Raw genomic sequence first — 68089 nt, forward strand, 5'->3', positions numbered from 1 at the left:
TGATAGCCATCTTCAAGTATTTGAAGGGCTGTCATATAGAGGATGGCATGGAATTATTTTCTGTTGCCCAAAAACATTGGACCAGAACCAACGGGTTGAAATTAAATCAAAAGAGTTTTTTGTTAGGAAGACCTTTCTGACAGAATGGTTCCTCAGTGTGTAGTAGACACAACGCACACTCTTCCATCCCCATATGAACAACAGTTCTGAGAAGCTGCCAATCATGCAGAGGTAGAGTGTGGAGCCAGCATGCTCATTGCTGTTCTTCTCCCAACATGTGGAACAGGCATGTGCTGAGGACTAGTTGTATCATGTGGTTGGGCCACAAACGGTGAATAAGTGAAACCACAAGATGCAGATAGTAAAGGTTTGCTGTATCTATAAAATCAACCAACTATGCAACATGGATTAGCATGAACTAAAACAGATTTAAGCACACTAATTTTCATTTATTTGCCCTAAACATTAGTTTGAGGGAAAGTCTAAATTACACAAGCATCTGTAAATCTGTTAACACCCGCAGTGGAACAGGACATGAAATCAAGACCCTCAGAAAAGACAGCCGCAAACCATACTTGAGAATCCAACTTCACTGTGCTACCTATCTAGAGGCTAAATGGAAGAGGATGGATGGAAGATGCTCCAGCTCTTAGCAGCTTAGATGTGTCAAGGGTTTACTTTTAACAAAAAGGACATTTGGGGGGAATTCAAGAACAAAAGAATAAGTGAAAACAGACAGCCTGCCAGGCTGGCTGGCGGCCAGTGAGGCCTAGATGCTAAACCTTAACATTCTGAACACCCCCAAAGGATGATGCAAACAAATAAATACACATCACACAAACTGATTTTCTGAAGACTGCATTTTGAATATCATAATATATATGTTCATTTCAGTTTCATTTTTTTACAGATATAAATTCAGTTCGTTTTTCAACCTGCCTTTGACGTTTTGGAGGCTTACATTTAAATTAAGGTAGCTTTTTCAGTATCAGTTGTAACAGCAGATGACATTGAATATAAAAACAGCCAGGAGAAAGGAAAACGTTTTACTTAAAAGATTTGACACTGATGATCTCAAGGCAAGATCAAGAAACTCAGCGTTATTTTATGGATTTATTCTGTAGAAATAAAGATGGGGCCCTAAAGCCAGCCCGCTCACATCATTTTGATGTTGGCTTCTTCATTGAGTGGTTTTAATAGTGGTCCCAGTAGGGAGGAGGAGGTTGTTGTTGTTGTTTTGCCTTTCTAGTTAAAATACTAGCTACTATACCACCTGTAGGCAAGGGTATAAAGGAGAAAGGTGGCTTCAGAAATGAGAGCTTGGTAACCCATCTGGATCAGGCAAATGAAAGAATGTCCACTATTTTGGGAACCATGGGGGTGAGGGAACAATAGAGATGTTAAAGCCTCTATCCAAGTGCTGGAAAAAAACAACACAGTAAGATTTCTCATATTCCCACATACGGGAACAAACTTAAATGATATCCAACCCAAGCCAGCCAAATCATGTCTTTTTTTTAAAATAGATTGCATATGTAGATCTTTCACTACCACACTTCAAAATACACTTCTGTAAGAGAAGAACTTCATGTCAGATTTCACATTCTGCTGAGAAAAATTAAGTCAATTCTCAGCATTTAAACATGAAGGGGTCTGTCTCCAAATGTCCACTTGTACATTGACAGCTTTAAGAAAAACAAAGGACACAGAGGGTGTTGCCATTTTTTTCTTTTCAGCAGCAATGAAATACTACTAACCCCTTTTTACATAACCAAATTCAAGTCACAACCAACGGTGACTGCACCACAAAGTCACCAGGTACAAAACTGCTAGTTTGCTTTAAATTAAGAACTTGAAATTTTCCCCAGAACATCCCTTTTTTTATAAACAAACGTTTTGCTATTTTTGTACATAGGCTAGCAGGCTTGTTTCAATATGAAAATGCTAAATCATTTACAGATTTATCAGTTATGTAGTGCTATAACAAGTGTCCGATATTCTACATATGAACAATCTTGATAAATGGAAATGACGAAGTGTTTAAGTAAGGCTATCCAATTACCTTTATGTACATTAAAAGAACAGATTCTCAGCGGGGTGAAGGGGATGGGAAGAAAGTTGGGCAAATACTCATAGTCCCACAGGTGCAAAAATTAAATTGGCCTTCTAGCTTGTGTACTGTAAATGAACCTTTTCAACAGTCCTGCAGCCAATGCCTTATTTTTTCTTCATAGAAAGAAGCTGCCTTCATGACATTCCCTCTTGACTTGTGATTTCCACAGCATGTCATTTGAAGCTCAAGTGATGAGTTCTTCCTACCTTCATAAATCCTTCTTTCCAGTATTAGGTTGCATGATCAAGTCCCACTTCTGGGTTGGTGGTGGTTCTTCTTTTATTTTTTTTAATGTTCAATCTATCAATTCATTTAGAGTGAGCTGTAGATAACATGAACCAGTTCTGGAACCACTATTGGGAGGAACACAAGCTCTTCACTACAATCACACAGGAGGAGAAAAAGTAGTGATAACTCAATTCATTCCTGGGGCCGGACCACCAAAATTGAATGAACTTGGCACAACTGGAGCACTGAATTTGTATCCACCATGCTTTTCAATCATTTTGGATTCTGAAACAGGGGTGGGGAGGAGAGAAATTATTTTCATTTATTTACAAAGCATGTCAAGTCAACAACTCAAGTTTTTTGTGCTTGTTCTTAGTTTCCACTAAGCAGTCTATTTTTTTCCAAACACTGTATGCTTAAGAGACACTAGAGCCACTCAACTCATAGAAATGCAGGCTTTATTTTGAGTATCATTCTAAAAGCTTATATTATTAAATATTTCTATGGTGAAAGTAAAATCTATTTTGTATCCTATACTGGGACCCATCTCTGCCCGGGATCACCAAGAAATAACACAGAGGAACTAAAATCAGCCTTGGTATCAGAGGAACAGAAAGTAGCAAACGATATACCAATTGTTAAAAAAATAGGTCCAGGGGATCCAGGAAATTACAGGTCATTGGGGCTAACATCTGACTCAAGTACATTAATAGAAACCATTATTAAAATAGAATTATTAAGCACATAAAAAAACAAAGCCTGCTGAGCAGAAATCAGCATGGCTTCTGCAAAAGAGGGAAGTCCTGCTTCACCAACCTTTTTGAGTTGTCTGAGAAGGCTAACAAGCATGTGGATAAGTGTGATCCAGTAGATAAAACATTTGGACTTCCAAAAAGCTTTTTACAATACTCCTCACCAAAGTCTCTTAAGCTCAGCAGTCTTGGAATAAGAGGTCAGGTCTTCTTATGGATTAAAAATTGGGTAAACGACAGGCAAAAAATAGGAATAAATAAAAGGTTCTTGCAACGGAGGGGAGTGAACAGTGGTGTCCCACAGGCCTGGTACTGGGACCAGTGCTATTTAATTTGTTCATAAATGACCTGGAATGGGGGGGGGGGACCACACACACACCAAGTGGCCAAGTTTGCAGAGGATATCAAATTATTCAGGATGTTGAAACCCAAGGCAGATAAGTGATGAGGTGGCAACGTGCCAAATGGAGTTCAATGTAGGCAAGTGTAAGGTGATGTACAGTGAAACACAAAAATCCTAACTTTAAACTTATGCTGATGGAGTTTGAACTGACAACGACTGAGAAGGGAACAGACCTTGGGGTTTATTTATACCCCACCTTTTTGCCCTTATAAGGTTCTAGTAAACAGCTGAATGAAAATATTGTCTCAGAGCGCAGAATCAGTAAAAAAAAAAAAGGCAAACTCCATACTGGGAATCAGGGAAGGAATTGAAAATAAAACAGCCAATATCATCATGCCCCTTTATTTGTATAGTGAGGCCTCATTTGGAGTGCTACGTGCAAAGAAAATATTGCAGAACTAAAAAAAGTACAGGAGAGGACAACCAAGAGGATTAAGGGGCTGAAGAATCTTTCCTATGAAGAAAGGCTGAAGACCTACACTTAGAAAAAAGACCAGGGAGGACAGGACAAAGGTTTATAAAATTCTAAGTGGATAAAGAGAACTTTTCCTCCCTCTCCCATAATACTAGCATTAGGGGGCACCCATTGAGGTTAATGGGCAATAATTTAGGATATACAAAAGAGAATACTTCTTTACTCAATAAGTAATTGAATTGTGGAATTCACTGCCAGGGGATGCAGTGATGGTCATGAATGTGGACGAATTTAAAAGGTCGTTAGATGCATGGAGGATAGATCCATCAATGGCTACTAGCCATGGTGACTAAAGAGAACCTTCATATTCAGTGGACGCAACTGGCAGTGCTAGGAGACAACATCAGGAGAAGGCCTTGGCATCTATGCCCTTTTTTTGGGCCCTCCAGGGAAACTGGCTGGCCGCTGTCTGAAACAGTATGTTGGACTAGATGGACCACAGGTCCAATCCAGCAGGGCTGTTCTTATGAACAAGGCATTCATCCTGAAATAAGCACCTGTTGCTGACTGGGAAAGACCAGAGAGGATCTCTAATGTAAAACAGCACTAGAAGCAGATTGACAACCAGTGGCCAACTAGGTGCCTCTAGGAAGCCCCCAAACAAGACGACTGCAGCAGCACCATCCTGCCTGTGTTCCACAGCACTTAAGATAATAGGCATGCTCCTCTGATCCTGGAGAGAATAGGAATGCATTATGACTAGTATCCATTTTAACAAGTAGCCATGAATACCCCTTTCCTCCATGAACATGTCCACTCCCCTCTTAAAGCCTTCCAAATTGGCAGCCATCACCACATTTTGGGGCAGGAAGTTCCACAATTTAAGTATGCGTTGTGTGAAAAAATATTTCCTTTTATCTGTTTTGAATGTCTCACTCTCCAGCTTCAGCAGATGACCCCGCGTTCTAGTATTATGGAAGTTTTTCTCCCTCTCCACTCTCTCCAAACCATGCATAATTTTATAGACCTCTATCATGTCTCCCCTTAACCACCTTCTTTCCAAGCTAAACAGCCCTAAGCGTTTTAACTGCTCCTCATTGGGCAGTTGCTCTAGTCCCCTAATCATTTTGGTTGCTCTTTTCTGCACCGTCTCAAGCTCTGTAATATCCGTTTTTAGGTGTGGTGACCAGAACTGTACACAGTATTCCAAGTGTGGCCTCACCATAGATTTGTACAAGGGCAGTATGATAGCAGCAGTTTTGTTCTCAATTCCTCATGTAATTATGGCCAGCATGGAATTTGCCTTTTTTACAGCAGTCGTACACTGGGTTGACATCTTCATCGAGCTATCCACTACCACCCCAAGTTAACAGTGTTTTATTAGCCTGGACACTGTTGCTGCCAGTGTCATTACCCTTGCTCTCCCTTTAGTTTCCGTTCTTGCTGATACGTGCTTTTTTGTCTGAGTGCTTACTGATTCGGTCTGATATCTGAGTTTCTGAGATCAAATGAGATGGAGCACTTTCAGGGGTGATTTGGTCATAGGCTCCTTTGTAAAATGGTAGCCGACCCGCCAATAGTTAATGAATAGTGACATAAAGCCTAACGGAGAAATGCATACCATGGGCTGCTCTTCGCTGATCTGCTAAAGTTGCTATGTCTTGTAACTGTTTTCTTTGTTCTTCATTAAGACCACGTGTCAAAGCTTGGTACCAAACAGGATTGCGATTCTGAATTGCTATGGAAAAAGACATGCAGATATATGAAAAACTGCAGGCAAGATGAAGACAGTTCACCACCACTTTTTAGGAAGCCACTTTTACTATTATTGTATCTTAATTAAAAGCAAGGAGCCCTGTGGCACAGAGTGGTAAAGCTACAGAACTGCAGTCCAAGCTCCCCTCATGACCTGAGTTCGATACCAACGGAAGTCGGTATCAGGTAGCCGGCTCAAGGTTGACTCAGCCTTCCATCCTTCCGAGGTCAGTAAAATGAGTACCCAGCTTGCTGGGGGTAAAGGGAAGATGACTGGGGAAGGCAACGGCAAACCACCCCGTAAACAAAGTTGTCTAGTAAACGTCGGGATGAGATGTCACCCCATGGGTCAGGAATGACCCGGTGCTTGCACAGGGGACCTTTACCTTTTTTAAATTAAAAGCAACACTATTATTCCCTCATTCAGTAAAAGCTATGAAGAATGTGTAAGCCTTGAAGATTACTTGGCTCCAGTTTTTTGAATGGTCATATCTACATTTGTCCATTTTAGACAATATAGAAAGCTGGAGAAAGAAAATTCAGAAATGCAGGGCAGGGAGCTTTTTGCTTGCATAACATCCTGTGCACACTACCACGACCACCACGTGGCTTCAAGTCCTCTTTACTGCCATTTTTCAAGCCCAAATGCATACCCTTTTCCTGCTGGCTCAGTTCCTGCAAAAGTGTTAGGAGAAGGGAAAGAATTTCAAGTGGTGTCACAAACGATGCGCAATGTTACAAAGTGCCTCCTTTAGTTTTTAATTATGCTTTTCTCCCTGAATCTCCTAATCATTAGTGCACTCCAACTCCAACTTTCTATCTGCCAAAACACTCAAGTTCCTGACCGTTTATGAGCCAGGCGTTGTTGACCACTTTTTGACATTCCAAACACACACACACGCGGTTTGGCAAGGTATATTACATTTGCTCTTACTCTGAAAAATTGCTTTAAATATCTGGTATTCATCAACAGGGTTATCTTCATCATCAATAATTGTTGAATATCCCTCCAGGGCAGTCTCTTCAGCATCATCTTCTCCCCAGTCCTCGTCATCGCCATCTTCCCCAACCTGTTTTGCCAAAATTTCTAAATATTCTTGTCCATCTTCATCAATATCGTCTTCGTCACTTCCAAGCTCTTCTGAAAGAAGGTGCAGAATCAGAAAGGATGGCAAGCGAACTGTCCTTTTCTCCATTTCTATTTGGAAAGCTTGCATTTCACAAGTCTCCCTACTTTTATCCCAGTGCTAGGCTCTCGTTTAACTTAGCAAAGTACTTGGCCCCCCACCAATGAACTCAATACAAAATGAGGCATTTGCACTACACAGCTTGCCAATGAGAAATGAATACCCAGAGAAACACAGAAGCAAAAATACAAGGAGCTGGTTTGGTGGACTATGTTCCAAGAGAGTAATGAAACATTTAAGACTGCTTGATTTAATTTCAAAAGCAAATGGGGGGAAAAGGCTTAGCTACAGGAACAAAACAGCAAAGACACTGACAAAAAAGAAAGAAGATTATGCTATATGAACAAGAGACCAAGGAAGTGAAGCAAATAAGAATGCAGGAAAGACAGAAAGGTGTTTCACAGAGCAGTGCCAGGATGAAGTTCACAGCGGAGGTGGCCCCAGCAATACATGAGAAATTTGCTGCCTAGCAGATAGCCCATCCTTTACCTGCTTCCTCATCATCTTCTGCTTCATCATCATCAGAATCATTTTCGTGCTCTGCATGGCAAGCATATGCTCTTTTCAAGCCATTAAATAAAAGGATGAAAGCTGGCAAGATCTGCCCCGAAACCTGATTTAAAACCTGCGGTATTTGTTCCAGATCAATAAGAGCGCACAAGCCCAGCACGCACATTTTTCGGTCATGAAGTCTGAAATACAAAAAGGTTCCCATTGCATTATTTATAACTTCAGGAAAAATAAGGCACATTACCTGTTACCCCAAATAGGCCCCCATCCAGAGAAATACAAGGAGAAGGAGATGGATATACACAACAGCATTTCTATTCACTTTCCCCAAACAAATTTCACAGAAGTGGAAAAGATATACAAGAGATCCACTGTGTATTTGCAATCCCTTGCTTGCTCAGTGGAAATGAGCACAGTGGACCATGGCGATAATCTCCAAGAGACAAGCAACTTACCCCAAGAAACAGTCTACATCATTAAGCCACTGCGTAATGAAGTGATTTGTAACAGGCTCCACATTATTGGGGAAGCGAAGATTTTCCAAAGTAGTCAGAAGCAGGTGAGGATTGTAATACAGAGCAGCTATGGCAACCTGGAGGCACATTGTTCTCAGTTCACTTGTTTTTACTTCTCTGGTCAACCTTTCTAAAGCAGCTTCCACAAACAAGGGTATACACTGGAGAAGGAAAAAATAATGATGCCAACATTAATATATATATATATATATATAGCAACATTCCCCAGAGTTCACACTTCATGTTTAGGCTGCAACTTTGCAACTCAGAACTACACACGTATTTTCCCTAATACAAAAGGAAACAGAAGAAGCAGATCTTCATCTGTTTCCTCTCCAAGAAATCCATGTATGCCACACAGCAAGTAAAAATGAAGGATCAATCAGGGAGGAAAACGGCCAATAACAGCTGCAGCTTTTGTCTTTTGGGGCAATGACGGTAGAGGTATGCTTCTGTGTTCATGTTGCCAGGGGCCAAAGCTATGGAGATTCATCAGTAAGGGACTAATAAAGTTAGTGAAAATCGGCAGTTGAAGTGTACAGTACCTCAATCTGTAAGTGGCAACTTACCAAGAACCACCCACATTTATGAGCATTCAGAATGTATACCCCCCACACGCTGATTTCCAGTTCCTTTAAGGAAAGGAAATCACTTTTTTACCTCAGCTCTATGAATTATCTCAAATACCATTTTATTTCTGATGGAGTTTTCCAATTAGAGATATCCAGCAAAGGCTGGAAGCATCTCTTTAGGGAGCTCTGCTGCATTAATGGAACTTGACATTTTTCTTTCCCCAAAAGCAGGAAAAACCATACACTGACTAAGTGAACAGTATAGATAGAGTCCAGTAACTGCATTTGTGGAACTCTCACACCTTTAATTGCTTATTAATTGCTATGATGGATACTTTTTTTTCTACCAATGTTCACTCCACATGTCTCTCAGGTTGTTTTTATGTCCGACAGGAAGATGAGGTATCCGCCCAAAAACCTTTATTAGTATAAGTCAGAATGTGGCACACATTCTTATTGAATTATAAACATAAAACTGTTTTATTTTTCTCATTTGGGGAAATGGTAAATCAGGTTGTCAGGGAGGTTTCAGGAATAAACTTGGTAGGAAAACAGGAAGGAGGAAATTAGGCTATATAGGATATTTATAAACAATAGTTTGCATTCAGATTGTAGCTGGTTTATTTCACACAGATGTTTGTACTTTAGAGATTGATTGAGATAGAAAACACTTAGAATCATAGAGTGGGAAGGGACCACCAGGGCCATCTAGTCCAACTCCCTGCACAATGCAGAAAATTCACAACTACCTCCCCCCCACACCCCCAGTGACCCCTACTCCATGCCCAGAAGACAGCAGTCACTGATTAGTTGAACTAACACAAGCTTCCTCGAGACAATACTTCAATGGTTGATTGAGGCAGGAACAAAACACACAAGTTCCCTGTTTTCTTTAAAATTGGTTAGGGATCACCCCCTTTTCTTTGGAGGTATTTCCCGCAAGTAAGGTCATTCAATTCACTTCCCTTACACAGGAGCCTCCTTGATCCTACACAACTGTGTTCCTATCACTCCAGCTGCCAGCCTCTAACTCTCCATCTCTAACTATCACCTTCCAACTGTCAGTTCCCAACAGCTTTTCTCAACTGCCAACTGTAGAATTCTATTTGAACCCAGCTAAACAAGGGTTCCATCACCTGGACAACACTTCAGTATTCAGCTGTCCATCACAATTACACACAAGAGACAGTGGACAGTTGTCCTGCTTTACTCCCAAAAGATGCAATTTTTAAGTTTTTTTACGTTAGCTATATATCCATGCTACTTACCTGATCAATGCCACGACCTTTACACTGTAGAACGATCACCTCTAACAATTTTGCCGCATGACATTCCGCATCTTCTCCCGCCACACCTGTAAGAACCTAAGAAACATCAAATTCTCTGTTAATTTTAATCCTGAATATTTAGTATTTTCCAAGAACTGAACTGTGGCAAGATTATATCTTCCCTACTTTATTTTGATTTACATACACATGAAAAATATTACTAGCACAAAAGTTATTGAAAGTTATTATTTCACATCCACAAAACTGAGCTCCTTGTTTAAGGTTAAGCAAAAGATCCCTAAAGTCTCACACACAAGTGTATGTGTGTGTATAAATGGGCTCAACAAGGTATGCAAACATTTAATCCAATTAAAATCTCTCACACATTTTAAATTAATCATACAATTAAGCATGATGCAGAAAAAACCCAGTTCAAGTGGGCCTGTGGCTCAGTGGCAGAGCATCTGCTTGGCACGCAGATGGTCCTAGGTTCAATCCCTGGCATCTCCAGTTAAAGGGACTAGGCAGGTAGGTGATGTGAAAGACCCCTGCCTGAGACCCTGGAGAGCCACTGCCGGTCTGAGTAGACAATTACTGACTTGGATGGACCAAGGTTCTGATTCAGTATAAGGCAGCTTCATGTGTTCAAGTACCAATTGTTAGTAGCAATAACAGGGAGGAGATTTACCTCCATGTTCTGCTTGCTGGGATATCTGGGTAGGTCACTGGGAGGGAAAAGGACATTATACTACATGGACCTTTGGTCTGATTTAGGTTTCTTCTACAATATTTATTCTACAATATTTATTCAACTCTCCAACAGCTTATTGGTGTACCAAGTCTTTACCTGAAGTGGAGATTTCTGATTATCATTCAAAGGTATACCTGTCCCACTCAGCAGTCATCAAAAACACTAATACCAACAAAGGTACTTAAACCATAGAGAAACAATCTGTTTTTTCCAAGTGTTTGAGAATCTGGTGAGTAATAAAAGCTTACCTTGGGACTCCACTACCTAAGGATTATGATCTCAAGTTGCTCTTTGACCACAGGTTGTACGTGTGCATCACTATCTAAATGTAGAATGCAAATGGACCATACCACCAGACACAGATCAGTAACTATGCAAACAACTGCAATTACTGCAATGAGGGAAACGGCTAGATTCAAGTCCAGTAGCACCTTAGAGACCAACAAGATTTTTGGGGTGTGAGCTTTCAAGAGTCAGGGAAGGCAGTTTTGACTCTCGAAAGCTCATACCCCCAAAATCTCATTGGTTTCTAAGGTGCTACTGGAACTGAACCTAGCTGTACTGCAGACCTCTGAAATTATCTTCAATGAGAAGAAATGTATCAGATGTCTGCTTACTACATGGAGAGTCTAATCACACCCCTCTCTCTCCTAGCTCTCCTAATGAACCAAATCATTCTCTCTCTTTTAATGAACCAAATGAAGGTGGCTAAGGGGAGACATGATAGAGGTCTATAAAATTATGCATGGTTTGGAGAGAGTGGACAGGGAGAAGTTCTCCCTCTCCTATAATACTAGAACGTGGGGTCATCTGCTGAAGCTGGAGGGTGACAAATTCAAAACAGATAAAAGGAAATATTTTTTCACACAACGCATAGTTAAATTGTGGAACTCCCTGCCCCAGGATGTGGTGATGGCTCCCAGCTTGGAGGGCTTTAAGAGAGGAGTGGACATATTCATGGAGGAGAGGGGTATTCATGGCTATTAGTTAGAATGGATACTGGTCATACTGCATACCTATTCTCTCTAGTATCAGAGGAGCATGCCTATTATTTTGGGTGTGGTGGAACACAGGCAGGATGGAGCTGCTGCAGTCGTCTTGTTTGTGGCTTCCTAAAGGCACCTGGTTGGCCACTGTGTGAACAGACTGCTGGACTTGATGGGCCTTGGTCTGATCCAGCAGGGCCTTTCTTATGTTCTTAATTAAAATGGTGTCTAACTTCCTTGTATTTTTAAACAGGTACCAGGGGGTTATCAGCTCACTGCACAAGTGCAGATTATCATTATCCGGCTCGTTATACGGCTGAAGCCACCATACTTTCATCAACTACCTTCACACAGTAAAATGCATATAATTTCATGCAACTGATTTTGGACTGGACCCCATGGAGGATTTCTGCTGACTGAAAGAAGGGGGGTGATTTGTACCAATCCTCGCTCCCACTATAGATCTCTAGCTACCCCTTCAAGCTGTTCTGAGGGGTCCCCTGTTCCTCCAAAACAGCATTTCACAGGGCATTCTGGCTGCAGCAAAATGGGGGGTGTCAGGTAATCATGTGGGGTGGGAGGTGTGGAAATGTTCAGTGGAATCCAAGCCTTTTTGAAATATTTTTATCCTGCTTTTTCACCAAATTAGGGCCCTGAAGGCAGTGAACAGGTAAAAACATTAAAAACCAACACACACACACACACACAAATAAATAAATAAAATAAAACAAACAGGAAGGAGGGTCAATAATAGAATGCCAAATGAAACAAAGAGTCTTTACCCACTGGTGGAAGATAATAATACAGAGGAACAGAGAAATTTCTACAGGAAGGGAATTCCACAGTTTTGGGACCACAACCAAGAAGGCCCTTTCTTGGGTTGCCACCTGGCTAGCCTCAGGTGATGAGGGCACACAAAGCAAGGCCCCTGAAGATGACGGTAATGGTCAGGTAGGTTCATATGGCAACAGGCAGACTTTAAGGTATGCTAGTCCCAAACCATATAGGGCGTTAGACTAATAAAACCTCACAGAGTTAACTCTTATCTAGATCCTTCTGATTTACTGGTCCTTGCTTTCTCATAAAGTTAGAATGGGCTGATAAAAAGGCACACATTTGTCTTTCTTAGATCTATACAATAGAAGGTTTCTACAGGATGTAATCATTTTAAGAAACAAGAATTAGGGATCCACCTACCTTTTTACACATACTGTAGATCATTTCTAGGTATTTTGTATCAGACAGAAGTGTGTCTGTATCAACAGTTACATAGTTATGCAACAGAGGCATCATATCTGTGTTCGAAAAAGCATAAGTAGCTGTTACATTTATTTATTTAAATTCATAGCCTGCCCTCATTCGTGGCCAGGCTGGGCTCAGAGCAGGTAACAACCCTTTAAAACAATATAAAACCATAAAAATTCGATCATTAAAACAGCCATAATAATAAAATAACTATAAATGTATCAAGATGGCACTCATTCAGATAGTAATACTAGTAGCAGCCACTGTAGACCCAGTCAAGCAGTTGAACCCTACAAGTAAACAGAACGTTGGGGAGGCCAGCACCAATGTAAAACTTGCAGCTGCCCTCAGTTGTAGGCCTGGTAGAATAATTCCATTTTGCAGGCCCTGCAGAACTCTTTAAGATCCCACAGGGCCCCTGATGTTACCAGGAAGGGAATTCCACCAGGTCGGGGCCAGGGCTGAAAAAGTCCTGGCCCTTGTCAAGGATAGCCACACACTTCTCGGCCCAGGGACCACCAGTAAGTTATTATTTGTAGGGTGTAAAGTTCTCTGGGGGGTAAACCAGGAGAGGGAGTCCCATAGATACAAAGGTCCCAGACTGTAAGGCTTTAAAGGTCAAAACCAGCGCCTTGAACCTGATCCGATACTCTAGCTGGAGCCAGTGCAGCTGCTTCAGCACTGGTGTTATATGATCTCGCAGTGAAGACCCCGTGAGAAGCCTCACTGCGGCATTTTGCACCAGCTGGAGTTTCTGGATCAGCCTTGAGGGCAGCGAGTTACAGTAATCCAGCCTAGAGGTGACCGTCGCATGGATTGCTGTGGCTGGGGTGGGAGAGGTAAGGCACCAGCTGCCTGGCCCGGCAGCGATGGAAGGCCACCTTGATCACGGCTGTGACCTGAGCCTCATGTAAACCAAAGATGTTAATTTTTACATTCCAAATTTAGGTTTGCATTCAGTACTTCACTTCTGCAATGCAGTCTTTCTGTGATTTGCCTGAACTAATGTAACACAGTTAGCCAAGCTCACCTGTGAAGTAATCAAAACCATCCTGCTGAAATACTTCAAAGACAAGAGGCAAAAGCTGCCACATCTGTGCTGATACCTGCTGGCAGGTCAGACTGTGAGCCAAGGAGAATATTTCTTCATAGAATTCTAGAACAGAAACATGTCATTAAAGTTGGCTGGCTCACAATAACAGCACCTTGTTAAATTTAAGTTCCTCGTGCAGGTTTAGTATATTTGAAACAATCTCTTACCTAAAACATGTTGTTGTAAAACTGTTCCAATTACTTGCAAGCAGATACCTTCCAATTGCTGGGTAATCTGAAAAGGGCAGATTAAATGAAAATCACAACAGACTGAGGAGCTGGCATTAAATGCTTGTTTTCAAACAGTCTCTATTTCAAAAAGACTTAGGACAAAATCCAAAGAATCTGCATAGCTCAAACATTTGTGCTTTTCTGCTCCATGCACAGATTCTTGAGTCGGGGAAGACTGAAGTCTTCAGAAAGTGGGAGATGAGAGGATTATAAAATACTAGTGCGGAAGGGGAGAGACACAAACTAAGAGCCAACAAACCCTCTCTTTTCCCTTGTACCCGTTTAGCTTGGGTACGAAGCTACAAAGAATGCTGTACACCTTACCTTAATTTGAAATAAATACTTGGAATATGATTGCCCTGATCCACCAGAACCAAATAAATTGGCAGCAAAATAAATTCTACTTAGACGATGACAAGGAACTGCTTGGAAGTGTTTATCACATGGCAGGATTACTTTACAAGCTTCAAACAAGAGAAGAACTTTATATTCTGATCAAATTTATACTTTAACAAATGCTTGTATACTGGATGGCTAAACATATTAGTTTATCATCAAGCATTTGTTTCTATGACAGAGAAATTTCTTCACTTATTTTGCTGTATACATTTGCTAGACTGATAAGCCTGAAAGCACAAATCACAAATGTGAAACCCCTAGGCTCCATCAAAATAGATGCACGGAAATCTCATTGGGTGTCATTACCCACACAATCTTGGCTTTTGTGTGTGTGTTTTTTCTATTTTTTTTTAAGTTTATGTGCGGGGGGGGGGGGAGAATCAGCCTTGAAACATATAAGCAACATTTGTTTAAATTGGCCTTTAATCACTACTAGCTGTTGTCTCAGTCATACTTGCTCAGGTTTGCATTCAATAGAAGTAGAGATCTGGCAGGGATAAATACCTTTCTGACTATAAGCCAGCCCTACAATGCCGTTTGGAATCTAGGCCTTTCTACCATTGTTGCTTAAGTGCAATAAATGGTATGTGGGGGGGGGGGGCACTTTAAAAAACCAGGGTATGGTATACAGTCAAATGATCATAATAAGTCAAAATGAAACATCAAGCTCCTTTAAAGAATAATTTATTTGTTGAATGAACCCAATACTACTTATGCTGTATGTATGCTGTCCCTCCTATAGAGTTTCTTGTAATTAAGTACTTACTGCGAACAAAAATAATTTTTACCTCTTTGTGATCTTCAACTACACTGAGAAGTGTATCAATGGTATTCAAGATGCCCATTGCTGTTACTGCTTTATCATCACTACCTTCTTCGTCTGATCCTGTCTGAATCACTTGGTTAAAAGTCATTGCCTACATGCAGGAAGAATAAAGTGTCTGTTATGCTCAATAAAGGCCCAAGAAATATAGAGTAAAGAAAACTGGCCCAGTTTTTAAGACTGAATGCAAATGAACATTATGGGTTTTGGAGCAAGGGGATTTTCTAGAGAGATAACCAAAATAACAAGTTTAGGCATTTTATAATCCTGTGTAATCCCTAGTCAGTCATGGACTTTGCAGATGGTTTAGGACAAAGGTGTACACAACTACAATTCCCCACCTGACGAAGATGCCATCAGTAAGTAACATCATTGGGGGTGCTATAGGGACTGGAGGGGAGGAACGCAGCCCAAAATTTGTATCCTATAAATACTGAAATGATAACAAACTTAAAGTCTCGGTTTTTTAAGAAAGCTCCAATTAAACTAAGTCATTACAATAAAACATTCACCTATGGGGCACATTTTAAAACGAATGTACATATACCTGAATTTAATGTACAAGACTAGAGGCCAGGAATATGACTATGATCACATGAACATTGTGACAATACCTCCCAAGTCAAAACAGAGTTAAGTTCTCCCATAATGTACAAGACATATTAGATGAAAGATGAAAGAATATCGGCTTTAAAACTACTGTGGCAGAAAAATATTAAGTGCCATCTATACTCATAACAGACAGAATACTGTGTACAGGTTAACCATTAATGTACCAAAACGACCTCATTAAATGTTACTTCAACATGCCATCAGGATACTGCGATCCGAAACAGGCAATAAGAAAGCTAAAAATTTGCAGTAAACTTACCAAATGCTGGGTCATTTCTACTGCTATAGGTGTAACCTCTTCGCTATATTCACAAATCATTTTTTGAATCACATTGGTAAGATCATCATTCTCAGTCTCTCTAATAATATGAAGAAGAGCCTGCATGACAGGTCTAATGAATGGAGTAATATATTCTTTAGCTGGAAAGCAAGACAAAATGTACTTATTGGTTAATTGTAGAAAAGCAGGGTATAGTTTAAGTTTTGACATATTTTTAAAACCACATTTTTTAAAAGGCTGTTTCAAGCAAAATTCAGTTAACCCAAAATCTTGAGTTAACTGACTTTGATCAAAATAATTGACTTTGAACATGTTTCATCATATTTTTACACATATACACACTGGAATCGTTATTACATCATTGTACCACCACCCCAGCCTTTTTTTTTTTTAGGGAAGGGCATAGCCACCCTTAAAAAAAAAACCTCCAGATTTTGTCCCCTAGAGCACCTACTGACTGGCAGCAAGATGCTCCATCCTCCAAGAACAGCATCCAAAATATTTCTTGAGACCAGAGCATACACTTATGGTTTTCCAGCTTGCCCATTCTGCCTGCCTCTTTTCTCCCTGCAAAGCTCTACAAAAGAAAAGGGTGTGTATATAAAGAAAGTAAATCTTTCCTATTCTGGGGCAAAAAGAGCACTGCTCTTAAACATACCATTTTCTGAACCACTGAATGGCAACATGAAGAATTGTCAGGTATGGATAAAATATCCAATATTTGGGTTGCAAATCTCTAGGTGAAATAATACATGAGTTCCACAATAGCCCCTGTTGTTCTTACAAAACCCTATTTTCTCAGTAGGGCTTAGACAGCTATAGGCTTGGATCCCGCACAAAATTTCCACTTGCACTAGAGGTCTTGCACAAGCAGAAATGCTAGAAAAAGACTGTAGTAGCAGGCTGCACCAAGTCAGACTTATGGTATTCACCACTTGCTTCTCCAATTGCACAAGATCTTGTGCCATCAATTTCTGGGTACTATAATACAGAGGGAGGAAAGTGCTACATGTTGTACAACTAGAACTACACTATGTTCACTTATGTTTCCGCTTAAACACTGCTGTATCCAAGCCACTGTTTTCCGAGATCTTTGCTCATTGTTTACATGCTAATATATGTTACCCCATCTAGTCACACTTCAAAAGCTGTTTTAAAGAAGCATTTGTAAAAAATTACTTAGCATTACCAGAGTTCAAGTTCATCTCTTCCAAAATCAAAGAATATGGCTTGTTCTGACCACAGACAGCAAGGTACCATCAAAGATGTACAGCTACTGCCCTCAAATATGTATCACTACGCCCTGACCTAGATAGCCCAGACCAGTCCAATCTCATCAGATCTCGGAAGCTAAGCAGGGTCGGCCTTGGTTCATATTTGGATGGGAGATCATCAAGGAAGTCCAGGGTTGTTATGCAGAGGCAGGCAATGGCAAACCACCTCTGAACATCTCTTGCCTTGAAAGCCCTATGGGGGTTGCCATACATCAGCTGTGACTCGAAGGCACTTTCCTCACCACCACGTATCATTATAAAATAAAGGCTTACAGACCATGCTGTGGACCATCACATTCTTTAGATACTGTTTTATTCACCACCATACAGCAGTTATTTAGACCAGAGATCGCCAACGTGGTGACCATGGGAACCATAGCCCGTTTCCTGGTGCCCATCAAATATTTTTAGAAAATGGGTGAGGCCAGGTGGGGCTCTTACCTAGCAGGGCTTCCGACTGACTACGCAGATTAAAACAACATTTTTTCCAGTGGATTTTATTCTCTCTCACCCTTCTTTCCCTGTGTATTTTTAATTACCGCTCTTCTCCTGCATTTGGGCTTCCTCTGCGTATGTGAAGCTGACTCCTGTGGCTGCCAGTCTGTTGTTGGTTCCACCTTCTGCAGCAGCTATTTTGTAGTTGTGCCCACCACCCTGTGTCAAAATACCAACTGTGCCCACAGCCTCAAAAGGGTTGGGGAGCCCTCATTTAATCTCTCTATATCCCATTAGATCTGAGGTCCCTTGGTAGTTCAGTGCAGGATCGGTGCAGGAATGAAGTACCTCTCTCTTGATTACTAATCAAAACCTGCAGTGCTATGGCAGCTTCCACCTTCACAGGCATTTCTCTGTCATCAATCAAGCATCTTCTTGTCAGCTCCAGGGCTGTCTGCAGATTCTGGTCGATCTTAAACTTAACTTTACAGAAGTAGTGAAGAACCCAGCAAGCCTGGAAAGACAGTAAGGAACTTTAGGGGATTACTGATCCCACACAACAGTCAAAGCATGAATCAAAACATCCGTGTTTGAATTGCACTGAAACATTAGATTTTCATCTCCCTTTTCCAGAGATTTGTTTGAGAGTTTGGAGGCTGGTCAGCGGTAAGCTTGTCTTTCAACAACACTGGACCAGTACTATGATCTCAAGTTGCTCTTTGGCCACAGGTTGTATGTGAGCAATACAGTCTAAATGCAGAACACAGATAGACCGTATTACTAGACACAGATTAGAAACTGTGCACACATGACTGCAGCCATTCATTTCACCTTAATGGGAAGATGCCAGCTGTATGTCCAACTGCATGATGGTCACTTCAATAAAATCATCATATGGGGATTTTAACTGTATGGAGAACCATTTTTCACCTCTTATACTGTTCCCCTGCTAAACTGGTCTTACTGACAGAGATTCCTTGCTAATGTTTAACCTACATTCACCTTCCTATAATTGAAAATCCACTAGGTTTCCCCCATCCTTAGAGACAGAAACGTTCTTCCTCTTTCTTTCCAGTTCACTGTGTTACAGAAAAACTGTTAATATCATTGACATTTATAAAAGAAAAACTAAGAAGAAAAGTTACAATATTGAAAGTGTCAAGATATTATATTTCTTAAATTTTTTTGGCCTTACTAAACTTTTATCCAGGCTCCTGAAAAAAAAACAACAACTGGGAACCTAAAGAAGGAAAGGTCAGTGGTCACCACTGACATCCTATGGATGTTATTTCCCTCCTACTACAAGATTCCTGGCTTCAAAACAACCACTCTCCAGCTATAACCTATTCAGCAGTACTTTACATAGAGATGCAGAGGCTGGGTCCGGAGGAAACAACTTTGCTCTTACCCGTGCTCTCATGTAGCCTAGTTCACTGCTGAAAAGAGGAAACACGTGATTCCGCAACATGTATTCCATCTGATCTTTGTATATCTTTTTCTGTTGGAACATTAAGAGAATGACAGGTCAGATTTTTCTTACCATGTAAAAGTAAAACTGGCTAGTCGAACAGGAACCATTTCCACCCCCCAACCCTATTAAGACTTCATTCTGCTATACAGGTAATTTTCAAATGGGATTATGCTAGTTAAACTGAAGTTAACAAGCTGATCATGGCCAAAATAGGAGTCTCAGATGCAGAAATCTGATGACCAAAACAGAGAAGAGTCTCAGTAACTCTTATTGGCCTTCCTCCCAGGTTGTGGTGTTATGTGTTTTTGTATGTCTATATGTTTTTATTTAATTGTTTAAATATTTTACATAACCTTCTTTTAAATGTTGCTTTAATGTTTTAAATGCTTTAACATTTTATGTTTGCTGTCTCGGGGACCTTATTTAGGTAAAAAGGCAGCATAGAAAAGTTTTAAATAAATTATATATCAGACTTAAAATTTTACATTCACTCTGTCAACGAAAAACTCCAACTACAATAAAAATATTAACTTTCCCAAGCATCAGCTTTTCTGCTCCAGTGTGTATCAGTAGCTAGGTGAATTCTAACATTTACCATTAATTCATAAAATTGTTACATGTCCAAAGGAATTGTTCATAATTTATCAACAGAGAACAACATCTGATCAAGTGCTGGACAACATACAACACAAGATGCTAGACAATGCTATGCAAAGGTTGTAAATTCAGGACAGGTAATACACTGCATTTAACACATTAGTCCTAAGCAGTGGAAAGCAGCCTTGCTCCAATTTTGATAGGGTCTCGCCTAAATATATCTATCTACTTTTATTCTTAGGGGATTGTGGGGTGGCAGAGAAACAGCAAATTTGTCTGCCTGGTCATATGGCTATAGTGCTTCTACTCCATCTTTCTCAAAGACTCCTTCTCAAAGCCCATGCATGGACCTTATTTCATGTTGGCATTGGACAAGATGAAAGTAGTTTAAGTCTCTTGTATTACTTCTCATACAGCATGATGTAAGGGACTGACCCTCTCCTGGGCTCTCTGTGAATGGCAGAGGAGTGGTAGGGAACACAATGGACAGTTGCCTGGCACAAACTCTTTCCCAGTCTATACAGTTGCCACTAGCAAATGCATTTGTGGATCCTAGCTTACTATCAAGGACACATGCCACCGTGCAGTCCTTGAGAGATGGCAACATATCAACAGTAGAAGGTTTCTAGCTAGGCAACAGAGAAATCTTTGGTCTCTAACACCATGACAGGTGGGAATTCTACCAAAGCCTGGCCAGTTAGAAACACCTCCAGACAATATGGCAGGCCAAGTAATGGGACACTTGAAACTGCTGTAAAACAGATCTGGTCATGGGAGTAGATTCAGCAGTAGTCACTGTCATGAAGAAGTACGTGGTTGGGACAGAGAAGAAAAAAGTAAGAGCAAACAAAAGATCTACTACAAGAATGCTTACTTTCAAGAGTATTTCAGCCAAAGAGCCAATCATATGCAGAGCACCATCTTTTTTACGAGGATCAGCATTTGGTTCTGTGAGGATCTGGTAACAAAAGCCCATAGTCTTTTGTAGAACCTAGCGGGAGATTAAGAGAGACTGTTTACCTTTTAGACAGTATTTTCAATATTAGGAAGTGTACAAGCAAACATTGGTTTTGATCTTAATTTTTCCTAATTTTAACATATTAGACTGTATCTACCACACTGGAGAGCCATTGTAGTGCAGTGGTTAGAAAGCTGGACTAGGATCTGGGAGACCCAGGTTCGAATCCCCACTCTGACATGGAAGCTTGCTGGATGACCTTAGATCAGTCATACGCACTCAGCCTAATCTACCTTACAGGGTTGTTATGAGGATAAAATGGAGGAGAAGTAAACTATGTAAGTAACTCTGGGTTCCCATTGGGGCGATAGGTGGGGTATAAATGAAGTAAATAAATAAATACTTTTAGAACGCTTAACATTAAAATAATGAACATTAACGTGATTGCTACCAAGCAGAAATAAGCAAGACTATAGAAACTACAAGGAGCCCCGTGGCGCAGAGTGTTAAGCTGCAGTACTGCAGTCAAAAGCTCTGTTCACAACCTGAGTTCGATCCCGACGGAAGTCGGTTTCAGGTAGCCGGCTCAAGGTCGACTCAGCCTTCCATCCTTCCGAGGTCGGTCAAATGAGCACCCAGCTTGCTGGGGGCAAAGGGAAGATGACTGGGGAAGGCACTGGCAAACCACCCCGCAAACGAAGTCTGCCTTGGAAACGTTGGGATGTGGTGTCACCCCATGGGTCAGGAATGACCCAGTGCTTGCACAGGCGACCTTTACCTTTTTTTAATAGAAACTACAAGCTGTTAGCTAAGTATTAACTTGGCCATGGATGGTGTCCAGAGATTGATTTTATATATACAAATAAATACAGAATTAATCCTATATGACTTTGCACAAAGAACAGGAAGAACTAGTATTACTTTTACATCAAAAGTAATTATAAAAAATACCTCTTTTCTTTTACCACATGCTGTAAATAACAATGTCTGAGCAGCAGTCGTGGGGGAAATGAAGTCTTCAAACACATCTGTCAAACACATTAAACAGCCTAAATGTTTGTCTTCTGAAACACAAAGGGACTAACGCAAAAGAAATTAATTCAGACTTCATAACCAAGTTCAACCTCCCTTCTCCAAGTATTTCCAATCTGTTCTCACGTAATGAACTTTTAAAACCACATTATGGGTTTCTATGAGAAAGGCAGACTATAAAATAAAGTAAATCGATCAATAAGTATTGCAACAAATCTAACTTGTTTATTCATTTAGGAATTATACTGATAATTAGGAGAACCCAGGACAAAGCACATTCCACTTTTTTTCAGAACAAGGTATTCAAAAATATGTTATATTCAGCTTTTTCTCATTTAAGTGTCTGATTAAAAAACAAATTGCTTTCTGCACATATTTGAAAATCCGAACTACTTACCAAACTTCATACGTATATATTCATAAGGATCTTCTTGCCATAGCTCTTCATCAGCATCTGTGTAGCACATCAATGGGAAGATAACATCCTGGATAATTCCCTGCAATCAATAAGAAAACAGTTTAGATTTTATTGCGTATCTTTGGAACAATAATGTCATGGAAAATAATATACAGAGGGCTGTTCATCATACAGGGAGCCAAGTGAACTGCATTCTAGATTATTTAATTTGATTTATGCACATTTCACCTGTGTAGTACAAAGAAGCATCCAGCATACTAAACAGGATGTATTTAATGGGCTCTAGACTTACTGTGAAATATATGAAAGGTAGAAAATTGGCAAAAAAGGATATAAATACCCCAAATCAAGCTGATTTGACATTAGGGACATCCTTAAGTATTTTCTCTCAGACAAAGAACTTCCCCATATGGCTTTATTTTATGGATGCTTACTGAGGCATTATCTAATACCAAACTTAAAATCCCGTAACAGGTAAAACAGAAAGAGTCCACCAAAATCTTGACAAGAATATGCCAACAAATACGCAAAACAAAACAACGGCCCACAGACTGGAAACGGTCAATTTACATTCCAATTCCAAAAAAAGAGACGTCAAGGACTATTACATTAATTTCTCACACGAGTAAAGTGATGCTCAAAATCTTACAACAAAGATTGTTACCATATATGGAATGAGAAATGCCAGATGTTCAAGCCACATTCATAAAGGAAGAGGGCCTAGAGATCATATTGCAAATTTATGTTGGATAGTGTAGCATAGCATATAAGAGAATTTTAGAAGAAAATCAGCTTGTGTTTCATAGATTACAGCAAAGGTTTGGACAGTGTGGGTCATGAAAAGGTATGGCTGGTTTTAAAGAACATGAGTTTGCCACTGCATCTGATTGTTTTGATGCGTAACCTGTGCTTCAGACAATAGTTTCCAGTTGGCAAAGATGTCAGAAAAGAGTAATTTTATCTCCCTCTCTCTTCAGTCTATTTGCAGAACATATCATAAGGAAAGCTGGATGGAATTTAGATGAAGGTGGAGTGAAAATTGGGGGAAGGAAGATTGGGGGAAGGAAGATTAACAATCTGAGATATGCAGATGACACCACATTACTGGCAGAAAATAGTGTAGACTTGAAATGACTACTGCTGAAGGTTAAAGCAGAAAGTGTCAAAGCAGGACTATAGCTGAACATCAAGATGACAAAAGAAATGACCACTGGGGAATTACTCAACTTTAAGGTTGACAATGAGGAAATTGAAATTGTTCAAGACTTTCTATTCCTTGGCTCCATCATCAACCAAAAGCGAGCTGCAACCAAGAAATCAGAAGGAGACTGAGATTGGGAAGGGCAGCCACAAAGGAGCTAGAAAAGATTTTTAAGTGTAAGGATGTGTCACTGGCAACCAAAATCAAGTTAATTAATTCCATAGTATTCCCCATTACTATGTATGGGTTTGAAAGTTGGACAATGAAAAAAGCTGACAGGAAGAAAATAGATTCCTTTGAAATGTGGAGCTGGAGGACAGTGTTATGGATACTGTGGACTGCCAAAAAGACAAATAAGTGAGTTCTAGACCAAGCCTGAACTGTCCCTAGACGCTAAAATGACTAAACTGAGGCTATCGTACTTTGCACACATTATGAGAAGACAAGAGTCACTGTAAAAGACAATAAATAATGCTAAAAAAAGTTGAAGGGAGCAGGAAAAGAGGAAGACTCAACATGAGATGGATTGACTCTATAAAGGAAGTCACAGCCCTCAGTTTTCAAGATCTGAGCAAGGCTGTTAATTATAGGACATTTTGGAGGTCACTAATTCATAGAGTTGCAATGAGTTAGAAGTGACTTGATGGCACCTCACACACACCTGCAACAGGTAATAACAGGCCCCACACACAGTGCAGGTCACACTCTTAATCTGGTGTTTTGTTATGGGCAGGAAGAAGATGGTGGGGGATTGAAAACAATCCCCTTGTCATGGACAGATCACTACTTGCTGGGGGTTAAGACTTACAGGGTACCAAAACTCTGCAGGGGTGGGGGATCGATTAAGATGATCCGCACCTTGTAGCCTGATGGCTCCAATAAGTTTTCAGACAGCATATGGGGATTTTCCTGCTGATATGGTCAGCACTCTTGTCGATGTTCTGGTTGATCTCTGGAATGGGGAAATGCCCCAGGCAATTGACACAATTGCGCCCAGGCGCCATCTCTCAAGTCGAAGAGCCCAGGCAGCCCCTTGGTTTATTGAGGGGCTGCAGATGATGAAAAGACAGGGGAGACGGATAAAGACATGGGACGAATCTGACAAGGCACGGGTTAGAGCTCATTTGGATGCTTACTCCATGGCAGTGATGGCAGCAAAGAAGCAATACTTTCCAGCAACTACTGTATCTGCACAGCGCAGACCTGCAGAACTCTTCATAGTGGTCAGGAGCCTATTGGGTTCTGGTCAGCAAGAGGAAGTGGATTTGCTATGCAGCCTGTGATCCTTTTGCTAAGTAAACTCCTCCCTGAGAAACAAGGTGGTCACTCCTGCCTTGAAGCGGACAGTGGTGCGTCCACTTCAGACCCAGGAGAGTTCAGTAACTACCATCCAGTCTCAAGTGAACCATTCTGGAGCAAGGTGACTGAATGAGTAGTGGCTGGCCAACTTCAGAGATTCCTAAATGAAGCAGATTGTTTAGATCGGTTCCAATGTGGTTATGGGACTGAAACGGCCTTGGTCGCCCTGGTGGATGACATGTACCAGGAGATGGATAGGGGGAGTGTGACCCTGTTAATTTTCCTGGACCTCTCAGTGGCTTTTGATACAATCAATCATGGATTGCCTTTTGGAACTAGGAGGCACTGTTTTGCAGTGGTTCCAGTCCTACCCTGAGGGTAGGTTTCAGGGTATGGTGCTGATGGACTGCTGCTCTGCCCCTTGGCCTTTGGAGTTCCCCAAGGTTCCATCTTGTCCCCCATGTTTTTCAACATCTATGTAAAGCCGCTGGGAGATGTAATCTGGAGATTTGGGCCGAGCTGACACCAACAGGCAGATGACACTCAGCTCTATTTTGCACTACCAGCAGATCCCAGGAAGGCTGTAGCACCATGGCCTGGAGACAGTTCTGGAATGGATGAGGGCTAACAAGCTGAAACTTAATCCCGACAAAACAGAGGTGCTATGGGAGGAGGAAGGTCTGACCCAGGAAATGGGTTATCCCCTGTAATGGATAGGGTTGCACTCCCCTTAAAGGAGCTGGTTTGTAGCTTGGGGGTGCTCTTGGACCCAGGCCTCCTGTTTGGATAAACAGGTGGCAGCTGTGGCCAGGGTGCCTTTCAACAGCTTCAGCTTCCTGGACAGAGAAGAACTTACCGTTGTGGTGCATGCCCTGGTAACAGCAACGCACTCTATGTGGGGCTGCCCTAGAAGACTATCCAAAAACTAACATTGGTACAGAATACTGCAGCCAGAGTGTTGACTGCAGTGGGTCATAGGGACCATATCACTCCAATCTTGTTCTACCTACACTGGCTTCCAATTTGCTTCTGGGCTCAATTCAAGGTTCTGGTACTGATCTTTATAGCCCTATACGGCCTAGGACCAACATGCCTTCCCGCATATGAACCTACCCACTCAATCCAGTAATCCTTGGAGGTCCTGCTTCCGTTGCCTCCACCACCTGAGGCTAAATGGGAGGCGACCCAAGAAAGTAGAAATATGTCACAACAGGACTACACTAATGCATGATTCATCGACCATTCACAGGGAAACAAATTACTTACTTGGATATGGGGTTTTAGATTCTTCCAAGTCACTGCATGTGACACACCTTGATTGATGTAGTTCAGTGTCTGCTGCAAAACTCTAGGAGCCATGTACTGCTTTTCTTTATACTGATATAATACTTTCAGCAAAACCTAAGAAAATTAATTAATTAATTAAGAAAATTAGTAGATTTAAAAGATCTGTGCATCTTGCCAATCACTGCCAGAAGCTAACTCAAGGCTGGGCCTAGACGGCAGATGGAAAGGTACCTAATATCCCAAGAAAGACCCGAGCAGGACATATGGGGCAGTGGTGGCAGTGCTACATTCATCCCTTTGATAAGAACACTTTTCCACACAGTTTGCAGCCTAAGGCTGCACAAAAAGTTTACAGTGGGTATGGAGAAACATTTTAGAGGTGGGGAGGGGGCTGCAGGGGATGGCTGCCAGGAATGCCAGGCATTTTCCTTCCAGCAACTTAAACTTGCTAAAGTATCTATATATCTAATTCCCACCTGTGCCCCCTGCCTGTGGGACACTTAAATCCGCTGATGGGGGCACACTCATCCCAACGGGTTTTTCTGCAGACTCGGGGGACCTCCTGGGTTTGCAGAAAAATCCAAAAAGTTTTTAAAAATTAATGGGGGGGGGTTAGATCCACCCCCAGCAGCAGTTGTGGTGGCCGGCAGAGAGATCAATGCTGGGATTGGTTGCCTCAGTCAGGCACCGTAGAGATCTGTGACGGAGCCCTCCATGGTGGAGCTGGAACCGCGGCAGAGCCCATCCATGGTAGCAGGGGAACCCGGGAGCCCATCAGTGGCAAAAAAAAACCAACATGGGAGCTGCAGGCTGGGGCCTGCCTTGCCCCCGTTGCTGTAAGATAAGCTGGGGGTGATGGAATTTCCCTCTCCCCCTTGGTGAGCCTGCGAGAAAGCAGGGCTGGAGTGAGGAGGCCTGGAGCTGCGATTGGGGATTGGATGCCCCTTGTGAGTTTCATGCCCCCCCCCGTCTACAGTATTATTGAAAAACCTGCTTGATAACCCAAAAATAACTTTTGCTGAATGCCAACTACGAAGGATTAAGCAATGCTTTAAAGAGAAATTGTTTTTATTCTTAAAATTACTGCAGCTTTTATGTCATATTACCTGCACATTCTGTACACAAATTCTGTGTCATTTTTAATCTTCGGAGAATCCAGAAAGAACTATGTACACTTCTCAAACACGCACGCGATATCAAGAATACCCTACCTGCTGAACGCCAACAGCAAATGCCTTTAAGAAAACTTCTGCAAACTCGTTGTATTCCTTGGAAACATTGCCTGGGCTCCCATACCTATTATTAAAAAGAAATCTAAGATAATGCTGCAATATTTTATGCATACCATGAAGTTATATTTTTACAATAAAAGGAATCTTGAGAAGAATCATTACCTTTCAAAAAGCCTAGCCAAGATGTGCAATGCCCACTTCTTACATTTCCACCAAGGTAATTCAGGTCTATCATCTTCATCAACTTGAAGGGTTTCCTTTAAGAATCAATAGTACATTTACAAAATATAAGTACCTAACAATATTTACATTCATCTACAGTTGTACATTTGTCTGCTACCTCTCGAGGGAGAACTTCTCAAGGTGGCAGATAACAATAAAAAAGTAAAAAATTGGGGGGGGGGGAAATCCAATTAAATAATCAACATCAAATCCATCAGATCAACAACAAAAGATGACCTAATCCAGCCAATATGAAATGTGTTTTATGTGCTGTCTTATGGCGACTATGAATCAACCTCCCAAAAGGCCTATTGTTAACAGCCTTTCTCAGGTCTAAAATTGCAAAAACAGTAGAAGAGAAAAAAAAACCAACAGCAGACGGCAAGGTTGAAACATTTGTAAAATAAGGCCTAACAAACACAATAAAAATATAGAGGCCATAAAATACACAATTTTAAACGACCAGAATAAAATAATTAAAAGGTGGGAAAGCATGGATAAAAGCTGGTCAAACAGAAATAGTGTGAGTCGCCCAATGGTCAAGAGAGAAGGTGCCAGGATGACCGCAGGGGAAGGGCATTTGCATTAGCTAGGTGCCATGACTGAGAAAGCTCTGTGTTTGGTTGCCATACCCCTCTCCTCCATGGGTGAGGGCACAGAGAATGGGGCTTAGGATGAAGATCTTAATTGGTGGAAAAGGCAATACTCAAAGCGTTTTGCTTTTCTGCAACAACAACAACAAAAAATCACCACAATCAGAGGGATGAGGATCCGACCTGACACTAGAAAAACTGTTCATACTCCAGGTAGAAAGATAATGTAAGAATGATAACAGCAATAGCAAAAGCCCTTCAAAAACTCCTGATTTATGCATTATTGGGGTTAGGGCTGAAATCTAAAGGAGTTGTTTATATGAAAAAGAAAGGAGCTGTTTATATGAAAAAGGAAATGGCAAACATGCCCAGTGCACTGTTTTCCATTTTCAGAACTGCCATGCTCTCAGACAAGTTAAAAAGAAACTTGTCCAATTCGTTGTACAATCCACCAAGGCACAAATTACCAAGAAATACCAAGCTAAACATATGAATCCTTTGTGTGCTAATTTAATTATTATATTTTAATCCTGCTGGGCTGTCTAGCTTGGAAAGAAGGCGGCTGAGGGGAGACATGATAGAGGTCTATAAAATTATGCATGGTTTGGAGAGAGTGGACAGGGAGAAGTTCTCCCTCTCCTATAATACTAGAACGCGGGGTCATCTGCTGAAGCTGGAGGGTGACAAATTCAAAACAGATAAAAGGAAATATTTTTTCACACAACGCATAGTTAAATTGTGGAACTCCCTGCCCCAGGATGTGGTGATGGCTCCCAGCTTGGAGGGCTTTAAGAGAGGAGTGGACATATTCATGGAGGAGAGGGGTATTCATGGCTATTAGTTAGAATGGATACTGGTCATACTGCATACCTATTCTCTCTAGTATCAGAGGAGCATGCCTATTATTTTGGGTGTGGTGGAACACAGGCAGGATGGAGCTGCTGCAGTCGTCTTGTTTGTGGCTTCCTAAAGGCACCTGGTTGGCCACTGTGTGAACAGACTGCTGGACTTGATGGGCCTTGGTCTGATCCAGCAGGGCCTTTCTTATGTTCTTAATTAAAATGGTGTGTAACTTCCTTGTATTTTTAAACAGGTACCAGGGGGTTATCAGCTCACTGCACAAGTGCAGATTATCATTATCCGGCTCGTTATACGGCTGAAGCCACCATACTTTCATCAACTACCTTCACACAGTAAAATGCATATAATTTCATGCAACTGATTTTGGACTGGACCCCATGGAGGATTTCTGCTGACTGAAAGAAGGGGGGTGATTTGTACCAATCCTCGCTCCCACTATAGATCTCTAGCTACCCCTTCAAGCTGTTCTGAGGGGTCCCCTGTTCCCCCAAAACAGTATTTCACAGGGCATTCTGGCTGCAGCAAAATGGAGGGTGTCAGGTAATCATGTGGGGTGGGAGGTGTGGAAATGTTCAGTGGAATCCAAGCCTTTATTTGAAATATTTTTATCCTGCTTTTTCACCAAATTAGGGCCCTGAAGGCAGTGAACAGGTAAAAACATTAAAAACCAACACACACACACACACACACACACACACACACACACAAATAAATAAATAAAATAAAACAAACAGGAAGGAGGGTCAATAATAGAATGCCAAATGAAACAAAAAGAGTCTTTACCCACTGGTGGAAGATAATACAGAGGAACAGAGAAATTTCTACAGGAAGGGAATTCCACAGTTTTGGGACCACAACCATAAGGCCCTTTCTTGGGTTGCAAAACTGATAAAAGGAAGTATTTCTTCACACAACGCATACTTAAATTGTGGAACTCCCTGCCCCAAAATGTGGTGATGGCTGCCAACTTGGAAGGCTTTAAGAGGGGACATGTTCATGGAGGAAAGGGGTATTCATGGCTACTAGTTAAAATGGGTACTAGTCATGATGCATACCTATTCTCTCCAGGATCAGAGGAGCATGCCTATTATCTTTGGTGCTGTGGAGCACAGGCAGGATGGTGCTGCAGTCTTGTTTGGGGACTTCCTAGAGGCACCTGGTTGGCCACTGTGTGAACAGACTGCTGGACTTGATGGGCCTTGGTCTGATCCAGCAGGGCTTTTCTTATGTTCTTAATCCTACCCTCTATCGCAGGAGCTCAGAGCAGTGTACACAGTGTGTCTCTCCCCTCCCCCCCCCCCCGGTACACCAACCCTGTTAAAAAGGTTAGACTTAGAGAGTGACCGCCCAAGGTCATGGAGCATGCTGGTTGTGCTGAAGCCAGATCACCTCCATTTTAGTTCAGCGTTTTAACCATTATACCACACCTGCTCATCCACCATTTACAGCCCAAAGTTAAATCTCACTGAGAACATTCCATTATTAAAATTAGGGGGAATTGAACATCCAACTGTCGTGTACAAGACGCACCCAAAAGTAACAAGTACTTACAGCTGGAACATCTCGGTCCACAACTGTCTTCAGAATTTCTATCCACTCTGCTAAGTTCTGTTGATTGATCAACTCAAGGGGTAATGTGTACTGTTAAAAATACAAATTAATCTGGCTTTAAAAACAAAACATTAGGCACACATCTGAATTTCTCAAACTTTTATCAGGCACTCTCTTGATCTATGGAAATTTGATGGAGAACAGTATCATTGCCACAGTATAAAGTTATAACCCAGAGGAGATATTGAATGCACATTACAGAATCAAACCTTGACTATTTTTACTGCAGCAGAAAATCTACCCCAACCTTTTGAAAACAACCAGCAGCTTGTCTCATTGCAAAGATACACATTTTTGGTCCATTGTGTTTCATCTGGATTATTTTATTGTGACTGGTTTAGGCAATAATTTTATTCTGTAAGCCAAAATAGGGAAAAATGTTTTAAATAACAAGTACACAGAAGTGGGAGCAGCTACAGAAAAACAGCAGGGAGTGGAAGCCCTTGCTGCACACACAGTTCTCCCCAGGACATGCAGCTCCTGTCCTCAAAAAGGTTATTTCATTACCCTTTGGTTTCACTGAGATTTCCCACCACCACCTTCTGAGAAAAGAGGCACCACCTGAGAACTGTCCCATAACTCCCTCTTGGCACTGATTTCAAAGGATGTGTCTCATGTCAGAAGACTGATTCAACCCTCTACCTGTTATAGCTTAATCTAAAACGTGGCCTATGTTCCATGCAAATCTTTCATTCTATCAGACTAATTGGCAACTATGCTTTTCTTGTTGGACTGAAGAAATAGGCTATACGTAACTTCGGACTAGCTCATCTTAATTCTACAATTATTTCGGTTTATACCTAGGATAGCGTAGACAGCAACTTCAAACAGTAACCTTTCCTTTATCCCTTAGAAGCTCCTTGATCCATTGATCTTGAGCAGCATAGATCTAATGTTTGAGGGATATAAGGACTGAAATAAATCTTGCCACTGACTATGTAGCCTTGGGATCCCTGTCACTTAAGAAAAAAGGCATTATGTCAGACACAGAGGCATTAGATTTATATGTTAAAAGGGGCGGGATATAACGTGATTGAAGTTCCTCATAAAAGCGGCATTCCAAGAGGGCATGAGCTAATGAATCAAAAGACCAGAAGAGCAAGGACAGGTCCTGCCTGGGTATGGTATATTCAAAATCCTGCCCTGCATAACCATAGAGGGGTTAGCATTCATTCTAGCTAAACAGAAGGCTCTCAAACAGTAACAGAAAAGGATTTGCAATGAACTTTATATAAAGGATGGCCAGATGAAGGAGGCTGAGAGGACTGTGGTTGCTATGGAGACTAAAGAATGACAGGGGAATAAGTGACAGGTGAGGGAGGGTAACAATTGAGGGGGGGAGAGTCAGTTGGGGAGTCGTTGGGAGAGAAATGGATGCTGCAGGAAAGAGCAAGCCCTTTAACAAGCAGCGATGGGACTGCAGAGGCATCCACAGCACAGCGGACAGTGGACTATGTGAGCTGAGATACTGACACTGAGCGCACAACAAGAGGGAAGCAGAAAGACAGAAAGGAGGAAGGTATTTGGACAAAGCTGACCAGGAGGGTATGAGAAGCTGAGGAAATAAAACGTGGCAGACAGAAGAGCTTCAAAGCATCCGCAGAATCAACCCGAACTGAAAGCGCATTAAGACTGATCAACTCCACAGTGTGTGCTTGTGTAATTAAAAGCTTCTCATTGAAGTTTATTGAAGCTGGCTGTTTTATGGCCCGCATTCAACAGGAGTACTCTTATAGTTTTTTACAGCTTCTGGAACTACCGGTTGCTGTTTCATGCTGCTTACGCTGTTTTATGTCACTTCATGGGGGCCTTAATTAATAATTTTATCGCTGGCTTTTTATGACTTCATAAGGCTTTTTAAAAATTTTGTTAACTTGCTTGAGTAGACCTCTGGAAGGTACTAATCATATACAATACAAGTAAATACGCTGTTATAAATACTGAATGGTTAGTCAGGATTTATCCAATCTTTAATTAATTTTTAAAAATATCCCTTAAGAACCGAGACTGGTATTTGTCATTAAAAGACACTACATATGCTCTGAACTCCCTGTGTCCTACAATCCATGCTGACAGGGTCTCAACACCCACCTGCAAGGGCAACGAAGGCTTAAGAAAAATATCACAATTTGGTCAAAGAAAACCTGTAATACGGTACAAGTTATCTAACAAAGCCCTTACTTGATTTACAAATAAGTAAATGGTACATAAAAAGTTCATAAGATTGCAGTGCATTCTCCCCATATTGTCATCCTTTCCTGGGACATTGGAGGAAGCTAAATTTCCCCTTCTCTTAGCAGACTCCTCTCGGGAGATAACCATTCAAGTAGCCAAATTTTGCCTCCGGTCTAGTGGGATTCGTAAACGGCTAATTGAAAACCCTTCCCCATAGAAAATCTTTCCTCCTCCTCTTCTAATCACCCTTCCCAGAATCATCAACTTTTATTATTTTATTATTTTAAACCCAACTTTTATTTTTATTCAGAACTGATATTGTATCGAAATAAAACTTGATTGATTGACATAAAAAGTAAACAAGACTATAAAATCCACGACTGTTCCTACATACGTTACCTCCCTGGTGACACTGATGGGAAACCATTTCTGAAGATACCTATATACGATTTACAGTGCAATCCTAGCCAGTTACTCCAGTCGTAGCCCACTGAAATCAACTGGAGTAATTCCTCTGCACAGGACAGAATCATGAACGCATCCTACCTCCTAAGAGAAACTGATCCTCACCTGAACAAGAGCATAGAAGATTTTGAAGATCTGTTTCTGGATAAGGACAGACTGATCAGATGGATCAGAGAGAAGCTGGATGAAACGATCCTTCAGAACGGGCAAAAAGTGCTGCATTGCTGCTATCAAAGGTGTCCGCTCTTCTGGTTTCTTATACCTTTAAAAGCAGAACTGGCTTTAGAAAGATTTTAAAGGCAACTACAATTTAAAAGACAGATGAGAAGCTTCAAGAAGAAATCCTTAGCAGAGAAAGCACTAAACCTTTCACTGTCTTTTTGTGCTGATTCCTCTGTAGACAATATGACTTATGAATTTATCATAATTGTGATATGCCAGGAAACAGATAACCACTTTTGCTCCACAGCAAAAATGCAGTTATTTTAACATATCCTCCAAAAACTTGGCTCTTTAAGCAATGTATCATTTGAATAGCATAAAGTTAAGGCAAAGTAAGGTCAGAACTTGCTTGATGTAAACCACAGCTGGAGACATTCTGACTGTCTGATTTCGATGCATCTAAAGTGATACCAATACCTAACCAAGGAATCTAAAATAAATCCAGTCCCAGTGAGTGTGATGTTTATGAAAACGTGAAGGGTACAGGAGAACAATACAGAACTGCATGGCCCTGCAGTGTTTGTGAAAGAATCGATCATAAAAATGTGAAAAATAGGAAGGGGTCCTGTTATTTTTTTTCTTGGCTTCCAGAACCATTAATACAACAATGTATAATGGAAGGGGCGCAGAGAAAATTTCTAGGCAGAAAAAAACCCATCTTGAAAATGCGGATGGGGTAGGAGTATGGAAGCTCCGGATGGGGTAGAAGGAGTATGGAAGGGGTTCCCCAATCTGTTTCAGCACCTTTGGAATTCTGACACAGGTTGGTGGGCGCAACTACAAAATGTCTGCCGTGGGAGTCAGAGCCAGCCGCAGAATGGAAGGGAGTGAGGTTATGCATAACTGTAACAGTAACCCTTCAACATTTCAGGCAGAAGCTCTGCTTAACAGGATGCCTTTTAAAATGAAAATATTGTTTAAAAATATTTTCTTCATACACACAGCTTACCTTCAGTCGCACGGAGAAGATCCTTGTGCTGCAGTGGCGGCTACTGCCAAAGCAATTTCTTAAAAGTTTGCACAGCCAATCAGATCTCCATTGGCCAATCAGAACCCCTAGTGCCGTGTTGGCGAACCTATGGCACGCGTGCCGCAGCCGGCACACCAAGCCCTCTCTGTGGGCACGCCCGGACCGTCGCATCTGCCTAGGGCTGTGCCGTGTTGCCGTGGTGAGGGCACTGAGGCCGGTGCTCCTTCTCCCCAAGCCCATTCTCCCCAAGCCTGCACTGGCGCCCTCCCTCTCCTTGCACCCGGGACAAGCCCCTCCCTCTCTCTCAGCTGAGCTGTTGCCGCAGCTCAGCTGTTTGTTGGGGCGCCCCGCCCATCTTCAGTTTAGACCGGGAGGCTGTGGCCAAGCACCTTGCCACGCCCCCCCTCAGCTGAGCTGCGGGGCAGCTCAGCTGTTTGTCGGGGCCCCGCCCGTCTTCAGTTTGTTTGGGGGCCCCCCTGTCTAAAAAAGCATTTATAAAATTCTACAACATTTGCAGACAATCTACAAGGAATTTTCTAGCATTGTAGCAGCTGCAAAGGTGAATTTCAGTAACAGATTTTTACAGTTCCGTAAGATGGAGACAACCCTGTGTTTTCTTACTTCTCCAGATAAAGCCAAATTTGAAGAACTTGATCTTTCCTGCCTACACTGGTTAGATTTAGAAAATCTGGAAATGGAGCTAATAGAATTTCAAGAAAGCTCTATCTGGAAAAATAAATTCTATGACCTGTGTGAAACACTGGAGAAGATAGAAGGGATGCCAAAGGACAGCACAGTTAGTTCTGAAAATGAAATCCTTAAAGTGTGGAATTCTCTGCCAAATAATTTTAAGTCAATGAAAGCACTTGGGATTGCTTTCCTTACTTTGTTTGGATCATCTTATGCTTGTGAGCAGCTGTTTTCAGCTTTGAATTATATCAAATCTGACACCAGAAACAGGCTAACAGATGACCTGAGTGCTGCATGTGTTGCTCTCAAACTTACAAAGTATGAGCTAAGGGTAGACAAATTATCAGCATGCACACAACAGCAAAAATCACATTAATTGTTCAAAAAATTTGACGATGTCCTCAAAGATGTCACAAAAATGGTGAATTACATCATGGCTCGTGCTCGACAATTGTCGACAGTTTCAAGCACTTCTTGAGGAGGTTCAGGCACAGTATAATTGTTTACTTATGTACAATAATGTCCGGTGGATGAGCAGAGGATGAGTCCTGGAGAGATGCATGCCAAATGCAAACTTTTACCTTTCAATAAAAAGTTGTTTGTATCACTGAAAGCTCTGTTATTGTGTTTTTCTTTTAACGCAAAATATGTGAATGTATGAGTTGTTTTTTCTAAACTAAAACCTCAGTATTCAGGTTAAATTGCCGTATTGGCACTTGGTGATAAATAAGTGGGTTTTGGGTTGCAGTTTGGGCACTCGGTCTCTAAAAGGTTCGCCATCACTGCCCTAGTGGGCAAAAGGCCCCACTGGCCTCACCCATTTTCTAAAAACTCTTGACAGGCACCCATAGGGGATCCCTACCTAAGGGTTTCTGAACTCTGAGAGGTCCTCTTAACAGTGGGAAAAGCACAACTTTAAAAAGGAGTGTAATTTTTTTTAACGTAAATAATTTAATTATTCAGTTTATGGCCCACTCTTCCTCCAGTTCAGAGCAACATGCTGAAGCTAAACAGATTTTTATCAGAACGACATGTGTTCAGCTTCAGCAGCACAACTGTCGTTAATCTCTTGGGCCACAAATTATGCAGTTAAAATAACCTCGTGATCCTTTAAGGAGAACAATTTTAGACATTTCTACACAACTGGGATTCTAAAGCTTGACAAAGAATGGTGCAAGTTAGAACAGGGGCAGCCGCAGTTCTGAATTCCACAGCATTTTGAAAGAATGTCAGTGCAGACATCTTGATAGCTTTTTCTACACTGACAAACCCCCATACAATCATCACAGCACTCAATAGCTTATTCAGCGTGATTGACTCACCCGGACCTATTGTCTAGAAACTAGCTGCATAAGCTACTAGCGCAGCACAGACCTGCCACGGCTCTTCTACGAGTTGACTACAAGAAGGGAACTTACTCATAGTTCTTTACAAGCTGATAAAGACAAAGAAGAATTCCAAGCCAACAAGCACTATTATCAGACTGAAGATAAAAACCAATTTTCTCCACGACTGCAGTCCAACGATTGGGATAATCATGCTTGATAATATGGTGAATGCAAGTAGTAAGTTGTACTCTGGAAGACAAAACGTGTGTGGTTACATGTTTTGCTATTTCTTTCATGTGTGGAAGAAGCAGCTTGTATTTGAAATGAAGGCAGGGAACTGCAACAACCCAATTAAGAATTTTTCAAGTCTTTTTTATACTAGGGGGTGGCGTTAAGCATTTAAATGTTGAAAGAGGTACCTTTTCTCCTTAGCCATCACAAAAATTGTAATCCACACAATATCTTTGTGAGCGTACCCTTTTTACAGTTCATTTTCTACCATCTCTGCCATCGTCTTCTCTATGCTAGTTCCTCTCAGACATAATTGGGCATTGGTAGGATGCCGGCTGTATGCGGCAGGTCGTTCCTCCCCTGGAGCAGCACTCAGCCTCACTGCCTGGCATTGTGCTACCTCCTTCCTCTCTAGTCTGCCTGCAGGGCCTCCATTTACTTCTCCCTTCTGTGTTTGTCCCACATCTCTACCAGCAACGAGCCAATCAGCCATCCTTCCCCATTAACCCAATTGTCCCTACACCTGGATCCAGCCTGGCCTTGCTTGTTTTTTGGGCCAGGTGGCCCCTCTTTAATCAGCTGCTGGCCAGCTCCAGATGATTCCCTAGGCTGCCTTAAGCAAACAGTCTGTTCTTCAGCATCAGAGAAGGTTCCTTTTAGTTGCTGCCTTGGCAGATCTTCTTCTTTCCTCCTTCTGTCTGACAGCCATGGACCAGGTAAGTATCCCAGCTCTGGGGCTTTGGTGGGGGAGGCTGAGCCCAGAAGTGAGCCCGCCTCTGGCCAATCTTTTATTAAGAACAACCAAAACACTGTGCAAGTTTTCAAATTCACCAGAATTCTTCATCAAACTGGATGCTTTAAAAGGTAAAGGTAGTCCTCTGTGCAAACACTGGGTCATTACTGACCCATGGGGTGAAGTCACATCACTTTTACTAGGCAGACTATATTTATGGGGGGGGGGGTTGTCATTGCCTTCCCCACTTGCCTACACTTCACCCAAACCAAGCTGGGTACTCATTTTACCAGCCTTGGAAGGATGGAAGGCTGAATCAACCTTGAGCCAGCTACCTGAAACCGACTTCCGTCGGGATCAAACTCAGAGGTCGTGAACAGAGTTTGAGCTGCAGTGCTGCATCTTACCATTCTGAGCCACGGGGATCTCTAGCTGGATGTTACAAAAATTAAAAGGGGGAGTGCAGATGTCTCAGGTCATGATCTTAAGACCTGGTCCTGTGTGCGTCCTGTACAAAATGCTGAGCAGGCATGTAGATTTAACATGGAGCTGGTGCCAGGGTGCACCCTGGTTTTCTGGGAGCAAGAAGTTTAACAAATGGAATCCTCACACTGGAAACACAAAGGACAGCAATAGTCCAAATTTCTCGACAACACCAGGCAAGATACACAGATCCTTTGAAGTCAGAGCAGAGGAATCACTTGCCATTTTCTCCAGCTACACAGTTCATATGCTTTCCCATACAAAATTGATGTTAAATTCTAATGACAATAAAACCTAACCTAAGGAGTTTATCCATATGGAAAGAATACATTTAGTGACCGTAATTCAAACAAGCATACCGGATCAGCTCAGGAGAGTGAATAATGGCTTCTACAATATTCTCACGAATACAGTGTCTATCTTCTTCAGGTATTGAGTAAGGTGGGATGTCCCCTGGTGTAGTATCACGATCAAGCCAATATTGAGTTATCATATTCTTCAAGTAGATAACACCTGTCAAGAGAACATCTCAATATTAACATAGACAAAAGATATGAATACACAATGAATGCAATTATTGATAAAATTCATTACATGAATAGTAAACAATGGCACACTAATAAAACTTCTCAATTTGTTCCTGGAAAACTCTCCCTCATTTTCATGGAAGATACCATATCAAACCATCAAGTCCAGCAGTCTGTTCACACAGTAGCCAACCAAGTGCCTCCAGGAAGCCCACAAACAAGATAACTGCAGCAGCATTATCCTGCCTGTGTTCCACAGCACCTAATAGGCAAGAAAGCCAGTGCAGTGTGGCAGATTTTTGGTAAAATATATATGCAATGGATAATTTTGACAATACCAGTATGTGTCAGTTTTGTTAACATCACTCCCTATTTTGGCTAGCACTTTCCCCAAATGTCTTTACTAGATCCAGAATGATCTGCCAGGTTTTACACAAATCTCTGAACTGGTACAAACTATGTGAGGCACCTTGAGACAATGGCTTGATCATCAAGGAAGGGGCTATGGCATGGATACTTCTAGAATAATTTAGAAGAATCAGAACCAACTCCATATATAGAGGCATATGCATGTTCTAATGTATATTTTGACCTAATCAAGGAATCAAAGCTATCGTCTAGGCAATAGTTGCCTTCATCATCTTCAGACAGCCTAAATTCCTTTGTACCGGTTGCCATTCCAGCAAGCCAACTGGCACTTTTTTTCTGTTATCAACCTCTCCTCTCTTTCTCCAGTTGGAGGAGCAGCAGGCCTTCCAACCCACCTTATTCTCTCCTACACTGATCAGAAGCACCAAGTTTGATTTCCTCAGACTCCTCTTCTTCTCCTTGCCAGCCCATGAAAATCAATGTTTGTTTTCTGACCCCTATAACTCGTTTCCCATCTATGCACCCTTCCCATCTGACACACTAATCAGACCAAGCCTCACTTTCTCTTTGATTTATTGCCTGGAGTTACTGAATAGCCCACTTTGTTCCACTGTCAAGCGCCCTTTTTTGCACCTCCCTCGAAGCCATAGCTGTGTGCATGTCTTGAAGGCCAACAAAACCGCATCCCTGATGATTTTCCCCACTTATTCCTTGTCCCCATTCTCTTATTTTCTGAGGTACAGATTATTCTGTCAGGGCATTACCAGGTGGATGCCAGAACTGGATACCGGTACTGACAGATGTGTGGTAGGTTGTGAAGAAATGTATATCGCTCTGACTACATTCCTGTTACCCAGACACTCATCAATAAAGTCAGTCTCTTTGATATCCCAAGTTATGAGTCTAATTTTCCTTTCTGAGCCTGCTTCAGAGCTCTGTCACTTTTATTTTCAATCCCAATACATAACCTCAAGGCACACAGTAATGAGGGGTCCACCAACCTTGGGGAGGGGGAGTTTACTTCCATGAGCACCACTTAACTCTACATAGCATTTTATTTTGCGCTGACTTTAAGGTGGTGGGGCTAAGACATAAACAGATGTTCCACTTAATAGGCAGAACTCTGTTGATGGTACTTTGGATCCAACCCAGTATGTCCTCATACGTGACACCAAATCTGTTGGTATTCCACTAGCTGGAAATCACAGCTTGAAAAGTCTGGTATCTTCCAGCATCCCATTTCTACTTGGCAGGTTGTTTCCGATGTCATACGTGTTTTATCAGGAAATTCTGATTATGAAAGAATTATCATGTAATGATAAACACAACAAAGGATGGTTTTGTGCACAAAAATCCAAATTACAGTAATTCACCCATTATTGCAAAATTATTTTGCTCCATTTTTGAGACCACACTATAGTTCTATTCATAAGGGATTTGCAACATTAATTTTTTAAAGATCTAGCTTCTGCTACATGTTTTGTTCAATTACATAATATTAAATACAAAACTATATGTAAAAATATTATCAGAGAACAAGCACCAACACTTACCTGCCTGTCTTACTGGTAAATCAAGTTGTTCTGACATAGTGATTTGAAGAAGAGTTGAAACGAAGTTCACTGACTTGTGAGCCTGTGAAACAGAAGTACACAAAGTCATTAGGTGTCAAACACAATCTTCAGAAATCATTACAAATAAAGTTTGGGCGGCATATGTTCTTCCACCAAAGCTAGACAGAAGAAATAGGAGCTTCCCACTCAGCCAAGAGTGGGTGATCTTCAGCCAATTGTTCCTTCAGTCCATTGTAAGGCTAAAATGGAGGAGGAGAACTAAGTTTACCACTCTGAGCTACATAGAGGCAAGGCAGGATAATAATGTAATAGAAAAAACGGAAATTCTTCAGGACTCTCAAGTAGGGATGTGCTTTCAGATATTTCAGTTCCAAACATATACCCAAAAAGTTTATTGGTTTTTTGGGTTTTTATTTAGATTAGGACAGATTAAGATAGACAGACACATACATATATACAGTGGGGAAGTTTGATTGTCACTATGTAAAATCCACATTCTAAATTCTAAATTGTGTTCATAAAAAACACACCTTTAAACCCCCCTTCAACTGAACCCTAGTTGCTGTGCAGCTTAGGGAGATGATGGTGGGGCTCAGCACCTCTCCGCACATTTCTGTACAGGGTGTCAAAAATGTTGTTCTTACCACTCTCATAAAGAAAAACCCACAAAGGTTATTGGGACAAGAAATGTTAGGAAAACAGATGAGTGTCTCAAATAAAACAAGCAAAACCTGCAAAGGCACCTAAAATGAAGTCCACGCAAGCTGAATTGTTGTGTTTCTTCTTTGCTACGGTGGGAGGGAACAGTGATGAACGGTAGCTGCTTTTCCTGAGGCTCCTCCTACAAGCCAGTGACAGTTATTGCCTGCAGAGAACTCAGGTGCCCTAAAATCCCTCTCTCTTACTTTCTGAGGTGAGGGTTTGTGTGTCTTGCCAGGTCTGTCTGGCTGCCTTGGACCCTCTGGTTTGATATTGGTTGTGTTGGGCATGCCACATTGGCCCTGGGCTCTGCTTGGCTTCTGTTGTTTGACACTGGCTTCTGTTGGGCTTGCAAGAGTGTCCCTTATTTGGCTTGGGCTCTCCTGATTCCAGAATATACCCAGGATGATACAATTTACACGAGTGATCCTAAAAGAGGTGCCCTACACTTGCTTCCTCACTGCCTTTCTTCCTAATGCCCTTTTAAGTTTAAATCTTCTCTTTGTCTTCTTACAGCCTTTTCTACTCTTGCCTTTGTCATCTTTCACATCCCTTCTATATCCCTCTTTCTCTCAATACCCTAGCCTTCATCTACCTCACACCACTTCCACAGGCAACTTCAAGATCAGAAACAGAGGCTTCCACTCTCAATAAGATTAGCAGCCTATTTGGATATAATTAACTTCATTATGCTGAAAATACTGGATTCTCTAATAGTGTATCATCATCCAATACTATGCCATACTAAAGATAATTGTGGACAAAACTTTTCACGTCAAAACAATAAACATATCCTTAAAATATATTATACGAGTCTACAGCATCCACAGGAATGATCTAATTCTGTAGATTGTTTAACATAATAATATTCATAAAACACATTCCAAGCAAAACACTGTCTTAAAAAGCATTTTACCCATGCTAAAACTGAAAATATTTCATTTTTTCCCCAGTCCTCTCCAAAATTCCAATTTTTTCCCATTAGAATTTTTTTTTGAAGTCTTTAGATAAAAATGGGGGGAAACCCTTTCCCCCTAGGTTGTCATGTCTCTAACTTCAAGTGTACTCAAAACATTACTAAGTCATCCTCTGAAGTCATAGCCAGAAGAAACAAAGGTCAGTTTTCTTTTTAGTTCTTGATTTGTAATTATGAAATGAGCCATCCAGGAGGGGAATCCTAGAACTGGATGATTCCAAGTGATGGGAGTTTATCTATGAGGGAAACACTACGCCCTCCAGCCACTAAGTAACATTACCCAAATTGGCTGTATTGACTCTGTCCCTAATGCATCACCTAAAAATTATCTCCAGCTTTGCTAATATGAGGGGACATCTCATTTTTCTTTGTTCTTGCTGTCAGCCAAGAAGGGAGCGTTAGGTTCTGATCAGTTGTGGACACAGACATAAATAACAGTTGTTTGTATTTTCAAAAGGAAAACTTATTTTTTCAAAAAGCCTCTAGTGGAACCACAGACCTTTCAATACCCAGCCCAGTCTAACTTACTTGCATAACACTGTAATGGATACAACCAGAAATATATGAGAACAATTGCTAGACCTGACCAAAAAAAAAAAAAAAATAATAATCACAGAATATGTCACTGTGTACAAAAACAAAGCTAGCCTGGCCTCCCACCGAAAGATACCTACAGCGCATTCCTGAGCCTCCAGGGCAAAAGACCTTAGGAAGCCAGAAAGGTGCTGTGCCGGCGCCCGGGCCACATACAGTGGTGTTACTGCCGGTCTTTGGCCGCTGGTGCGGCTGAGCCACCCCAGGACACTGGCGGGGCCTTCCGCAAGTGTCTTGCTGGTGTTGAGGCCCACGCCGGCGTCCCAGGTGTTCCAGAGGGCGGAGCTGCCATTAGGCAGCTCCCTATGCCCTTTTGGCTCCGAACACTGGTGGCCAGGACGGCGTTGCTGCGCCTGCTTTTTAGCAGGTGCAGCCTCGCTGTTTTCAATGGGGCTTTTAGCCCCAGGGAAAACAAAAAAAGCTTTTAAAAGGTTTTTTTTCGTCCTGGCGGCGTGCAGGGAACAGGTTAGGAGGCAGCACGGCCACGCCTCTTCCCTGCCGTCCCCACACGCCAGCAACTCAGGAATGCGCTGCAAAAAGTGAGTTCCGAAGTACAATACCCTTAGAAAGGAGCAAGAAAACAAAATAGTAACAAAATCATATGGCCTTGAGTAGATTAGAAGCTGCTTGACTCATATCCATAGATATTAGATGTGTTGAGGCCCAGGTGCATAAGCATGGCCAGAATGTCCAAGTTCACAGAAGTGACGATATGGTTCAGAGACAGAGCGTGTTGCCTGAGGGCCAAAAGATGTTCATATGTATGAGAAGCCTGCATTCACTATTTTTAAACAGTTCATTCTTGCTACTGTTTATTTTTAAGAAGTCTAACAGTTTTTATACATTTTAAGAAGACATTATAAGTCAATCTTGTGTGGTGCTTGAAGATATAAAATAATGAGTTAGCCAGCAATGCAATATCAAGTGGGACAGCTGTTGTTAGGAGATTATGTTTAAAAATCTATAAATGTGAGATGTTGAACTGACTGGGAGTCTCTTCTCAGAAGGGACTCCTTGCCTGTGACCTGCTTGTTTTGGGGGTAAGAAACTTTTATGGACTCATAATTGCTCACCTTTAATTATCTACGTCACAATTGCAGCTGGTATAGTTTCTGTTGATTTAGTCAATGTTAAGAATGCAACAGTTATGATTTAATACAGGCTTAAAATGGAAGCAGAGATTCTTTAATAGTATTGCTTGTGTACTATATACCCTTAATGAACCTGAAATGTTATTGAGGTGTACCTCCAGCCAGGAGTTAAATGATCTGATACAGGAAAGCTAACGAGATGCCTAGAGCTCCTTAAGTGCACACCTACATCTGAATCAGGCATGTCTAGAGTCATCCAGAACATCATCTTCTCTGTTCCATCTTAAGTCTATTACAAACAGGCTCAACCTTGGGTGCCCAGCTTCTGTTTTTAGGTTGGGTTTTATTCCCCTCTTCTTTCTTCCATCTTAAGTCTATTACAAACAGACTCAAGCTTTTCCAACATGCCCAGGAACCTCCTTCTCCCCCCCTCCCCACAATCTTTATTTTAGCTAAATCCAGGTAGAATACGTCTGTTAAACTTTAAAGTCTACATATGACTTTCATTTTAATAAAGGTACTGGCGCTCTTATTGCTATTTGCATTTCTTTTCCTAGCGGACCAACCACAATTACCTGCACTTTTCAATATATACTTGTATAGCTGAGAAGAATCTACTGTACAGTCAAGGAAGTATTTCTAAAAAGGGATATTGGTCCATAAAGGCTTCTAACTCACCACTAAAACTCACTGCAGTGAGCACATATGTGTGGAGAAACTAAGGTGACTCAATGTGAAATATTTTCCCTTTACCTTCAGATAAAGCTGAGTCATCCTAGGAACCGATTGCAAATTTAAGTTGTTTGGACTTAACATACTGCTCACCGGTGACTCACTTCATGGGCAATAAAAAGTGGTCTAGAGACAAGCAGCCATGAAATAAAAAGAAATATATTAAACAAAAATGCACAATGGCAAAACAACTCAAATCTTGGTTCAAATACGCAACCTGAATAGAGTAATGTAACTGATATGTTTGGCTGAAGGCAGATACTAGGCTTAAAGAAAAAGTTTCTCTCCTTTTCACTGAAAATGTATCCATCCTCAAAGACTCTAACAGGATTTCCTGGCTACGAAACCACCCAGGATTATGCAAGTATTGCAAGGCACTATGAGGGAAGTGTATCTTCATGGGCATATTTCTTTTTTCCAAGGTGCTGATTTACTCTGGGCTCCTGGAATTGTCATGGGCAACGATGTCATTGCAAAACAAACAGCAATTCTGGAAAAATTAACAGTGAACATTTTTAGGTAAAGGTACAAAATGCCATGCAGTGGACGCTGCCACATTCAGGTCAAACAGACTCTGTGACATCCTTTTGTATCAGCTGCTATTTGTGTCAAGAGTACACAAAGCTGAAGTTGTAAAATGCTTAATCAGGTAGAATGACATTCTCAGCTATATTAAGAATAAGGCTTTCATTTAAAGCTCATACATAGGGACGTCAGGCACATTGTGGCATAACCACAGTACCTTTATCAAATCTTGCATATAAACCCTTCACATAGCTGCCTGAAAATAGAAAACAGAGAGAAGCTGAGGGCAACCATTCCATAGCCATTCTGACATTTACTTTCACTGTTCAGGAACATTATTATGAACATTTGCTATGCTGATTTCAAATATCTTTATCTAATTTTTCTGCTGCAAAACGCCCTAAGTGGCTTACAAAATCACTGGGGGGGGGGAGTGCTGTCAAGTCACAGCTGACTTATAGTGGCCCCGCAGGGTTTTCAAGGTAAGAGATGTTTGGAGGTGGTTTGCCATTGCCTGCCTCTGTGTGGGCTGGCCCAAGGTCATCCATCTGGCTTCAAGTGGGGAATCGAACCCAGTTCTCCAGATTAGAGTCAACGGCTCCACTATTCCACTTTTCTTTTTCCTTTACTATATTTGACTTAAGCAGCGGCTAGATGGCCATCTGTCAGCAATGCTGATTCTATGACTTTAGGCGGTTCACGAGAGGGAGGGTATCTTGGCCATCTTCTGGGCATGGAGTAGGGGTCACTGGGGGTGTGTGGGGGAGGTAGTTGTGAATTTCTTGCATTGTGCAGGGGGTTGGACTAGATGACCCTGGTGGTCCCTTCCAACTCTACGATTCTGACTTTTAGCTTTTTTCCTCGTGTAAACTAACCCACACATTCATATCAGCTGCTGAAGTACCCAGAATTTTAGATGCCAGCATATTTATTTTCTTCTTTGTACTCTTGTGTATGGTTTATTAATCAATAGGAAAGGGGAAAACTGAGGAAATGTGTGTTTTTCTATGGTGTGATCATATGGCAATCCATTGGCATATCACAGTTCACAAACTGATGACCAATGATGGGATCCACCTTCCTTGTGAAAATCTTCTGTCCAAGTCATACCTGCTCTATACATCAAATAGTGTTAATTTATATTAGCATGTCATGTCCAAGAAGAATACTGTAATAATTTTAGAAAAAACGACACACAAACACATATATTAAACATTATATAAAGGCATGTTTATAAGACGCATAAATGAAACACATAAATCTTGGAGGAAAGTGGCGTTCTTATTCTAAATCTCTGGCATCAGTAAAAAACAGGACATTCATACTATAATGGTGTTCCCAAGAATAAAATAAAGTTAAACATCTAATAGATGCATGTTGAAGCCTCTTTTTCTTTGTTGATATTAAAAAGATAACAACCCTACAGTTTTTCCCCTCAGCATTACATGCTAGGTGCCAATAGGTGCCAATGGGTACCATGGTGCCCACCAAGTGTTTTCAGAAAGTAGATGGGGCTTTTGCTCCCACTGGAGATTTGATTGGCCATTAAGATTTTTTAAAATGTTGTTTTCACAACAGCTGCCAGCACAGCACAAGGATCTTCACTGTGTGACTGAAGGTAAACAGAAGCAGCCATTTTGTGGCTGGCTCCACCTCCCATGGCAGCCATTTTGTGGCGGCCCTTTTGTGGCTGCAACCACTGTCTCAGAGTTTGAAAGGTGCCCCCAGGCTCAACTGAATATGCGACTATGGGGGACCCCCCAGGTTTGCAGAAACATTTAAAATCTTTAAGGGGGGGGTTCTAAAAAAATCTCAAAACAGAACATTTGTCTGTGTTTGTGTAGAATGCCATTGCTGACTCCTCAGCAGGAACTCCATGTGCTGGAAAGGCAGTGGCATTGCTGCAGGCGGGGTAGGAGCAGGAACCCCTGTCTGTAGCCTCATCATTGCTACTGAGGCAGCAGGAGGAGAACAGCTGCCACCCCCTCCATCGCTTCCTCTCCAGTAGCAGCACTGTGGGCAATAGGAGGAAGTAGGAATGTCATTGCTGGTGTTGCCACCACTGCCAGGCCCGCCATTGCTGCCTCTTCAGTGTCAATGATATGGGCAAAGGGAGGAACTCCACCTGTGTCCAGGCCCACCATCGCTACCTCTCCAGCAACGGCACTACAAGTGGGGGGAGGGAACCAGCATTGCTGCCATCCCCACTGTTACTTCCTCCCCAGAGACAGAGTGTGTGACAGCAGGTATTGAGGGAGGGATAGCATGTGTGTTTGTGAGGAGAGAGAGAGAAGGGCTGGGGGGAGGGAAGGAAGCAAAGGTCGGGGAAGTGGGATGCTGCAGTGAGCAAGGCTGAAGGTTGGGGAAGTGGGATGCTGCAGTGAGCAAGGCTGAATGGTAGATGTAGACGAAGATGCCAGATGGAGAGAAGAACCCACTGCCACCATGCTCCCTTTCACCCACCCATGTCCCCATCACAATCATCTCCTCCTCCGTGCCACTAGGAGGGAAACGGGAGGGGGTGGTTTGGGCTGCCACCCCTGCTCTCTCCTTCCCCTCCTAGCTGCCTGGAGGGAAAGAACAGGGTAGCTGGATATGGCAGACATTCAGTGCCAGTGATGTTTGGGCTAGGAGGCATCAGCAGTGTTTGAGCTGGGAGACAGCCTGCAGCCACCTGGACTCCCATCCAGCCCAGACACTGCCAGCACTCAGCAGCTACCTCTGCAAACTACCCTACTCTTTCCCACATAACAGGAGAATTTCCCTTCCAGTTTCTTCATCATCCACACTTGTTTAACTTCTAATACAGGCTTTCAAAACATTTTTAAAGTTAGGCTATTTATATTATTTAAATTATCCATTGGGAGGAAACAAGGGGTGGCAGAGGAATGAGCTAGCAGACTGAATGTTTCAACTGGTTACTGAAGACCAATAAATATTTTCTCGTTCTAATTTAGATCAGCATGAAAGAGACAAATATATAATTTGCTTTTGGTGTCTCAAGATGGAAAAAAATAAGGGTTTCTGGTGTGTGTATCCAAGTCCTCTCTCTTATCAGGGATTCCCCCCACCCCCAACAATATGAAAGTCTCCAAAAAATATCCACACTACTGTACCCACATTACAATCAAACCAGAACTACTGGTGTAACTTGTACACGCATGCATGTGTAAAGTGCAATTAAGTCGCAGCTGATTTATGGAGACCCCAGCAAGGCGTTTTCAAGGCAAGTGTGAAGCAGAGGTGGTTTGGTTTGCCATTGTCTTCCTTGGTGGTCTCCCTTCCAACTACAGACACTGCTTAGCTTCCAAGATCAGGCTATACCATGCCGTCTTCCTGCCTTCTGTACATGCATAACCACCAAAAATTATTTGTTCTAGTAAAACAAGTTTTTTAAAAGGTACAGATATGTGGATATGGGGCATGATCATGTTAGGAAGACTTATATAATCACTAACATCAGACAATAGCCAAAATATGCCTAAGTCACTCATGAAACCACACTCTGGATGTCTGGATGAAAACCAGAATCAGCTACATTACAGTTATCAGTGATCAGGGCTATGGCAGGACATATCAAAACTGTTTGTAGAGTTAGCTTCTGCTAATAACTTTGGAGGACTGCTCTGAGACAAGAGGGTAAAATAACCTCTGTTCACTACCACCAAAACATTTTTCCCTTTGGGTTTGCAGCATTACATTGGGCAAGGTACTGGGGCAAATGCTTCCTGTGACCACAAACTACAAACTGCCTTGACAATGAAGTATCCCTGCAAAGCTGACGTCTTTCAGAAAGACAGGTTGCTCTCACACAAGCCAGCAACAGGACTTATTTAAGCTTCCTCCAACTAGTATGGAAATTCATACCTCCCCACGGTACTCAATCGTGGGGACTTTGTCAGCCCCTCCCACCCTATCATCCCCTCCAAGGCTGTAATCGTGTCATATCATCACCCATTCTATTGAATTATTTCCCATCATATTTTATTATCACCCTCCCGCTGCTTTTGTTCTTGGTCACCTTCGAACCTTACTAAAAGCTGTCTCTTATGCAAAATTCTATCATCCTTTAATTTTAAATCTGCCATTCTCGGCCACTACTCCCAACATTAGTCTGATGTTATTCACCTCTCATCAACCACAATATTTTTGGCTGTGGCTGTTTCCACTATTCATGTCCTATCCATAGGCCGGAAGGAGAAACGGCAAAGACCATTTATCTCTGTGTTTTGTACCAAGCTTTATTTTGGCTCTACACTACCACCAACAGCAGCAAGTCACTTAATTTATCACTATACTGATCCACATCTTACTGGAACAAATACATCTGGACACTTATTTAGGCAAGAGGAATCCCATCAAAAAGTGGCAGTAGGATCTAATATGATCTAATAAGGTTGCACATCTTACTGCCAAACCAGGGTTGACAAGTGCCTGGCGGAAAATTATCCTGTCCCTTTAAGAGAGGTTTAACAGGATGTTATTCACCAGGTGATATTATTTACTTCCATGCCATGAACATAAGAGCCCTGCTGGATCAGACCTGTGGTCCATCGAGTCCAGCATTATGGCCAACCAGTTACTCTGAAGAGCCAACAACAGGCCACAGAGGCTAAGGCCTTCCCCCTTATGTTGCCTCCTGGTACTCATATTTAGAGGTTTACTGCATCCAAATGATGAGGTTCCCTTTAGTGACCATGGCTAATAGCCACGGATAGGCCTGTCCTCCATGAATTGGCCTACTCCCTTATAAATCTGTCAGTGCCTGTGACCATCACTACATCCTCTAGCAGCAAATTCCACATCTTAATCACTTCTTGTGTAAAGAAATATTGAATAGAATCAGCTGCCCATTTCTACACATTAAAACCTCTATTAAAGGGATAGGACTTTTTTCCTTAGGCCTGTTGTCAACTCTATTGCCACCACATATCAGAAGTTCAAGGTAAGAAAGTCTGTCCTACAATTCCAATAGGAAACCATTAATACTTTTTGCTTGAATACAGCACACCATTTATTCCATGTTACTTTTCTAAGATATGTTATCCCTTCGAGGCACATATAGAATGTCATTGTCACAATACTTTCTCTTATAAGCACTAGAGTAGTATATACAGAGTTATCACCATCAAGACACCATCCTGAAACCAACACATTTAGGACAATCTGAGGTTGGAGTGGAGTGCACAGCATATCACTAAGCTCCCAGTAGTGGTTAAGTGCTGAAGAGCTGTTACTTGGCTTCACTGGTAGGAGTATATTGCAGTTTTAGCCTTGCCACTTGCAAGCATCACCACTCCGCTCAACCCCATCGTCAGAACACAGTATTCCCACTGCACACTGCAAATATTAATGTATTAGAATGGAACAGTGTCCTCAACATATGAACAAAGCTCTGCCTAATGTCAGCATGAGAGCAAGCGTGGTCTAGTGGTCAGTACTAGGCAAGAATCTGGAAGACCCATGTTTGAATTGCTACTTTGCCATGGAAGCTCACAGCGTGATCTTGGGTCAGTTACTTTCTCTCAGCCTCACCTACTTCAAGGAGCTGTTGCTGTGAAGCCAAAATGGAAAAGGGGAGAATGATGTAAGCTGTTTGAGAAATGTGTGGTATGTACGGTATATCTAATAAATGTCGGTACATCAGAATCATTTCACCTAAAAGACTGAAGAAACAAAGCTAATAGCACATACAGTTAACTTTCTACTTTGATTTAAACACCACTTAGCTAATAATTAGAACAAAAATCTAGATACAATAAAACTTTAGGAAACTGTTATATAATATACATTAAACGCAGGATAAAAGGTCACACTGCTTCTCCAACTGTCACCTATATTATGCACATATATCACTTATTTGTAACCTGCTTCAGTAGCATTATTTATCAAAACTAGGACCTGTAAAAGGAAAAAAGGATATATTTGGAACATAATTTTAACAATTCCCCCCCATCTCTCTACAATTGTTCATGAGATCAAAACTGTTTTAACATATGCCAGGACAATAGGTTGTGCTTTAAAAATAAACACAATATGCTTATGCACTTTCTACTGTGCATTTTTTAAAAATAATCAGCATGATTTCTGCTGTAGCACTATTTATCCACTCAGCACATATGCTGAATATACGAATAATGAGGCACTATAGGCATTCACAGCCATATATAACTCTTTTTGGATAATGTAATAAGTATGTGCCTATCAGAGTATTCAAAGTTACAAAAAAAATAAAAAAATCATAAATCAGCATATTTTCCAGAATTGCATGCATGAAATTGTCATTTTATTAAACAGGAAACAACTGAGCTTGAGTATAACTGTGAAAGTACATGTTTTTATGACAGACCAAGTACACTATAATAGCAAAATGTATACCTTAAAATAAACCCACCATATACATGACAAGTTTTTACACGCTTTAAGAGTTTTAAAACTTCAAGATACCTAGAAAAGGCAACCTCCCCGATCCACTTTCACTTGTAGCAATGACACAATCACTCCATGAACACATCTGCTGACAAATCCGAGCTCCAACATGGGATTTGGCAACTAGCATATCTCCCCAATGAAGTCACTTTTTGCATTTTCTGAGCTCTAAAACTGTTGTGAGCGCTACTGACTCACTTATATGGTGATGACTCACTATTCTACCTTCTTGTTTCCAGACACCACAAACACCAAGTAATAACCTGTTTTATATGCAAGTACCATAATTCATTCTGCCTCAGATGATATGGCCATCCCAAGCATCTAAAATGCCCAGTGCCGGCTCTTTCTCCCTCTGACAGTACAATAGTACCCTCATGTACTAGCCCAAACTTTACAGCCTCATATGAAGCTGGCACACGCTGTTCAATTACTGATGCATCTAAAACCCAGTATTGTTTCCTGTGCTTGGCAGCAGCTCTCCAAGGGATCTTTCCCAGCACTACTCCCCAATATCATTTTTTAGCTAGAGATACCAGGGATGATGCCTGGAACCTTCTTTATATACATCATGTATCTACCACTGAGCCATGGTCTCAGTGTGTTACTAATGCCATCACGCCAGCCTGAGAGAAGCTATAAAGCAGCACGATGCGGCCATTCAAAAAGAACACAAGGAAAGATGGCTCACTTGGCCAAATGTTTATTGTATTAGCTAAAAAGTATGCTCCAAGGTGGATGTAAATTTAACAGCAAAACCGGTAAGAGCCCATGCTTAAGCAATAAATGGATTGGTCTAACAAGCCTCCATTACAATTTATTTCCTCAACTAAGTTTGAAAAGCCACTCTCTCCTTCCTGTCTAATCTTTAAACTAGAGCTCTCCCAGATGGTTTATTATTCCTCATCTGCAGTGGCCTGTATAAATATATAGGTCACACAAACAACAAATAAGGGGAAAGCATTGCATGCACGTCTGCATTTTAAGGAAGTCACACAAACCAGGGAGTGAACCTCCATCTGTCACTCCCATACTATTTTCCATTGCATCACAGCTTTCAAGTTACATTTGTATGTTGTCTGCCTCAAGACTGCAAACTTTTCAACGTAAGGGTTCTACTCAATTAGCTTAATTTCATATAATTCTAAATAATATTGTAGCTTTAAGCACTCAAAACACTTAATTCCATATTGACAGTCTTCTGCTAATACTTTCAACTCTGAGAAGCAGACGATCGCTGTATAGTAATTCAACAAACGGTGACTCTAAGTTTTAAACTTAGACTTCAGGGACACCTTATTTTTGTTCGTAAGAGATCTCCTCTCCAAACCCTGCTGAGGAAATTTTGAGCTTAAAAGGGAAACTGCACGTAAAGGAAAACAAACTATACGCATGATCTCAAACAGCTTCTAAGACACAAAGTGCATTCCTAAGGAGAGGTACTCCAGTCTAAATCCATTCCTTTTAATGGGCTTAGACTGGAGTAACTCTTTTTAGGAATGCACTGAAAGTTCTCTAACCAGCCATTCTCTTGCAGACAGTAGAAGTTTGGGCTGCCATTATGGAACTATTTAAGAACAGAGTGACAGTGGGGGTTACCGCACTTGTATTCCCAGCGATGTATTAAGAGTTTGAAAATGTTATAAAAAATACCGTCCGCACTTTCTATGTATTCCCAGCGATGTATTAAGAGTTTGAAAACATTATAAAAAAATACTGTTTGCACTTTGTTTGGCCCCTTTAGCTGTGAAGACGTCTTCCAACCATTTATAAGCCATGGTATCCAAAAACCCTTTCAAAGCGATGTTTTTTTTTAATAACATTTTCAAACTCTTAATACATCGCTGGGAATACAAAGTGCGGTAACCCCCAGCAGGTCCTCAGACCCACAAATCGCTTCAAATCTCCTCCTGCACTCTTCTTATCCCTCCCAACACCCCCCTTTTACTTTAACTGTTGTATCTGAAGAAGTGAGCTGTGGCTGACGAAAGCTCATCCCCTGCCAGAAAATATTCTTGTTAGTCTTGAAGGTGCTACTGGACTCTTGCTCTTTGCTAACCTAAAAAGCCTTAAGTCGTGCCCATATATGGACTAATAACACCCGAGCCTACTGCTTGGGAATATTTTAACCATCCGTGTTTTGTGTGTGTTTTGTACCGAAAAGGGCCCATTTTAAACTCCCTTCGTGTCACCCACGAGCGTCTCCGCCTCCCCGCCCGGGGAAGCGGCGGCGGCGGGACGGCGACGACTTCCAGCCCCCCTCGCCGCCCTTCGACTAGCGCGGATGCGGCCTCCACACAAGGCTCGAGGGAAGCGGGAAGGCGGCCTGACAGCGGGGATCGGCCATTGTCAAGGCCTTCCCTTCCACCCCTGCCTAGCAAGGCCTCCCCTTCCACGCCGCCGCCGCCGCCTACTTCCCTCTTCCTGCCCACGTTTCCCTTCCCAGAGGGGAAACTCCACGCGGCCGGAGGCTCATCGCCGCCCCCCCCACTCCGGCCCTTCAGCGAGAGTCACCCGCGCCGCCCCCTGCCGCTCCCCCCCCCCGGCGAGGGCAGCCCCTTGCCCTTCCCCGCTCCCCGCGCCTGGAGGTGACCTCCCTCGTTCCCCACACGCTCCCTGCCTTCGCCTCCGCTCCCCTCACGCCGCCCGCCGCACGTGTGCCTCCCCCCCCCCAACGGCCTCCCCGACCCCTGACCCCCTCCGCGGGTTCAGGGCCGGCTATGGCAACCGGCGCCGGGCCTTGTCGCGAGGGCCGAGCCGGCTGCCGGCGCAGGCCGCGCGGCCGCCTTCGCCCTCACCTCGCTGAGCTGCCGCTCGGCCGCCTCCCGCAGCGCGGGGTCCATTGTGCCCCGCAGGGCCTCGATGATGGTGTTGGGGTCCATGGCCGAGGGCCAGGGCGGGCCGGGCGACGCGACGGCGGGCGGGAGCGGAGGCGGCGGCGGCAGCAGCAGCGCCGCTCGATGCGCACATGGACCCGCCGTTCCACAGCGGCAGGGCAGCGGCGCGAAAGGAGGAGAGGAGCGCCAAGGCCCCGGATAGAGCTGCTCGCCGCCGCCGCTGGGAGGCCGACGCCTTCCGTTTCTGCCCTTGCCGCCGCCGGGAGGCATCACGGGAATTGTAGTCCGTCTCGAGGGAGGGGGCGCGGGGAAACAGCCTCGAGCGCCTGTTCTCGGGCGCTTCAAGTGGGGCTTATGGTATTCCTCGCTCGGTGTTGGTGAGTGTTCAGGTCAGGGCCGGCGCTACCGTTAGGCGGGCTAGGGGGTCGCCTAGGCCGCAGATCTCAGAGGGGGCGCACAACTGGCCTGAGATGAAGAGTTTCTAAACAAATTAGTTTCTTGAAAAAAATGAAACTGACAATTTATATTGGTTCTTGTAGGTTATCCGGGCTGTGTGACCGTGGTCTTGGAATTTTCTTTCCTGACGTTTCGCCAGCAGCTGTGGCAGGCCTCTGCAGAGGAGTCACACTGAAGGGCAGTAGTCAAAAAGGGCAAGAGCCCAGTAGCACCTTAAAGACTAACAAAAATATTTTCTGGTAGGGTATGAGCTTTCGTGAGCCACAGCTCACTTCTTCAGATACAGCTAGTGTGTAGGAAGAGTAACATATAGTCAGAAAGAGGTTGGGTTTGAGCTGAGTACTGTCCTGCAAAAGTAATGTGCTAATCATTGTCCTGTAAGTATCAAGATAACGTGCTAATGAGGGTGTGGTATGTTAATATGGAACCAGTGTATCCTGAAGTGATCTGTTAATGAGTGAAATCCAAAGCTAATCTGCATGGCTATTGTTGACTGTTGTCTTTGTTAGTCTATTAGCTTTGGATTTCACACATTAACAGATCACTTCAGGATACATTGGTTCCATATTAACATACCACACCCTCATTAGCACGTTATCTTGATACTTACAGGACAATGATTAGCACATTACTTTTGCAGGACAGTACTCAGCTCAAACCCAACCTCTTTCTGACTATATGTTACTCTTCCTACACACTTGACACTGACCTTCAGTGTTACTCCTCTGAAGATGCCGGCCACAGTTGCTGGCGAAATGTCAGGAAAGAAAATTCCAAGACCACGGTTACACAGCCGTTCTTGTAACCTACAAGAACCAACGAACTCTGACCGTGAAAGCCTTCAACAATATTTTGACAATTTATATATTTATTTTAAGTAGGGTGGCCAACCTCCAGGTACTATGCTGAAAATAACGTAGTTACCAATAAACAACAGCACGTGGCTCTGAGATTACAAACAACTCAAATACAATGATATAAGGTACTGTAATCTTCATCAATAAATCAAACCATATTATATACATAAACGGAAAGCAAAGGGTCCCATTAATTCCTATTGATTTATTGATGAGCATTACATGAATGAAGATTGCAGTACCTTATATCATTGTATTTGAGTTATTTGTAATCTCAGAGCCACGTGCTGTTGTTTATTGGTAACCTCCAGGTACTATCCGGAGATCTGCTGCTATTTAGGGTTGCCAACTGCCAGGTAGTAGCAGGAGATCTCCTGCTAATTCAACTGATCACCAGCCAATAGAGATCAGATCACCTGGAGAAAAATGGCCACTGCGACAATTGAAGTCTATGGCAATTGAAGTCCCTCCCCAAACCCTGCCCTCCTCAGGCTCCGCCCCCAAGCCCTCCGGCTGGTGGTAAAGAGGGACCTGGCAACCCTACAGCTGATCTCCAGCCAATAGAAATCTGTTCACCTGGAGAAAATGGCCACTTTGGCAATTGGACTCTATGGCACTGAAGTCCCTCCTCCCCAAACCCTGACCTCTTCAGGCTCCACCCCTAAAACCTCCCACTGGTTGCCAAGAGGGACCTCTTAACCCTAATTTTAAGACAAGTGCCACAACAGTGCTATGGAACAGAATTAATTATAACATCTTATAAAACATTCTGTGCTTTTATTTTTTTCTACATCTGTTTTTCAAAACTGGTTAGCAATGGGGGGGGGCACAAGTAGTTAGCCTTGCCTAGGGCGCAAAAATAACTGGCACCGGCCCTGGTTAAGGTTAAGACTGCTGCCAGATGTGCTGGAAAGAGAACATCACTTGTTTACAAAGAGAGAAGAAAAGCATATATCACAATGTTAATCATTATTCTAAAGCATTATTAAAAATAGAATTTGTCAAGATTATAGAAGGGCAAGCCCTGCTGAGCAAAACCCAACATGGCTTCTGTAAAGGTAGGTCCTGTCTCACTAAGCTTTTAGAGTTTTTTTGAAAGTATCGGTAAAGCATGTGGACAGGAATGAGCCTGTGGACACTGTGTATTCAGGTTTCCAAAAGGCTTTTGACAAAGGCCCCCAACAAAGACTGTTAAGCAAACTTCATAGTCATGGGATAAGAGGACAAGTCCTCTTAAGGATTGAGAGCTGGCTGAAATATAGGAAGCAGAGAGTAGGAATCAATGGTCAGTTCTCACAATGGAGGGATGTGAGCAGTGGGGAGCCTCAGGGATCTGTGTTGGGACCAGAGCTTTTCAACCTGTTCATCAATGACTTGGAATTGGGGGTGAACAGCGAGTTGGCCAAGTTTGCAGATGACACCAAATTATTTAGGGTGGTTAAAACAAGACCAGACTGTGAAGAGCTCCAAAAGGATCTCTACAAACTAGACGAAAGAGCATTAAAATGGCAAATGCAATTCAAGGTGAGCAAGTGTCTGGATAGAGTTGTTAGACCCACAGATCATTATCCTTCTTATTCATGTGGGAACAAACTATACTGCCCTGCACAGCCCAGAAAGTATTAAAAGGGACTATACAGCTTTGGGTAAAAAGGTGAAGGAACTGGGAGCACAGGTTGTGTTTTCGTCGGTTCTTCCGCAGATTGGGAAGAGAACAAAAAATTCTGGAAATAAATGAGTGACTGCGTCGATGGTGTCGCCAGGAAAGGTTTGGTTTTTTGGACCATGGCTTACGCTACCTGGATAATGCTCTTCTGTCCGGAGATGGCTTGCACCTCACAAAGGTAGGTAAAAATGTGTTCGGCCACAGCCTTGCAAGCCTGATAAGGAGGGCTTTAAACTAAATCTTCCGGGGGAGCGAGACGTCAATTTAAAGCCTCAAGTGAGGACAATAACTGCAAATATAGATATGAATAATCTGCAGAGGGTAAAACATATGCAAGGAAAGACCGTTCAAAAACTTAATAATGGGACGGAAACAATCTTAAATAGGCTGCCAAGAAGAAGGACCTGTGATCTAAGATGTCTCTACACTAATGCACAGAGCATGGGAAATAAGCAAGATGAACTAGAACTTTTAATAATACAAAGCAAATATGATATAATAGGCATTACGGAAACCTGGTGGGACGAGTCTCATGATTGGAATGTATGTATTGAAGGGTATAACCTATTTCGGAGAAATAGACCAAATCGGAAGTGGGGAGGAGTGGTATTATATGTTAGGGATGATTACACCTGCGAGGATATCCAGGACTTAAACACTGTAACCCAGCCTGAAACCATCTGGGTAAAAATTAAGGGGGAGAAAAATAGTGATGTCATTGTGGGGGTATATTATAGACCCCCAAGCAGATGATGCTTTCCTGGAACAGATGTTCAAACATTCAAAAAAGAAAAATGTAGTAGTAATGGGAGATTGCAATTATCCTGACATCTGTTGGAAGGCTAACTGCCAAAACAACTAGGTCTGACAAATTCCTCACTTCCCTTGCAGACAACTTCATAGTCCAATAAGTGGAAGAAGCGACAAGGGGAACAGCCATTTTGGATCTGATCTTAACCAATAATGATGACTTGATTTATGGGATAGAAGGAGTGGGATCTTTGGGTGGGAGTAACCATGTTCTCCTGGAGTTTGTTATACAGCAGAAAGGAGAAGCAAGAAATAGTCAAACATGTATTCTAGACTTTAAGAAAGCTGATTTCAATAAATTTAGGGAACTACTGGGTGTGATCCCTTGGGTGAGAATATTGAATGAGAAGGGAGTACATGAAGGATGGGAAAAATCTAAAAAGGGAGCTACTGAAGGCACAATTTCAATCAATTCCCATGAGGAGAAAAAAAGGTAGAGGTTTGAAGCAACCAGGGTGGATGTCTAAAGAACTTTAGGTTGAGATAGGATTTAAGAAAGGAATGTACAAGAAGTGGAAAAAGGGAGAAATCAACAAAGAGGAATTCAAACAAGTAGCTGGCACATGTAGGGAGAAAGTCAGGAAGGCTAAAGCGCAGAATGAGCTCCGGCTAGCCAGGGAAGTTAAAAACAACAAAAAGGGGTTTTTTGGTTATGTCCATAACAAAAGAAGATCAAGGTAATGATTGGGTCATTGCGTGGAGAGGACGGTGAGTTTTTAACAGGGGAGGCAGAAAAGGCAGAATTACTTAACTCCTTTTTTGTATCAGTCTTCTCCCAAAAGGGGAATAGTGCTCAACCTGGGAATAATGGAGCAGAGGATGCAATAGGGGAATTACAGCATAGTGTAGACACTGAGATAGTACGGGAATACCTGGCTACTCTCAATGAATTCAAGTCTCTGGGGCCAGACGAACTGCATCCAAGGGTATTAGAAGAACTGGCAGAAGTGATTTCAGAACCACTGGCAATAATCTTTGAGAATTCATGGAGAACAGGAGAAGTTCCAGCAGACTGGAGGAGGGCAAATGTGGTCCCCATCTTTAAAAGGGGGGGGGAGAAATCCCAAATAATTATCGCCCAGTCATCCTGACATCAATACCAGGTAAAATACTAGAGCAGATAATTAAACAGACGGTCTGTAAGCACTTAGAAAGAAATGCCGTGATCACTGACAGTCAACATGGGTTTCTCAAAAACAGGTCATGCCAAACTAATATCTTTTTTTGAAAGAGTGACAAGTATGGTAGATGAAGGGAATGCTGTAGATGTAGTGTACCTTGATTTCAGTAAAGCCTTTGATCAAGTCCCCCATGAACTTCTTGAAACAAAGCTAGTAAAATGTGGGCTGGACACTGCTCCTGTTAGGTGGATTGGTAATTGGTTGACCAACCGAACCCAAAGGGTGCTCATTAATGGCACAACTTCATCCTGGAGAGGAGTGACCAGTGGGGTGCCACAGGGGTCTGTCCTGGGACCGGTACTATTTAATATTTTTATAAATGACTTGGATGATGGGATAGAGAGCATGCTAATCAAATTTGCAGATGACACCAAGTTAGGAGGGGTAGTTAATACCCCGGAGGATAGGGTCAGAGTTCAGAATGACCTTGATAGACTGGAGAGCTGCGCCATAAGCAATAAAATGGATTTCAATAGGGAGAAGTGTAAAGTACTTCACCTATGCAGAAACAACATAAGGCACAGGTACAGGATGGGAGAGAGTTGGCTTAACAACACTACATGTGAAAGAGATCTGGGAGCCTTAGTGGACCACAAACTGAACATGAGTCAACAGTGTGATAAGGCGGCTAAGAAGGCCAATGCAATTCTGGGCTGCATCAATAGGAGTATTGTGTCTAGATCAAGGGAAGTAATACTACCACTGTATTCTGCATAGGTCAGACCTCACTTGGAATACTGTGTCCAGTTTTGGACTCCACAATTTAAGAAGGATGTTGACAAGTTGGAGCGTGTCCAGAGGAGGGCGACCAGAATGGTCAAAGGTCTGGAATCCATGCCCTATGAGGAGAGACTTAGGGAGTTGGTTTGTTTAATTTGGAGAAGAGAAAGTTGAGGGGAGACATGATAGCCATGTTTAAATATTTGAGGGGATGTCATGTTGATGAGGGAACTGGCTTGTTCTCTGTTGCTCCAGAGACTAGGACACCTGCTTATCTTTTTGGCAAATTTTATAGAATTCCTGTGGAGCAATGAATTTACTTCTGCCGCTATGACCAAGTCAAAGCTATTGAGCACTATGTTTTATATTGTCCTCTTTATGGAAATATAAGAAATAAACTGCTGCATCAGTTCATTATTAATTGTTCAGATTATGATGAGGAGTGCTTTAAATTTTATTGGCAGATGCACTCCCTTATGTTACTTTTCAAATGAGCACAATCCAGAAGGGGAGGGTAGATCCAGGATGGCCAGGAGCAGCGGAGCCACGCCTCTTCCTCAGAGGCTTTCCGGATGCTGGGGAAGGAAAAAAACCCACCCTTGTGTGCTCCATATTTGTAAATAAAGCAGATATTTCAAAGATACCAAAAGTCTCCAGTGCACTGTTTTCAAAAGGGAACCAACACATTTTAACACCTGTAATTTTCTACTGCTTAGAAAAGTGGGGCACACCCAACAGTATGTTTTCACAAGAACACCAGAAAAGAATTATAACTACTCCTTCTAACAGTAAGCCTGATAGACCACTGCCTTATCAGTAGTGGAGCAAACCAAGGTCACAGACAGACATGGTAGGAGGTTCACCATACAAACAACCATTGGAGGCACCGAAGCGGTGCAGGGCAGCAACCTGAGAAAAGCCAACAGGAATTGTTGGCACCCATCACCGCCTCCTAGACCCACGCAGCTTCTGGAGCCCATCCCAAACTCTGCAAGGGAACTATAGGTGGGAGGAGGCTTACCCCTCCTCCATGTCACCAGTTGAGTCCAGGACAGGCTGCATATGTGCCACCTCTGGCACTCATCCTGGATTCTGCAGTGACATGGAGAGGAGGAAGTTTCTTCCCTGTCCATGTTGCCACTTCTCTAGATCATATTGGGGCAGCATGGCAGAAAGGCACTTGGAGGAGCCAAATGTACCCAACCATGCAGAAAAATATTGGTTGGTAAATAAAGAATACCCCCCACCCCGGTCCATTGCTTCCAGAAACTATGAAATGTTGAGGGAAGCTGAACATCAGTTAAACAGAGGAAGAAGATGCGATTGGCCTACTGAAGCCCCTAATGGCTCACCATATCCCAGAATGGGAGCTTAGCCCATGCTTGGACTCAACCTCACCTCCCCATGAGCTGGGATACTTACTTGGTCCACGGTGGGAGGGAAAGGTGCCAGGGAACAGGCTGCTTGCATAAGGCAGACATGAGAATCTACAGGAGTCAGCCGGCAGTGATCAAAAAGTGATACCTGGACCAAGGAAACAAGCGAGGCCAGGCCAGACCTAGGTGAAGGGGCTATTGGGTGAATGGGGAGGGGTGGATGCTTGGCTCCTCAAGATAGAGGAGGTGGGAGTAAGACCAGGGAGGGAAATAAAAGGCAGGTTTCACAGGTAGGCCAGGGAGGAAGAAACCAGCCCAATGCCAGAGAGGGAGGCAGAGCCCTGCTCCAAGGGTGGAGAGACCTGTCTTCCTCAGCCGGCATCTTACCTTCCCCAGTTCTGAGGCCTGAGGAGCCCCAACATGGAAGGCATGCCAGCAGAAAGGGTGTGTGTGCTCACATTAGGGTTAAGGAGCTTTATTTTATATTATTAATTCATTCTACAAATTTGTATGAAAATATGGATTCCAATATATATTACAAAAGAGTTCCTGTTTTCAAGATAATTTCTAACATTATGTGTGCTTTCTTTAACTTTTCCTAATAGGATTGCCAACCTCCAGGTGGGGCCTGGAGATCTCTGAGAATTACAACTTACCTCCAGACTACAGAGATCCGTTCCCCTGGAGAAAATGGCTGCTTTGGAAGGTGAAACCTATGGCATTATACCCTGGTGAACTCTTTTTCCCCGTCCCCAAGCTCCACCACAAAATCTCCAATAATTTCCCAACCCTGGGTTGGCAACCCTATTCCCTAATCTAACCAAATGTTCCAGCTGAGCTATACAGAAGGCCTTTTGTATCTTCTAGTCCATCGTTCATAGATGGATCTTCACTATCTCTCTGTTCTAGTTCATGTGAGTTATGACATTGCACTGTGGATGAAAAGGATGCAGTTCTAAACTGGAACTAATCGGTTATTTCTGCTAAAACCAATCTGGTGGTATGTGCATGAGTTCATCCTTAAAGCTGAATAAAATAGATTCCTAGATTATTCCCAAGGAGCCTGGTGGTGCAGAGTGGTAAGCTGCAGTACTGCAGTCCAAGCTCTGCTCACAACCTGAGTTTGATCCCAATGGAAGTTGGTTTCAGGTAGCTCAAGGTTGACTCAGCCTTCCATCCTTCCTAGGTCGGTCAAATGAGTCCCCAGCTTGCTGGGGGTAAAGGGAAGATGACCGGGGAAGGCACTGGCAAACCACCCCGTAAATAAAGTCTACCTAGTAAACATCGGGATATGATGTCACCCCATGGGTCAGGAATGACCCCGTGCTTGCACAGGGGACCTTTACCTTTTTACCTTTAGATTGTTCCCACTACCTCAGCTACCACTTCAGAGAAGCTGAAGAGCAATGTCCTTTCACAATCCTTGCACTTTGGATAGCTCAGCCTGATCATCCGAGGTAACTGGTGAAGTGGTTGGTCTTTGGCAAGTGATGAGTCAACACTATCATGCCTTCCGGTAATGAAAATGAAGTTAGAACAGTCAATAATAAAGCAAGGAGGGAGGAACTGATGGGGAAAGATGACATGATAAGGAAGAAAATAGAGAGACAAACCATGAAGGGCATTTTCAGGGAAATCGCTGGGAGTAAAGGGAAGATGACTGAGGAAGGCACTGGCAAACCACCCCGTAAACAAAGTCTGCCTAGTAAATGTCGGAATATGATGTCACCCCGTGGGTCAGGAATGACCCGGTGCTTGCACAGGGGACCTTTGCCTTTTTTTAAATGAGGAGAATAAGATGGAGAAGGTGCAAAGAGGAAAGGGAGAAAAGGAAACGGGAATATGTTGGAGGAGAGGTGCACGATTAGGGCTGCAAGGTCCCAACTGGAAAATGTGGATATGTTTAAACTCTGCGAGTGCATCAGCAGACAAGATAGCCTTGCCTGTTTCTTTCCCAGTCACCCATAGCGTAATAAGAAACACTTCAGGGATACTGTAGAGCAGGCAAGGAAGGGGGTGAATAGCAGAACAGGAAAAGTAATCACTGAGAGAAGTTGTGGTTTCAACTGCACTAGGGAATCTAAAGGTATATAGGTACATTCTCCATTCATGTTGCAAACTGGAATTGTATTTACTTCATTTATATTCCATCTTTCTCCGCAGTGAGGAACTAAACAAAGCTTGCATTGTTTTTCTCTCCTCCATTTTATCCTCACAACAAACCTGCAACGTAGGTTATGCGGAGTGTGTGATTGGACCAAGGTCAGCCAGCTTCCATAGCAGAATGGGGATATTAGTCTGACACTAACCTACACTGGAAACCCTCAGTGTCAGTGGAGGTAAAATATGTTTATTTGATAAACTGTTAAGGCTTGATTTCTAATGAAATGTTTACAGATGTTCTAACTAGCAAGCTGTACAGTTGAGAGTACACGGAGAAGTTGCAGCACAATCCTTTCTCTTTCTTGCATCCCCCTATTAAAATGTTTGCAATCTGAGAACCAACTGGGAAATATGTCCCTAAATTACAGCTGTGCTGTGATTGTTTTTTTCCTTATTAATAGTTTAAATAATGAACAGCAGCAGAATATTAGCACTGCTGAGTCCTATTATGTAAAAAGAAGACTCTGTTACAAAATCAGCAGTGCTTATTAAGGACAGAGTCTGTATGGTTACATACTTTGCAAATTACCCACACGGTTCAGACTTGCCATTTATATATTTTTGAGAACATGTCATAATTGCCCTTTAAAAATCGATTTAATATGTTTTATACATCACCTAGGATTTTGCTTTTCCTCTGAGCAGTTTAATCTGAACTATTACGCAGTATTTATTCTTTCACTTTGATTTCTTACTTGGTAATTACTAGGTATCCGCTCCTTGCAATAGCTTCCCTGTATATTTGTCTAAGCTGGTGAATTAATTAATATAAATATAATCAACTCTGCAAACTTAAAATTTACAGGCAAAATAGGGTTGTCCTCTCAGGACTCTGCTCACGGGCCAGGGGTTTTCCTACCACGGTTTTCTCATTGTAGTCCCCTGAAAACTACTCATGCTTATAGGCATGGAGGGATCCTTGAAGGCAGAGAGGTTGAACAATAGAAACAGGGACTCCCCTTGTATGAGCAAAAGTGTTTCCTACTTGCACAAATGGCTGCTTGCAGCCCTTACTTGGATTTCACTCTTAAAAGAGTCTGCTCTGAAATAATCCAACTATTCAGACACCTGATATAGTTTTACTAACCTCCCCACCCCCACCCCCTATCAACCACTGTGTGTGAGTGTGAATTGGACCCAAAGGGAGAAGCGTGGCAGGCAGAACCTACACATGTTTACTCAAGAAGCAAGTCCCACTGAGTTCAATGGGAGTTGTCTCCTAGTAATTATGTTCAGAATTGCAGTTTAACATCACCTGTTCTGGCTTTTGACAGCTGTGTATTATATTAGTACAGTTGTTCGCCTTCCCTTCAAGCTGTTTTCTACTGCTGAGAAAATAAATTGAATATGCTCCTGTTTAAATCTAAGAAGCTGACACATGAAGTTTAATTGTTTTATCATACTTCCCCACCCACCTTCTCTTTGATACTTAAAGGCAAGTGTACAAGTCTTTTATGTCAATTGCATTTTTGCCTCTTTTTTCAGCCGGTTATTATCTAAGGGTAATTATGTTCCTGGTTGTATTATTTTAAAAATACAGAACACAAAACAGTCAATGTCTTTGAAGAGACTGCTATGTTCTGTTTGGTGCTAAAGAGACATTTGATCAACTGCTGTTTTTTGTGTTTTCAGCTGGTTGCTTCTTCTACACAGGCCATAGGTGAAACTTTTCAACAGCAGCATTTTAAATCAGCATGCTCCTTCAGTATTTCACACAGGAAGCTTACAGGAGGCCTTAAGATGATAACCTGAGATCTCCCTGCCCCCTAACCATCTTTTTTTTCCTGGGGAACTTAAACATTTATTGTGCTTTTTTTGGCTCTTGCATGGCTCTTGTTTTTGGACAAGATCCATTGGCTCTTGAGATAGATTTGCACCCACTCTAGATTATTTACTGTCCTAGAAATTTTCATATGTTCCCTGCAATACAAATTTAAATCTAGACTCTACATCCATAGATTAGAGCCATGATGATCAAGGCATTATCAAGTCCTTGCGGGTCCCCCACTTGGCAATATATCTAATTCTCAACATGGCCCCATCTGTGGATACTTAAATCTGGTGATTGGAATCATTAAAACACTACAACCTTGAAAACACCCCAGGTTTGCAGAAAAATCTGAAATGTTTTTTTAAAAGGTGGCTTAACCCTCCCCCCACCCCATATAGAAACAGCACCTGTAGCTTGAAGAAACAAATGTCCCCAGTGGTCATTGGTAGGAAACAGTATTGCAAACCTTTAAGCCTTGGTTTCTGTCAGTGAAGTTTGAGGCAAGGCCATTTCCAGGGCTGTTTTAGCCTTTAAGAGAAGACTCATCAGGGCCTGGCCCACCAGCAACCACCAGGTGACTTGTTACCACATGACTTGCATGACTCTGGCCCAGCTGCTTGCTACTGTTCAAGAGCAGCCACTCACTGGGGACCATGTATCTCTCGTATACCAGGAAGAAGATCTTACAGATACTTGAGACTCCTTTCTGTTATTAGTTCCTTTGGATGCCACTCGCACAATAACTGCATAATTCCTTGGTATGGAGGGGCTCAGAGTCCTTTGCAGGATCAGGACTTCTGATGAACATTCTGGGGTTAAAGACTCAGGGGTACAGCCAGAAAAATGGTAACGACTTTAGACCCTTACAACAGTGGAATTTACGGGAAGAAATTTCTTTAAAATCATGTATTCCAATTTAATTGGTTTGAAGATCAGGATGCAAGTAACCTGATCATCTGTTTTTCTGAAGTAAGATATCTGATAGTCTAAGCATACTTTAGAGGCCAGACAGAGGTGTGAGCACATGTGGTGGGTGCCATAACACAATGGCTGCCATAGGGGTGATTGGGTGTTCATAGCTTTGACTGCTAAGGGGCATGAATATGGCTTATAAATGCCTGAAATAAAGTAATATGCTGCCTTTCCTAGCAAAACATTGTTGAGAAGTGATAAGAAGTCTTTCTTGTCTAGGGCTATCATCTTCCTCTGAAAGATTTTTTGTGGTTTTCACAGGCTGAAATTCAGCAAGTGGCTTTTATCACCTCCGTATTACTGTCAAATGGCTAAACTGCTGTTTTTTGCCCAGTTATGCAGCAAGAACATAGTCTTTGGGCCAGTCAACTCGTTCAGCCTAACCTTTGCATTGTTGTTATGAGGATAAAACAGAGGAAGAAAGAACAATGTATGCCATCCTGAGTTCCTTGGAGAAAAGATGGAATAAAAATGTCCGCCTCGACCGACAGAAGCCTTTCCATCCCTGCCTGTATCTTTGTTTGATTAGCCGCCTCAAATAAGCTGACTAATTTGGAGCCACTGTCTCCATACTATGCATAATTTTATAGACCTCTATCATGTTTCCCCTTAACCGTCTTCTTACCAAGCTAAACAGCCCTAAGCTAAGGAGGGTTGGTACACGGTGAGGTTTTTCATGTGACAGGGCTCGTGAAGGGAGATGTCCGAGGAAGACTCTGCAGAGGAAGGCAATGGCAAACCACCTCTGCTTAATCAGTTGCCTTGGAAACCCCACTAGGGGTCACTAGAGGTTGGTTGAGACTTGACAGCACTTTATACACACACACACATGGTTTTGCCCAGACATTGGATAGCCCAGGTTACACTGATCTCATCAGTTCTCAGAAGCTAAGCAGGGCTGACCTTTACACTGGCAGACCTCTGAGATACACCAGTGTAAGGGCCCTGAATTCCTGAATCTTATTTCTTTGAAATTCATTCTAATAACTGTTGCTGCTCTGCCAGCCAAACTGTGCGTTCTTATTATCTCCTCTTCCACAGAGTCTGCCAACTCCTCTTTTTTCCCCCTCTGGTACTTTTGGGACTTTACTCACCACACAGGAGCAGACTTCCACTGCTTTACATTATTTTTCCTTTGGATCTTTGGCAGTTCTGCCTAAAGCCTCTACTTCCAACCTGTGGATAATTGAAACAGACAGCATACTGGAAGTGAAGTTGATTTTGGCATCCCATGACTTGCAGCTTTAGAAATAAAGAAATGGAGGAGACGGCAAGATTTCTGCCTTTAGCCATGAGTGTTGGGAAGGCGCAAAGGCCTGTGGCCCAAATAGTGGAAGTTGTTGATTTTGGTACCTTGGGACTTACAGCTTTAGAGGGGAAAAATGGAAGAGACAGGAATATTCCTCTCTTTAGCCATTAAAAAATTATGTCAACAAAAATACAAACAAAAATATCTCTATTGGCCGGAGATCAGTTGTAATAGCAGTAATCTCCAGCTACTACCTGGAGGTTGAAGAAAAAAATCAGTACAACTCACTGTATTCAACAATTCATTAACAACGTGCTAACAAGAAGACAACCACAATAAAGTGAAAAAATACACATGAATTATATACAAATAGAGTTATTTAAAGAGTAGTTATCACAAGCATAATAGCAATCTCCAATTAACCAGGCAACAGTCTATATCCAAGGCAAAAGAAGAATTCAAATCCAACTGTGGATGATAATGTTAGAATAAATGGCACGAAGTCCGAAAAAATCCATAGAATTTTATTTGCCATTTATTCTAACATCGTCCACAGTTGGATTTGAAGAATTCTTCTTTTGCCTTGGATA

General features: G+C 42.3%; 1 protein-coding gene and 2 non-coding genes across 3 annotated transcripts; all 3 read right to left on the reverse strand.

Annotated features, from left to right (window-relative positions):
- Positions 1–1420: 1420 nt before the first annotated feature.
- On the reverse strand, positions 1421–54333 carry IPO7 (importin 7). The gene is made up of 25 exons (XM_056850728.1): positions 54240–54333; positions 40375–40456; positions 38285–38438; positions 36569–36727; positions 33374–33530; positions 30569–30658; positions 27504–27598; positions 27321–27405; positions 26089–26223; positions 22302–22401; positions 21824–21900; positions 20789–20905; positions 19255–19344; positions 18195–18360; positions 16117–16277; positions 15211–15339; positions 13961–14027; positions 13731–13856; positions 12653–12750; positions 9719–9814; positions 7819–8039; positions 7343–7545; positions 6601–6807; positions 5533–5649; positions 1421–2626 (listed from the first exon to the last, which is right to left on the reverse strand). Exons 1-25 carry the CDS (start codon positions 54321–54323, stop codon positions 2529–2531), a joined length of 3114 nt encoding a protein of 1037 aa, XP_056706706.1. The 5' UTR covers positions 54324–54333; the 3' UTR covers positions 1421–2528.
- Positions 10682–10857, reverse strand: LOC130479844 (small nucleolar RNA SNORA23). Its single transcript, XR_008933391.1, has one exon. It is a non-coding gene; the product is annotated as a small nucleolar RNA SNORA23 (small nucleolar RNA).
- LOC130479843 (small nucleolar RNA SNORA23) lies at positions 18482–18662 on the reverse strand. The gene has a single exon (XR_008933390.1). It is a non-coding gene; the product is annotated as a small nucleolar RNA SNORA23 (small nucleolar RNA).
- Positions 54334–68089: the final 13756 nt, after the last annotated feature.

The sequence above is a fragment of the Euleptes europaea genome, chromosome 6 (genome assembly GCF_029931775.1).
Source record: "Euleptes europaea isolate rEulEur1 chromosome 6, rEulEur1.hap1, whole genome shotgun sequence".
NCBI classification, from domain to species: Eukaryota; Metazoa; Chordata; class Lepidosauria; order Squamata; family Sphaerodactylidae; genus Euleptes; species Euleptes europaea.

Coding starts and splice junctions, on each gene's coding strand:
- IPO7 (XM_056850728.1), bottom strand. CDS start 54,323: ATGGACCCCAACACCATCATCGAGGCCCTGCGGGGCACAATGGACCCC. Junction 16,278..18,194: donor GATTAGTAATCAAGAGAGAG/GTACTTCATTCC, acceptor CTTGCTTTCCAG/CTAAAGAATATATTACTCCA. Junction 5,650..6,600: donor ATTTAAAGCAATTTTTCAGA/GTAAGAGCAAAT, acceptor CTTTTTCCATAG/CAATTCAGAATCGCAATCCT.